Here is a 72,089-nt window from a genome sequence, read left to right as displayed (position 1 = left end):
GATATTAATTAATTTCTTAACTCCTTTAATCCTCTGAAGGATAGATTTTGGTTACTTAAAAAAATGCAAAGGCAGATTGTACTGGTTGCAGATTGAATAGTGTCCCCTCCAAATTCATGCCCACCTGGAACCTTATTTGGAAATTGGGTCCTTGCAGGTGGAATCAAGTTAAGATTAGGTCATACTGGATTAGTGCGGGCCTCGTGTCCTTGTAAGGAGAGGGAAATTTGGTGGCTAAGAGGCAGAGATGCATCTGCAAGCCAAAGAACGGCAAGGCTTATGGGCAGTCATTAGAAGCTGGGAAGATGTGAGGAAGGTTCCTCCTCTAGAGCCTTCAGGGGCAGTATGACCCTGCTGACAACTTGATTTTGGACTTCTAGCCTCCAGAATTATGAGAGAATAAATCTCTCTTGTTCTTAAGCCACTGTGGTGATTTGTTACTGCAGCCTTAGGACCCTGATAGAGGAAGAGAGAAATGAATTGACCTCAAAAGAGACTGTAAAAATAAATGTTCCCTGCCTGCCCATGCAAAAATAAATAAATAAACAAATAAATAAAAAAATAAATGGTCCCATGTTTCATCTGGGGCTGCATAATGCTCCACAGCGTTCATTGTGATATTCCATCTCTTCCTGGGCCCTTTCTGCGCAGTGTTCCTTGATTACCCAATCTAAAACTAACCCCCCATGCTCTTTGACATCTCACATCCCTTATCCCTACTTTACTTTTTCCCTAGCATTTATCATCATTCTTTAACATACCTTATATTTTGCTCATCTATCTTGCGTATTGTCTGCCTTCCCACCAGAACAACCTCTAGGGAAGGCAGAGAATTTTTGTTCAATTTATTTACTTCTATAGCCTGGCACCCAGGATCATGTCTGGCACATGGTAGGTGCTCAATAAAAGTTTCTCCATTAATTGCATGTACATAAACAAATGAAGGAGTTCCTAGAAGATGGGTTTCTGGGTGCTGTAGACTGGGAGCCTGTTCTTTCATTGGGCATTCTTTTAAGTTCTTTTAAGTCATTCAGTGACTGGCTAGAAGAGGCAGAACCAGGGTCCTATGGATCTGTTTGACAATGGAAGACTCTTGAGGAATAACTGGATATGATTGGTTGGCTGGGGGACAAGGAATGAAGAGTTGGGGTGCTTCAGAGCTGCTACTGACAGCTGGGTCATCTCGAGAACTTTGTTCTATTTCTCCCTGGGCCTCTGGCTCCCTAACCTCAGGCTCCTTCATTTTCCTGTCAGAAAAGCAGTTCCTGTCTTTCCTGGCCTTTGTTTCCTCTCTGTGGGATGTGGAAATGAAGGACAAAAAAGTCTCAAAATCATTTTGATGTCCATGGAGGAGGGTGCTAACTAAGCTGAGGACATTATTAGTAAAAAGACAAAGTCTTTGAAAATGAAAATTGCTGCATAACACAATCTCCCAATGCTGGCGTGGAATTAATGAGGAATTTGCTCAAGATTCACAGCTTCAGAATGATCTTCCAGGTGGCAAAAGGAAATTCACATTTACACTTCAATCAGAAATTCTTTTGTAGAATGAAAGATGGGAAGGTTTAATTTTCTGAGATCACAAATGGCCATCCCCTTCCTGAGAAGAAGAGAGCCTGTGATACGGCGTGCCCTGATACCTCTGAACTCTCCAGCTAATTAGAAAAGTGAATCTAATTTCACGGATTTCAGCTCCTATTAATTTATTCTGAGCTTGTTGTTAATGAAGCTGTGTGTTTGTTTCCTAAGAAGAAAACATCAGAGAGCAAAAGAATGGGTATGAGTCTGCTGTGTTTATTCCCCTCTCTTCATTCTGCTAATTGAGGAAATGACATAGGATTTAATGTATATTACAATGTCATCAACATAGCACTGGCCGTAGCTACTACCAGAGCCCTGGGTGAGGTACCCCATGAAGGGGAGTCTATTTAAATATGACTAAAACACAAACTCATTAGGGTCACAGAACTGTAGGTCATAAGAGCACCTTCTGGGTGCTCAATCAATATGGGTGTAATTGTTTCCAGTCTGTGATGGACCGTCAGCACCCGTAATGAAAGGCAGCTTTTCCTTGGGTGTTAAAGTTGTAACCACGGATAATGTTGAGGAAATCTAATGTTTTCATCTTCTGAAACAATGTGGTTGATATGGGCCATGGCCCTGGAATTCAACACGAAGTCCTGAGCTAGATTCCATTTGTCTGCTTTCATCAGTATGGGGACTGGAAATGAACACATTTCCTCATCTTTGAGGCCAGAGGCTCCATTTTGCTTTGGTTAGTGCCAGGTTTGTTCAGATCCTGTTGATACAAGCCAGTTCCAGAAATTTGCGTGTATTTAAACATTTATTTACATTTACTAATTCCTACTGTTTAACTCCATAAGTGTGAACTATCTGAGTACCTGGATGAGTTTTGTCCTGTATTGACTTCCATGGATCTATTAAGAAAGGCTCTGGATAGTCTCCAAGGTCTGAAGTTTCTTTCTTTGTTTTCAGGACTACAGTATTTTAAAATAATAAAAACTAGCTGAAAACACTACATACCAATACAGACATAATACATCATAGACTACCCAGGGAGAGCTGTCAGCTGGGAGAGTGTAGCAGAGGCTGCCAATTTACACGAAGAGCCTCTTAATGGGCTGCTGAATGGACTGGATCTGTCACTTCAGCTGTGAGCCTACTTTCATGGCGACAGAGCAGACAGTGACAGGCCTGGAGACCCACAGGCCTGCCCCAGGGCCTGCTTCGGATGCACAAACATGTAGGGCACACTCTTGTCTTCACAGAGCAGCGGGAGGTTCAGGGTGATCTCTAGGGGCTCAGCAGCTGCAGCCACCACGATGAACTTGGAGACACCGTTGAGGGTTTTGCTGGCCTCAATGGCTCCTTTACAAAGCTGCTCGTAGTTACATGACTGCTGACCGAGGTCCAGCAGTTTCTTGGCAAGGTGGGCATCTGAGAGGGGAGAGGCTTTCCGCTCCACATCAGCCTTGGTCATGGCTGAGGTTACGCGATCTCTTTTCTCCCGAAGTTTCTTATCTAGTTGGCTAAAAGATAAAGAAGTGGGAAGAAGAAGTACAGAATATGCTCCTTCTTTCTTAAAGCCCTTATCACAGCTGTAAATAAACAAATATTTATTACAAATAATAATTATTTTCAATCCCTATCTTTCTTGTTCTAAGCTTGCCTGGACCGTGGTAGAGGCTCAGGGAATATTTATTGAATACTCCAAGGAAGAGGTAAAGGAGTGGAAGTCTGTATCTGTAGCAGACCACGTAAGCTACTTCCCTGTTATTTTCCCCTTCTTTCTTCTTTCTTAGCTGTGGCAGACACCACCCATTCCAACCCCCTTCCTGTGCTATCGAGGCTGCAAAGTGAGAAGAAACCTTTCCAAATCCCCTTGCAGCAGGGTTCAGGGGTCCAGATGCTAAGCAAGGTGGAAGTGAGCAGTGTGAGGGGGTGGCTGTGCAAAGAGGGCTGGATGTCCTGGTGCAGCAGATTATATTTTCCGAACTGACCACTATCTCTTCAGTTCTCATGTGCTTTTCCTGAATCTTGCCACTCCCCCATCAAGAGGTGGATTCTGTTTCCCCTCCCCTTGAAGCGAGGTGGGACTTTGTGACTGCCTTGACCAATGGCATGTGGTGGGAGTGACATGGCATTTTCAAAGGCTGGGTCATAAAAGGAAATACAACTTCTGTCTGCCTCTCTCTCCCTTTCTCTCTTGGGATGTTTGCCCTTGGAACCTAGCTACCACGGTGTAAGGGAGCCCAGGCCACATGGGAAGATGACAGGTGACAGGAAGGGACATCTGCAAGGGGGCTTTGTGAAAGATTCCCTTGCGTCTAAATAAATGCTCCCAGGAAGTGAGGATCTCTTCTGTCTTAGTTTGTCAGAGTTGCTATTCCAAACACCACAAACAGGCTTTGGATTAACAGCAGGAATGTATCAGCTCATGGTTTTGAGGTTAGAGGAAGTCCTCAATCAACATATTGACAGGGCTTGCTTTCTGCCCAAAAACTGTTGTTTTTGTACTGGCTGCCAGCAGTCCTTGGGATTCCTTGCTTGCATCTCTGCCTCCCATCACTTGGCGAGAGTACTCTCTCCTTGTGTCAGCTCTTCCATTTTCTTCTGACTTCTTTCTGTGTGGCCTTCTCCAGATTCTGGCTTCTGGTTTCTTCTTTTTGGGTCCTCTAGTAAAATAGATTAAGATCCACTCTCATTCAGTTGAGCCACACCTTAACTAAAAATGACCTCTTAAGTGGTCCTATTTACAATGGGTTCACACCCACGGCAATGTGGATTAAGACTAAGAACGAGCCTTTGCTGAGGTGTATTATACAGTCCACCACCGTCTCTGATTCTTATTTGAGAATTTGCTCCCTGATGGCTTTGGTCACTTTCTGTCCTGGGTGTTCTGGACACCACGGCTGGGGACCATTGAGGCTGCAGAAAGCCCCATGGGTCAGATGGGAGCAAGCTGTGCTCGAGAAACCAGGTCTGAGACTCCATGGAGGGCTTGGACCTGTTGTCTAAATGTTCATGATTTTAGCAGGTCCCGACTGTCCTCTCTCCAGGTGCAACATGTGCAATGCTGAGTCACATTTGTTCTTTACAGATCATTTCCTGGTCTAGAGAGAAGTGGAGAAGAAGACAGCGCTTCATCTTTTCCTGTTATAGCTGCAGAGTTAGGTTACCTGAAAGGCCTTCCTTCAAGGGGCTCCTTGGCTGCAGAGGATGGGGTGGAAAGAGCACACACTGTGCAGTCAGATGGCTCTAGGTTTGAACCCTGACTCCTTCATTAAGTGACCTCAGATGAGTCACTTTACCTTTTTAGTCGCAGTTTCCACATCTTAAAAGCAGGTGTTATAATCCTACCTCTGAGAATGCAATTGGAGGCGCATAACCGGTATCTGGCCTGCAACTATGTTTGGCCAGCTGATCAAGGAGTTTTTTTAAAAAATTTTGTTTATAGGTGTTAAAACATCAAATTGTACACGTCAAATAAAACCTCTGCCTCCCATCACATGGCGAGAGCACTTTCTGCTTGTGTCAGTTTATTGCATGTCAATTATACCTCAAGAATGTTAAAAAACTGAGTTTGTTGACTTTTAAAATTAGGAAATTTCACTTAAAACTCTGGATTTCTAGTTTCTCTAAAAACGGAAACAACTCACAGTGCTGAACCCAAATTTCTGTGTGGCAACAGAGGGCTGTCCTCTTCAGATGGGGCATGCCCAATCCAGGCACCCCGGTCCCACCAGCGCCTCTAGGTCCTTTACTCTTGTTTCCTGAGCCCCGGAGATAATTCAGTTTGTGATCTCTGACCAATCCTGTGCATTTTCTGTGAAGATACTGAAAGTGTGGGCTGCAGACCAATTGTATTGGCATCACCCAGGAGCTTGTTAGAAATTCAGAATCTTACTGGGTCAGACCTACTGGATCACTATTTGCATCTAAAGGAGAACCTCTAGTGATTCTTTGCCTATTAAAATTTGAAAACCACTGGCTGTAAAGATCAGAAATAATCTCTAAAAATCACCTGGCTCCTAATAGGCACCTACTCAAGGTGAACTCTTGCTGTATCATTTAATTCTCACAACCCCTCTTTGCACAGGTGAGTTTATGCTTAAGCTCAGTGATTTGCCTGAGAACTCCCAGCCAACAGGTGGCAGATCTGGGGTTCAAACACAGGTCTGTCTAACTCACATTATGTTGTTTGCTCTCTACCTCCAGCCTCCCTAAGAAAAGAAAGATTCCACATGCAAAGGTGGGAAGCTTGGAGAGATGGTGTGTATATTAGGAAAGCACATATTTCTTAGAAACCTTTAACTTACGTCTTATAGGCCAGAACTTGGCTGGGAAATGCAAAGTTTTAGTTTTGTTTTATTTTTAGCTAGGCTCATTTCTTCTGTCTCCCCTCTCCTCTTCTTCCATAAAAAAAAAAATAAATCAGGGTTACACCACTAAGAAAGTGAGAAAGTTATATTACTAAGAAATAAGGACAGAATGGATATTGAATGAGCATCTGGCATCTTTGCCACAAGTGGAAAAATAGAACCTAATTCCTGAGTCCTTGTTGAACAGCCTAGTCTTCCCAGAGCTGGGAGTGGCTGGCACATGCTGTTAGGCTCAGCTTTGCTCCAAGAATAAGAAGCTTCCCCTTCCTAGGTTCCTCCCTCCACTCTGCCCCAGAAGATGCTCCTCACTCAGTGAGTGGGCCCGCGACGCCATGATTCTAGCAAGACAATTGGAGAGAATCCATGTGTCCAGGGACAGCTGGACCCCAGCCTCCCTGCCCTGATTGCACACCTGTTAGAAACTATATTTAGTACAGTACATTTTGGAGGAAGAAGAAGAGAGAAGCCAAATAAGAAAAGAAGAAAAAAAAAAGAGAGACACAGCCAGAAAATGGAATGTTATCCCTGTGTGGCAAAGCCACGGCAAGCTTCTGAAGTGGTCCTTAAGAAGACGGGAGTAACGGCTGTGCTCATGGAGCCAGGCTGGAATTAAGAAAACTGCAGGGATGGACTCAATTATAAAATAGGCTAAATATATGAATAGACATTTTTCCGAAGAGCAAATACAGATGGCTAAAAAGCACATGAAGAGATGATCATCTTCATTAGCTATAAAGGAAATGCAAATCTAAACTACAATGAGATGTTGCCTCACACTTATTAGAATGGCTGCTATTAAACAATCAGGAAACTACAAATGTTAGAGAGGATGTGGAGAAATCGGAGCACTTATGCACTGCTGGTGGGAATTTATAATACTATAGCCACTGTGGAAGGTAGGTTGGTGGTTCCTTAGAAAACTAAATATCAAATTGCCCTATGACCTGGTGATACCAATACTTGGTATATACCCAGAAGAGATGAAAGCAGTGATACAAGCAGCCATTTGCACTCCGATGTTCATAGCAGCATTATTCACAATCACCAAAAGATGGAAACAATTCAAGTGCCCATCAGCAGACAAGTGAATAAACAAAATGTGGTACATACATGTGGTGGAATATTATGCAGCAGAAAGATGAAATGAGGTATTGAAGCATGACAACATGAATGAATGTTGAGGACATAATGCTGAGTGAAACAATTCAGACACAAAAGGATAGATTACTGTATGATTGTGCTATTATGACCTTTGTAAAAGTAAGCTCAGAGGCATAAAGTAGAATATAGGAAACGTAGAGATACACAAAAGCTAGAAATAGGTGAATGGTTAGCTAATGAGGTTGAACTTAAATGTAAGGCAACAGATAGAAGTGGAGGCAGTTCATTAGTGAGTTTGTAAGTAATATTGCCATATTGAAGGTATGATTGAAAGGTATTGTATAGAGCTATGTATCCCACCAATTAACAGTGCAAATATAAGTTCTTGTATGAACTACTTCAAAGATTTAAATCTTGTGCAAAGAATCAGTAATGGAGGGGTATAGGGAGAAAACTACTATAGCATGCTATGGCCTTATTTAACAGACAGACATCAACAGTACCACAGCAATACCAGTGGTAAATAACTGGGGGGTGGGGAGGGACAAAAGTTAGGGGGAGTTTTGGATTTTCCGTTTGGTGAGGGTGTGTTTACCTGTTGTTTTTCTCTTTGGAGCAATGAAAATTGTCTAAAATTGAGAGTGTTGATGATTGTACAACTAAGTGTGGATAATGTGAGATATGGGTTGTTGACTTTGGACTTATCCATTAGGCCCAATAGATGGAGGTGACTGAAAGGTACATTGACTGAGAAAAAGAAAGGCAAACTGGTGTAGACATACGATGGAATATTGTGCGGCTATAAGAAAGGAACGAAATCATGAGGCATGCAATGATGTACATTCACCTTGGAAACATTAGGTGGTACAAAAGAAGCCAGAAACAAAAGAACAAATATTGTATGGTCTCTCTTAGAAAATACATATGAGAAAATTGGGGTCTAGAATGGAAGCTCTTATAGCAGTCACATTTAGTCCAGAACTATAAATGCTATTTCTAGATTTTGAGATGCTATTTCTATACTTTGAGATATATGTATAACCTGGTACTTCCCTGGAACTTTCGGTGCCAGTGTAATACCTATGACTCAGAGTTGGAGCTCTTCACCTCTGAAAGTCAGCATTGCTACATACAACACTTGTTTAAAAAACTGAAAAAGGCATCAGCCTTCAATTATGAAGAATGAAGCTGATCTGTTCGGGACCAAGGTAAATCAGAATATAGGATAAAGAATGATTTTGTCTGTATTTTAGAACTTCACCTACTGTATGAGAACAAAGAAAGAGAACTTTATATTTTGTCCAAAACCTAAATTTTCCATAGCACATAATCTAACTCAACCTATCTGGATAGCTCATTTAAACAACCCAGGTGCATGGCACCCACAGTGGAAATGAGGGCTTGTAATTCTGTATAGCTTGAGGTAATACCTGGATACATACCAGAGTATGTTGGGCAGATAATTAAAAAGTACTGGCAAAGTTCTTTGGGGGACTGGGAAAAAAATACAGAACTATTAAACTTTCCCACCTGGGAAATCTTTGATACTATCTTAAACATTAGGGACTCCCAAGTCAATAGGCCAAGCCCTTGGTCTTTTTTTTTTTTGGGGGGGGTGCATGGTCTGGGAATCAAACTTGGGTCTCCCGCATGGAAGGTGGGCATTCTAACCACTAAACTACCCATGCACCCCAGGCCCTTGGTCTTGAGGCTTGCTCTTATGAAATTTATTTCTGTAGCAGAGAAGCTCAGCCTACCTATAGTTACCTAAAAGCTGCTTCTAGGAAATCTCTTTTGTTGCTCAGATGTGGTCTCTTTCTCTCTAAGCCCAACTCTGCAAGGAAAATCATTATCCTCCCCCACTACATGTTACATGACTACCAGGGATGAGCCTACCCCTGGCACTATGGGATTGATAACATCTTCCTTCAATATGGGAAAAATAAATGTAACAAAATAAGGAATCAATGGCTAAGAGAGTTCAAATATATGCTATTCTGGAGGCTACTCTTGTGTAAGCTTCAGCTAGATATTGTTAATTGCCATGGTTTACCAATCCCCCACCAACACCACTCCTTTAACAGCTCTAAAGAACACCTAGGACTCTATCTGAGGTTCTAAAAAAGTTGCATGCACTAAAATTATTTTTCAGAAACCTACAACCTCCAGAGAGCTCCTAGGCCAGATAAGTCCTGAAACCCAGAGAGGCCAGCCTGTCTAGGACATCAGCTAGTTCCATTCCCCTACCCCACATCATCAACATCCCTTTCCAACATGAAAAAGTTAGAACGGGCATAGCTCAAGTACCCCTAAAGATTGGAAGAAGGATCAAAGGAGGAGGAGTTATAACAGAGAAGATAGGATTTAACAAATGAGTATCACTATTGAATCATTGTATTGTGATTTCTTTTAGTCTCTCATGTCTTGGAGCAGCTAGGAGAAAAAAACTGAAATTGTGGAACTGTAACCCATATTAAACTCTGAAATCTGTTCTATAACTACTTGTTAAAATGCACTTTGAAATTTATTGCTTTTTTGTAAATATTTTTTAGAAAAAACTGCAGAGATGGAACTTGGGGAGATGTTAATTCTGTCAATGCTAGTGCAAAGGTGTGTCTCAAGAAGCCCTAAAAAGCCCCTCCTACATTTGGGGCCCTGGAATTTCCCCCCCCCCGCCCCGGAACTTTTTGATTGTGGCACCCGTAAGGCAGCACATAAGATTTTGTGGTTCACCCCTTCCCTCTAGTTTCCACTAGGGAAACAGTTCAAAGATTACAAAGAATGGAAAGAAATAACACAAGCTGGATTTAGCATACTGCTAGCAATGTTACTAGTTGCTTTAGAAGAATATAAATGGATGTAACTGATCTTTATACTATAGAACAATTTCCTAAATACTGAAAAATATATTCAATAATTTTATTTTACTCATCAAAATAGTCAATATTCACAAGTAATCCATCACGCATGACATGTTCCTTTATAGGCAATGAGGATATAAGCAATTAATATTTGAACCCCAAACATACATGGTCTTGAAACCCAAAATAGGAAAGTTATAGCTTCAAAATTATTCATGCAAATTTGTATCACTATAGACTGAAATTAACCTAATAACCATAAAAAGCTAAATCAATAATAAAGCTAAACCAGAAGAGACTTTAATAATAAATACAGCAAGGCTGACAGCACTGAAAAACCCCAGCCACTTTAGGGCAACACTGATGAGGTACAGACCATGTGTCCTTTCTGAAAATAGTGAAATTCTAACCATCTGCATGTGTAACAGGCTAGGCAGGGTAGACATTGCCTAGGATTGTGGCAGCCAGATTTTTTAGCAAAGTCCAGAATCAGAGTCCTGGGTAATTTCAGTTTATGAATAACACATTTTAGTACTCTTTCATGACTCACTCATTAGGTTATTAGTAAATAGCCCTTAGTTGTCCAAAATATGAGTGTCCATACAAGCATGAGTCACTTGCCTGTATGAAGTGAAGAAAGGGCTTGCACTTTAGGGTCTGCGTGACCCACTGGGGGGCTCTTATGTCCTGGCAGGGAACCTCAGACACAGGTAGAGACTCTGCTCAGACAAGAAGGGCTCACCCTCTAGAGGGCTTTTCTCCTGCAATGCTCTCTTCTCTCCACAGTGTAGCACTAGCAACATTTTCTCTTTCCTGGGTTATTTCCATTAGCACGCACACACTGGTTATAATGATTCTCATCTTAAAACTTGCTTCTTTGATCTCATATTCCTTCCATCTACTATCACATGTCCCTCTTACTTTCACAACAAAATTCAAGAGGGTTGTCTGTATTTTGTGTCCTCAACTTTTCTATTCTCTCTTGAACTACTCATAAGGCTTTTGTCCCCACCATGTCCCTAAGCAGCTCTGGCCAAGGTAGTCGTTAATTTCCACAATGATAGCCCCGATCATTCTTGAACTTTTTCAATTTTAGCATTGAAGGTCGTGCATTCCAGAAAACTCCTGGGATTTTCCCAGTTTGTGGTAAAATTTCTATTTTAGCAATTTTAAGTATACAATTCAGTGGCATTAATTACATTCACATGTTGTGAAACCATCACCACTTTGTAAAAATGTTCCTCACCCCAAACAGAAACTCCATACCTGTTTAGCATTAACTCCCCATTCCTCATCCCCTCAGCCCCTCGTAACCTGGAATCTACTTTCTGTCTGATGAACTTTCCTATTCTAGATATTTCCATATTCTAGATATTTCATATCCAGAATTCACAAATCATGGAGTCATACAATGTCTGTGCTTTTGTGTTTGACTTATACTGCCCCAGTTTAAAACTGCAAGTCTCATGTTTCTGGAACACCCTTAGTCCTGGGCAGTCCAGACTCTTGTCACTCTAGACCAGTGATCTCCATGTTTCCATGCTGCTGAATCCCACAATTAATTCCTAGTTCTCTTATTTGACCTCACAGCACTCTTTATTTTTATTTAAAAAAAATAAAGCCTTACAGAGATAATTTATATATAATAAATTACACATATATAACATGCATAAATTAGTAAGTTTTGTCATATGTTTACACTCAGGAAACCATCACAGCAATCAAAGTAATGAACATACCTATCACTCCGCAAAGGTCTTCGTGCTTACCTTTAATCCCTCCCTCTTACCTACCCCCAATCTCCAGGCATATGAGTTATCTGTCATTGCATAAATACTTACACCAGAACTCATTGTCTTAAACAACAGACATTTATTATCTTTCATTTTCTGTGGCTCAGAAATTTGGGCGTCAATTACCTGGTGCCTCTGCCTCAGAGTTTTCGCTCAGGTTGTAACCAAGGTGTTGACCAGGGTTATGGTCTCATTTTATGGTTTAACTGGAGGAGAATGGGCATCCTATCCATTCCTCATGCATTGTTGAACTGAGGGTTTTGGTTCCTCACTGGCTGCCATTTGGAGTCTCCCTCAGGTCCTTGCCACATAGACTTGTCCTTAGGGCAACTCGCATCTTGACAGCTAACTGAGAGAATGTGCCAGATAGAAGTCACCATATTTCATAATCTAATCTAAAAAGTGAGTCCTGTCATTTTTGTCATGTTCTATTCATTAGGAATGTCACTTGGTCCAGTTTACTCTCAAGGGAAAGGAAATAAGCAAGGGTGAGAATACCAGGAGACAGCAATCACTGGGAGTCCTTTTAAGACATTGCCTACCACATCAGGCAACTACTGATTTACTTTCTGTTTCTATAGATTATTTTGCATTTTCTAGACCTTTATATAAGTGGAGTCATACAGTACATACACTTTTTTTTTTTGCCTGGTTTCTTTCACTTGGCACAATTATTTCAAGATTTATTTATATTGTGGTATGTATCAATAGCTCATTCTTTTAATTGTTGAATATTATTCCATCATGTGAATACACCACAATTGTTCAAGCACTCACTTTTGCAGGAATTTGACTCATATCCAGTTTTTTTGCTATTACAAATAAATCTATTGTGAACATTAATTATAAGTCTTTGTATGAACATATGCTTTAATTTCTTTTTGGTAAATATTCACAAGTGGAAAGGAAGGGACATATGGTTAGTATATGTGTCCCTTTTTTTTTTGAAAGTGACAAACTGATTTCTAAAGTGGTTGGACCATTTTACATTTCAATCAGCAATGTAGGAGAATTTTAGGTTTTCCACATCCTTGTCAATACATGGTATGATCAGTCTTTTTTACTTTAGCCATTTAAGTAAGTACATAATAATGTCATTAATGTGCATTTCCTGTTGAATATTAATTTGATAATTCTTTCATGTATATATTCGCTAACTTTTTTTTTTTGGTGAAGTGACTGTTCAAAACTTTTGGCCATTTAAATTAGGTTGTTTATTTTCTTATTATTTAGTTTTGAGAATTCTCTGTATATTCTATGTACAAGTCCTTTAGCAGGTACGTGATTTACAGATATTTTCTTTCAATCTGAGGATTATCTCAAAGAGAAAATTTCAATTTTGATGACATGTAATTTATCAATTTTTCTTTTATAGATTATACATTTGTTATCACATTTAAGAAATTTTTGCCTGACCAAAAACCACAAAGTTTTTCTCTTCTGTTTTCTACTACAAGTCTTACAGATTTAAAGTTTTCATTTATATACTTTTTCTTTCACTTTTGTAAATGGTGTAATAAATATATTGAAGTTCATTTTCTTGTAATTGTTCCTGTATCATTTGTGGAAAAGGCTATCCTTTCTGCACTGAAGTGACTTTGCAACATTGTTGAAAATCAGTAGTCCGTAAATATGAGGACCTATTTCTGGATTCTATTCTGTTTTTGTGATCTTTTTGTCTGTCTTTACATCAGTACCACACTGTCTTCCTAATGGGAGCTCTAACATAAGTCTTGAAAACAAGCAGTGTTTGTCCTTCAGCTTTGTTCTTTTATGAAGTTGTTTTGGCTCGTCTAGGTCTTCTCTATTTCCGTATGCATTTTAAATATTTTAATTGGAATTACATTGTGTCTATACATCAATTTGGAGTGAATTAACATCTTATTAGCATTGATCTTCCAACCCATGAGTATGGTATATCTCTCCATTTATTTAGGCCTTTTTTATTTTTTCTCAGCAATGTTTTGTAGTTTGCAGTGGTCAGGTATTTCACATATTTTATCATATTTATCACTAAATATTTCATACTTTATGCTATTGAAAATGGCATTTTTTAAAATTTAAAATCTGATTGTTCACTGCTGGTAGAAATACAATTGATTTTTGTATATTGATATCATATTCTGCAACTATTATAAACTTACTTATTAATTCTAGAATCTTGTTTTTAGGGTCTATGCAGAAGATCATGTTAGCTGAAAATAAAGACTGTAAAACATTTCTTTCCAGTTTGGATGTCTTGAGTTTCTTTTCCATGCCTAATTTGCACTGGCTAGGGCTTCTAGTATAATGCTAATAGAAGTGGTGATAGTGGACATTCTTGCCTTATTCCAGATCTTAGGGGCAAAGCATTTTGTCTTTCACCATTGAGTTTGATATTAGTATGATATTATGTCTTTCTTTGATTTTCTTTAAGTAGTTGAGAAACTCTTTTCTATGCTTAGTTTTCTGAGATTTCTCAGAAAAGGATGTTGATGAAAGGGGGAAGAGAGAAACGAGACAAAATAGAGTGTCAGTGACTGAGAGATTTCAAACAGAGTCAAGAGGTTATCCTGGAGGTTATTCTTATGCATTTTACAGATAACGCTTTTTTAGTTTAAGGTATATTAGCGAGGCTAGAGGGAAGTGCCTGAAACTGTAGCACTGTGTTCCAGTAGCCATGTTTCTTGAAGAAGTATAATGATACAGCTTTTGCAAGTGACTATGTGTCATGGTTAGGGACAGGTGTCAACTTGGCCAAGTTGTGGTACCTGTTCATCTGATTGGGTAAGCGCTGGCCTGTCTGTTGCAATGAGGACATTTCATAGGATTAGGTCATGATCACGTCAGCTACATCCACAGCTGATTCCATTTGTAATCAGTCAAAGGGGAGTGTCTTCTGCAATTAGTGATGCTAAATCCAATCATGGGAAGCCTTTTAAGGAGGACTCAGAGGAGACAGGTTCCATTCCTGCTTTGGCTGGTGAGCCTCTCCTGTGGAGTTCATCCAGGCCATCCATTGGAGTCATCGGCTTTGCAGCCTGCCCTGTGGATTTTGGACTCTGCGTTCCTACGGTCACGTGAGACACTTTCATAAATTTTATATTTGCAAGTGTTCCCTGTTGATTCTGTTTCTCTAGAGAACCCTAACTAATACACTATGTGATTGTGAAAACCTTGTATCTGATGCACCTTTTATCTACAATATCGACAAATGAGTAAAAAATATGGATTAAAAGAAAGAAAGAAATAATAGGGGGAACAAATGTTAAAATAGATTGAGTAGATTGAAATACTAGTGAACAATTAAAGGGAGTGGTAAGGGACATAGAAAAAAATAGGGGGAACAAAGGTTAAAATCTATAGAGTAGATGGAAATACTAGTGGTCAATGAGAGGTAGGGGTAAGGGTATGGTATGCGTGAGTTTCTTCTCTTTTGTTTTTATTTTTTTCTGGAGTGATCCAAATGTTCTAAAAAATGATCACGATGATGAATGTACTACTATGTGGTGATATTGTGAGCCATTGATTGTACACCATGCACGGAATGTTTATACATTAAGAATGTTCATGTTTGTATGTTGTTTTGGTTTGATAATACAAAATAAATTTTAAAAAAAGAAAAGGATATTGTTTTTTTTCTGTGTCTGTTGAGTTGGTTTCCTTTTTTACTTTGTTAATATGGTAAATCATAGTGATTCATTTTCTAATGTCAAAACAGACATGCATTTATTGGATAACTCCCACTTATTCGAGATATTGATCCTTTTAAATATATTGTTGAATTTTATTTTCTAAAATTTTTAAATAATTTATGCACTCATACTCATGAGGTATCTTGGTATGTAGTTTTCTTGTAATATCTTTGCCTACTTTTGCCATTAGGGTAATGCTGACTTCATAGAATGAGTTGAGAAGTATCCTCTCCTCTTCAATTTTTCGGCAGAGTTTCTATAAAATTGGTATTAATTATTCTTTCAGTGTTTGGTAGAATTCACATGTAAAGTCACCTGGACTGGAGTTTTCTTTGTGGGAATTTTAAAACTACATATTCATTTCTTTACTAGAGATAGGGCTAGTCACATGATTTCTTCTTGATTGAGTATTGGTTGTTTGTGTCCTTCAAGGAATTTGTCCATTTCATTTAAGTTGTTGATTTTATTGACATAAATTTGTTCATACTATTCTTTTACTTCCCTTTTAATATATGTATAACCGGTAGTGACTTCATCTCTATCATTCCTGATATTGGTAATTCTTTTGTTTTCTCTTTTTTTCCCTCTGAGCAGCCTGGCTAGAATTTATCAATTTTATTATAAGGAACTACTTTTAGAAACTACTATTTAAAGAAACTACTTTTGATTTCTTTCTTCCCCACCTCCCCATACCAATTTCCTGCCAGCACTACGTTGGCCAAACACAACCGAAATGCAGATGACTCAGGAACCTGGGAAAATGCAGCCCTGTTGTGATGTGGAGCAGAACAAGAGAAGAGTGAGGAACGGATGTGAAGGGAAATGGGCCCAGGACCACCACACAACTCAAGGAGGGGAAGAAGTTCTTTTAGATTGGTTTCTTTCGTCTTTCTAAAATCTGGGCCTGTAGCTTCAGAGAGAACAGGGAAGGATGGATAAAGTGAGCATGTGGGTCAGGGTCCAGCAATTGGTGTCCAGCATTTCAAGGAAGCAGCAAACTCTTCTGGGGATGACAGAAGAGCTTCCCAGGAAAGGCAAAACTTGTGTTGGGTTTTGGAGGATGAATGTGAGATTTTTAGGTGGAAAAGGCATTCCAAACAGATGTAAGAACATTTACAAAAGTCCAGAGGTGTGATAAACCATGGTGTATCTTTGGAACCACAAGTGATTCAGTGTGACTAGCGCCCTGTGCATGAAAAAATTAGATACATTAAATATTTGGAATGTAAAATAAAACAACTTGCTCACAGATTAGGTGAAGTAAGGAAGATGAAGAGTCTGAAGATACTTTTAGCTTTCTACTCAAGATTTAGAAAAGATGGTGGTGCATTAATTACAATGATGACAGGGACTACCTGAAGAAAAGTTGTAGGTTGGTGGTGGTTTTGGATTGGGGTGGGATAGTTTTGTTTTAGATAGGTCAAATTTGTTTTTTTTGAGAGGGTGGTAAGGTTGAATGTATGAGCTGGAATCTTGGGGAACAGGTCTAGTCTAAAGATGTTAATTTGGGACTCTTTGGCAGTTGGTTAAACTTTGGGAATCTCTGCAACCATCCAAGGTAACTGTGGTAAGTAAGGAAATGTTATGGCAGAATATTTATCCCAGGGAAATGTCAACCTTTAGGTGGCAGACAAAGGAAGTAGATGCAGAAAGAAAACTGCAAAGAAACTATTAGAAAGGCTGAAAGACAGCCAGGAGAAAGCCATGTCAAAATGAATGGACCCTCTCTTTCTTGCTGGGAAATACAAGGATACAATGAGTCTATTGGGTTTGGCAATGTGGAATTCATTAGTTATCCTGGTGAGACCTGCGTACTGGAGAGGTTGGTGGGAAACGAGGCAATAGAGGACTGAGGAGTGGCCAGGAGGTAAGAAACTGTGGTGAGGGTGAATAGACCAGTCTTCAGAGAAGCTTGGCTGTGAAGAACAGAGAAAGCATCAGGGTTGTTTGAGAAGGACCCAGATCCAAGGATTACTGGAGATTATGTGTTTTAAAAGATGGGAGAGTCTTCAGCATGTTTATAGACTGGGATAAATGAGCTAGAGAAAGAGACTTTAATGAAACATGGAAGGAGCAATTGGTAAAAGGAGGTTCTGGCAGGGATGGGATGGCGTGAAGTCAATGGCAGAAGTATAGAGGTGTGTTTAGGGAAGGAAGAGAGTTAGGTCTTCCTCCGAGATTTGGCAAGATAGTGCAAGGCACCTGAAGGACAACAGAAATGAATCATGTGTACATCCTGTCCCTAAGAAGGCCTTAGTTTAAAAAGAAGTTGGGATGTGGTGTCTCCAAGAAAACTTTACTGTAAGATATAGAAACGCACTCAGAAATTCAAGTAATAGGCAAGTTTATTACAAAGATACAATGTAATATCAAGAGAATTCAACTGTGAGGGTTTTTTAAAAACAGCTTTATTGAGATATATTTCACATACCATAAAATTAATTCGTGCTGTGTGGTTTTTAGTACATTCACAGAATTATGCAACTTTTAGAACATTTTTCAACATTTAATTTTAGAACATTTTTCAACACCCCAGAAAGAAATTCTCCATCACCACCCCCACCCCCCACACCTATTCTCACCCTGAGTCAACCACTAATCTACTTATGGATATGCTTATTCTGGACATTTCACATAAATGAAATATCATACAATATGTAGTCATGTAGTATTTGTGTCTGTCTTATTTCACTTAGCATAATGTTTTCAAGATTCGTCCATGTCTTAGCATTTATCAATACTTGATTCCTTTTTATCCATTGTATGGATATACCACATTTTATTTATCCATTCAACAGTTGATGATTATTTGGCTGTTTCCCTTTTTTGGTTATTATAAATAATGCTGCTATGAACATTTGTGTACTTTTTTTTAGACAAATGTTTTCATTTCTCTTGAGCATATTTCTAGGAATAGAATTGTTGAATCATATGGTAACTCTAAGTTTAATATTTTGCAGACCTGCCAAACTGTTTTCCAAAGTGGCTGTAGCATTTTACATTCCCACCAGCATTATATGAAGGGTCTGATTTTTCCATGTTCTTGTCAGCATTTGCTATTATCTGTTTGGTCTTTTTTTTTAAACCCAACCAGCCATCTTAGTGATGTCAAGTTGTACCTCGTGGTTTTTATTTTCATTTCTCTAATGACTAATGATGCTAAGCATCTTTGCATATACTTATTGGCCATTTGTATACCTTCTTAGGTGAAATGTCTATTTAAATCTTTTGTTCATTTTTAATTGAGTTATTTGTCTTTTTATTATTGAATTGTAAGAGTTCTTTATATAATCTGAATACAAGTCCCTTATCAGATAGAGATTTGCAAAATATTTTGTCCCATTCTGTGGGTTGTCTCTCCACTTTATTGATGGTGTTCTTTGCAGCACAAAAGTTCTTAAAGTTGAGGAATTCAATTTATCTATTTTAAAAAATTTTGTTGCTTGTGCTTTTTTGATGTTTTTTGTTGTTGTCTAACTCAAGATCACAAAGATTTACTACTATGTTTTTATAAGGAATTTTATAGTTTCAGCTCTTATATTTAGGTCTGTAATCCATCGTGAGCTAATTTTCGTGTGTGGTATGAGGTAGTGTTCCAAATTCATTCTTTTGCGAGGGGGTACCTAGTTGCCTCAGCACCTTTTATTGAAAAGACTATTCTCTCCCCATTGAGTTGTCTTAACACTCTTGTCAAAATCAATTCACTATGGTTGGGCCATTGTGGCTCAGCAGGCAGAGTTCTTGCCTGGGTTCGATTCCTGGTGCCTGCCCATGCAAATAAAAAATAATAATTAATTAAAAAAATCAATTGACTATAAATGTGAGGGTTTATTTCTGGACTCTCAATTCGATTCCATATTCTACATTTCTATCCTGTGCCAGTACCACACTGTTTTGATTACTTTAGTTTGTAGTAGGTTTTAAAATCAGGATGTGTGAATCCTCTAACTTTGTTCTTCTTTTCCTAATTGTTTAGACTATTCTGGTTGTCTTGTATTTCCATACAAATTTTATGATTAGCTTGTCAATTTCTGCAGAAATTAGTTAGCTAGGATTTTGATAGGGATTAAATTGAATCTATTGATCAATTTGGAGAGTATTGTCATGTTAACAGTGTTGAATCTTTGATCCATGAACATGGGATATCTTCCCATTTATTGACGTCTTCTTTCAAAAATGTTTTATGGTTTTCTATGTACAAGACTTGCACTTCCTTTTAAAATTTACTATTTTTTATTGTTTTTGTGGCTATTCTAAATGGGATGGCTTTCTCCCTTTCATTTTTGGATTTTTCATTGTAAGTGTATAGTAATATAATTAATTTTTATATTGATCTAGTACCTGCTACATGACTGAATGTGATTATTAGTTCTAGTGGTTTTTAAAAAGGATTCCTTAGGATTTTTATATACAAGGTCAGATTATCTGCCAATAGAGATGGTTGCACTTATTCCTTTCCAATATGGATGCCTTTATTTCCTTTTATGTGTGTGTGTGTGTGTGTGTGTGTGTGTGTGTGTGTGTGTGTAATTACCCCGGCTAGTCTTAATTTTGATCTTAGAGGAAAGTATTCAGTCTTTCTCTAATAACATATGGTATTACCTCCGAGTTTTTTGTAGAAATCTTTTATCAGATTGAAGAAGTTTCCTTCTATTCCTAGTTCTTTTTTTTCTTTTTTACCATGAACAGTATTGGGTTTTGTCAAATGCTTTCTCTTTATATACTGAGATAATAATGTGGTTTTTATCCTTTATTATTTTAATATAGTGGCTAATATTGGTTGATTTTCAGATGTTGAACCAACCTTTCATTCTTGGGATAAAGCCCACTTGGTCATAGTGTAAAATTCTTTTTATATGTTACTGGATTTGGTTTGCTGATATTTGGTTGAGAATTTTCGCATCTATATTCATAAGTATTTGATTTGTGGTTTTCTTTGTACTTTCTTTGTTTGGTTTTGTTTTAGGGTAATACTGACCTCACAGAATGAGCTTGGAAGTGTTCTCTACTCTTGTACATTTTTGGAAGAATTTGTAAAAGATTCGTAACAATTCTTTAAATGTCTGGTATAATTCACCAATGAAGCCTTCTGGTCTTGAGTTTTCCACTGCTGTAAGTTTAAAAATTACTAATTAAATCCCTTTGCTTTTTATAACTCATTCCAGATAATTTTTCTTGAATCCATTAACTCTGAGAATTTTAGCCAGACTAGATAATTGTCGAGCAGCTAACACTCTTTCTCTCTCCCTACCTTTGAAATCTCTTTCTTTCTCAGGATATCTGCTTTATTTTTCTCTACACAGATTGGCTTTTTGGCTTACTTACCTATTCATGTCTTAGCTACCACCAGATGGTGATCTCAGGCTCCAAGTCCTCAGGATCTTTAACGTCAATCACCCATAGTTAATTGATTGGATCTCTATGTCACAATTCCGAATTTCCAGAGAAAAGTTTAATTGGATTAGGAGCACACCTGATCTAATTAGCTGTGGTCAAGCAGGTGAGGCTCCACGGTACACATAAGTGTACCCCATAAGTGCAGCCGTGGGCAGGGTTGGGACACAAGGAAGAAGGTATAGCTTAGATTCTCCCAGAAGCAGACTTTCAGCCAAGATTTTCAGTGCAATTCATTTATTAAGAAAGTGTTCCAAGGAGTAATCAGAAAGGGAGTGGGAGAAGCATTATTAAAGTGGGAAGAAACCAATTAAGGGAGGGATTTCAGGTAAAACCTTAACCTCTGCCTGACCCCCTAAGAAGTTCTGGTGCATGTTACATCTGGGAGTTTGTATCTATTCAGGCAAAGGAGCTGGAATTTTAAACCCTGTACCAGCCAGTCATTGTTGGAGGGTGGGAAGGGAGTAGGGAATAAACTCCCAGGCACTTTGGAACCTCTAATTCTGGATACATGGATATATGTATAACAGCTCCAGGAGCCCAAGGGCAAGCCTCCGAAGAAAGAGGTCACAGCTGCAAACACACAGAAGCTAGGAGGGTGCAGTGGGTACATAGTACTAGGAAGGGGGATCTGTGGGGGCTCTGGGTGAGCAACTGAGGATGTCCTCCAAACAGCATGGGCAAGTGATGGACATTTCCTATGGCCATCTGCATGATAATACACGATATAAGGAAGACATAGATAAAGTGCTGGAGGTGGGTCATGGGAGAGACAGGATTTCTTTTCTTCTTGGCTCTGTTTTGTGATGAGAAATTTGTGGTAGAGACTGTCAGATATGCAGAAGTCCCCTTAAGATGCTGCAATGGTCCATGAAGGTTGAGATAAAAATCATCCAGCCCCACAACTCTTTCTCTGATCCGTGACCGGGTTTTCCAAACTTCCCAGTGTTTTCTTACCAGGCACAGTGTGTCCTGTTACATTTTGGCTTGGAGGCAGTGTTCCCTATGCTCCAACTTTTCTTACCACACCATGGGGACTGAACCTGCTTCCTGCTCTGGCTGTGTGGGGTTGCTCCTACATCTCCTTACTGCCTAACCCCCAAGTCATGCTGAGTGCAATGCTTATCAAGTTCCCCTTCCAAATGGTCTGGAAGCCCTTCTGTCACCCAAAGAATAGGGCTCTCTATTCTATCTCTTTAAAAAAGCTCATTTCTACATAAAATTCTGGTATATTATGGGTAGATGTAGCAATACAGTTAATGAGTCGCTAATGTGGACAATTATAACCTAGAATGCAGCTTGCTTGGTTCTCTCCTACTCACATGCACAGTCTGATTCAGTAACATACACCCACATACAATTATAATATTGTTCTCTGAGAAAATATCTTACATGAGCCTCATAGGCACACAGACCCAGAGCTGTGCATATGCATGCACACATTGGCACACAGGTACCCACAGAGCCTCACATTCTCTCATATATGCCCACTATGGTAATGCATTTGGAGTGTCTTCCCAGACAGCCACCCTTCTTTGGAAGGACCTGCCATTGTGCCTGTTGAAGAGATGGGTTAAGGTGCCAACTATGCTTGTAGCAGATTGTCCTGCACCTCACTCCCACCAGCCATGACTTAATGGACTAGATAGTCACTTGCCTTGGGTTACATAAGCATGAGTGATTTAGAGATCCTTTGATGGCAAAAAGCAAGAAACCATCTTAGGGTATCTTTAGAATCAGAGATATCACAGAATACAGCAACAGGAAATATGGGTGGGCCTTATGAAGGACAGGAACTAAAAACTGGAAGCTGTCCTCAATCAAGGCAGCTGGTTTTCCCTCTTTCTTTTTCTCTCTGGGCAGTGAAGTTCTTTCATCTGCTTCTCTTTTCTCCCTCTCTCCCACCTTGCTGAAATACCTGCATTCAAATAACTTGGAACATTTATTTAAAATTCAGAATACTGAATAACTGGGGATGGAGCCAAGGAAATTGCATTTTTAGCAAATGCCCCAGGTGATCCTTTGACATGCAAAAGTCTGGGGTACACTGTGTTGACAGTACCTAACTCAAACATTGATACATGTCTTTGAGATATGAGCACCTGATTATAGTACCACCAGCTAACTAATTAGCATTTCTGGGTGAGGCCAAATGATCATCATGGGTTAGATGTCCTGGTCCAATGGCCTGTGGCTAGCAGCGAGCTGGGGAGTTGTCTGGTCCAATCAGAATGTACAAACTCTGATAGGGTAGAAAAATTGATCAGTCTGTCTACTACAGTGAGATGTTCCCAATGCTTAATAATTAATCCCTTTCACTTAAATTGGTTTTGGTGGGTTTCTTATAGTCAAAGCATGTCTAAGACACAAGTTTTCACAAATGCTTAGGCATATTTTCTGCCTCAAACACATCCACATGCACACCCATTATTCTAGGCACTGTGGGAGAGGTTTATTCTGGTAATGATATCTTTGCATCTCAGCAAGACTATAAAAAAGGTGGGGGACCTTTATTAATTATATATCTTACATTCAATGAAACACAATATTTAATTTAAATAATTGCAGGAGGCGGCTTTGGTACTTTGATTCATTTCCCAGAACTACTGGCTTCTCTCCCTTGCTGGCCTGCTGAGTTGATCTCTCATGATGAAAGACAAACCCAGTCTGTCCCTTTCACAGGAATTTTGTCCTAGAAAATGATGAAATGCCTCCCTGGCTGACTATAAAGCAACGGCTGCAGTCACTTTGCCAGCTTTGAAAAGGAAATGCCAGGGAAATGCATCTGCTTTATCTTTTCTAAACAACAGGTTAGGGAGATGGTACTTAGAACAGGATGCTTCAGAGTCAGAGCCTAAGAGGGTGACTGGAGGAGGCAGGTGTTCTGCACAGATGGCCCCCATAAGTGTATTAATGGTAGGTACTACCTTGCAACTTCCATTGCCCTAAAATCTGTCATGCCCCCTGGTCTTGGCTGCATCCATCCTCTTTTGTGTGAGGGACTGGTGAGCTTGTGGGCATTCAGCAGCCAAAAAAGAAACCATCTCCTGCTGGTCCCATCCGCCCCATCCCTCTTCCCCATCAAGGTGTCCAGAGGTGAAAGGTTGGTGGTGTCCTGGTGACAATTCCAGGCAACCTCAGAATATAACAGGACACATTTCTCCCTCAACTCCTGCAAATTAGAACCTGACAAAACAGGCTAGGAATTCCAGTTTTGATAAAAGCCTCCAGAATCTGGGCGGTCTTATGCGAATATCGGATTGGAAGAAGGGATCTCAGATCCTTCTTTAGTTGGGAAGTTCCCAAGAAATGCACTGGCCAAATTCAGGCCAATTGGCTGTGTACATCCCTGGAATTACCTCATTTCCCTTCCTGAAAGACAAGAGACTTGGCACTGAATGTAGGTCAAGTTTGTGTCCAAGATTATTTTCTCTCTCTCTCTTTTTTTTTTCTAAGTCAATATCTGGGAGGAGCTGGGCTGGGAATGGTTTGTGTCAGGAAGGTGGGACTGTAACATTTGTTGAGTGTCTGTGATATGCCAGTGACCATGGCTGTTGCATGAAAATCAACACATTTAATCCTAACTAGTCACTTGTGAGATAGGGAGGCTTATCCCCCCCTTACAGATAAGGGGAATGGGACTCTGCAAGTTTCAGTCACTTGCTAAGATCACACAGTTAGTAAGAGGCAGAGCCAGAATTTTAAGCAATATTATCTGATTCTAGAGGGCCTCCCCTTTCCACTGTCCCCGCTACAGGAAAAAGGTAATGGGGGCTTCCCTTGTTAGGTCCAGTAGAGGAGAGGCCAGGCAGGAAATAGGGGCTCTTCAGCTTCTGTCAGTGAGCTGCTACAGGGCCAGGCCACCCCATTCCATCGTTGTCTAGTCTTTATCCCGCATCTTCATTCTCTCCCTTAACCAATCATTCTGATGTTAAATAAAACAAACAAAATAACAATGACAGTAAAATGAAACTTTTTAAAATCTTCTTTCTCTTTCTGCCAACATTTCATCTCTAAGATAAATCTTTTCAACTGAGCCACGAAAAAAAGTTACCCTTGTACTATGTCTCCATTTCCTTGCCATCTGCCTGTCAGCCCACTCAGGTCTGGCCTCCTTTCTCACTGCTCCACTGAAGCCCCACCATAGCCACAATTACCTTCCTGTTGTTAAGTTCATCTGACCTTTCCTTTGCCATTATATTTGACTTCTCAGCAGCCTTGGCCTTATTGACCTCTCAGTCCCTCTTAAAGCCTTCTTTTCCCTTTCCTCCATGCAACATATTCTCTGGGTTTTACTTCCCTACCTCTTGGCTACTCCTTCTTGGTCCCCTTTTCAGGCTCTATCTCCTCCAGCCAACCTTCAAATGTCCAAGTGTTTCTGGGCCTGGCCTTATCCTCTTTTCTCATTCCAGGCTTACTCTCTGATCTCGCCTATATCCATGGTTTAAATACCTCCAGAAGCCAATGATGCCCACTTTGTATCTTTAGCTCAGATGAATCTCCAGAACTCCAGATCCATGTATCCAACAATCTACATCAGGGGTTGACAAACTTCTTCTGTAAAAGACCAGAAGTCCATATTTTAGGCTTTGTGGGCTATATGGTCTGTTGCAACTACTTCCTCTGCTATTATAGTGCAAAATAGACAATATGTGAATGAATAGGCATGGTTGTGTTCCAATAAAACTTTATTTATGGACACTAAAATTTGAAATTTATATAAATTTTCACGTGTCAGGAAATATTATTATTCTTTTATTTTTTTCAAACAGACAGCATGCTGGATGTGGTTCAGGGACTGCAGTTTGCAATCCCCTGGTCTGCCTGTTGGTTCACTTGGGTGTTTTGTAGATATCTCATACCAGTCTGTACAAATTGTAACTCTGGCCCCCACTTCAAGATCTCCCCTTCCAATATTCCCACTTAGTGAAAGACATTTGTCAATATACTGTTGCTTGTGCAAGAAATCTGAGAATCATCCTTGATGGATCTTTTTTTTCCTCACCACTCCTTGCTCCCAATTTCTAAATAATCACCAAATCACCAGGTCCTTTCAATTCTCCTTCCTAAACGCTCTCTCATCTCCATTAAGTCTTTGCTCAATGTCACTTTCTCCAAGGCCAACCCTGATCACCCATTAAAAATGGCAACTTTTCCCATCACTGATTCCCTTTATCCTGCTTTTCCCCCCTTTTGCTTTGTACTCATCATCTGCTGATATACTATAAAATTTACTTATATATTATTGATATTGTTTATTGTCTGTCTCCCCTGCTAGAATGTTAGTTCTATAAGGGCAGAGATATTTTACTATTTTGTTCTCTGTTGTATCCCAAGTGCCTAGAACAGTGGGAACTCAAATAACATTTGCAGATTAAATGATGCTGAGGCTTAGATTTTTATACGTAGGCAGACACAGCTGAGACACAAAGAAATCATTGCTATTTTATTCTTAACTGGGACTCTCTAAAGCAGTGGCTCTTGACCTTGGTTACACGTGAGAATCACTTGGGAGTTTTAGGAATCCTGCTGCCAACTCTAAGCCCAAAACCAATTAAGGCAGAAGTTCTGGGAATGGGCCCCAGGCAACAGTAATTGTAAAACTTTTCAGGACTCTACAAAGTAGCAGCCAAGATTAAGAAATAACAATGATCAGGAAAGTAAGACATTCATTTGCAAAAGCTAGGCTTTGAGGAGAAAAAAGCTTTTGTGGGCTCTGGAGATCTTGAGCTCAGACTGGTTGTTTGAGCAAGGAAGAAAGTAGAATAAAACCCAGGAGATAAAATGTTAGGTGATGACAAGAGAAGAGGACCAGTGAGGACCTGGTAGGGCTGGTACCTCAGTCCCTATACCTTGTTTCTGGTCTCTTAGAGGGGGTCAAAAATCTGTGGATGGGTACGGGGATATAAAGGTGGAGAAGACTTTTGTTTTCTTTCTTCTCAAACCCTGTGAATATAAATGGTAGAACACCTAGGCAGATAAAGCCTGAATTAGCATCTCATTCCATCCTACCTTGAGTCTCTTTCACGTCTGTGTTTGAAGGACATGAGAATATGTTCCATGATGATGGCTGACAGTGAAGAGCTAGTGTGGCTGCCAAGGGACTATTGCGTCATCAGGCAAAGGGCCCCTGGAGAAGAGCCAGTGGGAAGGACAGCCCAGGCCAGTGCAAGATGGAGATGTGGCCCATCTCAGAGGATTGACCAGGCCAGAGATAGCAAAAGTGGGGGTGGGGGTCAGAAGAGGGTAGACTATTGTACCCTTAACTCTGCCAAGAAGGTGAACTATGTGTAACAAACCAACAATGAATGCCACTGCAGGAATGTAGTGGGGCTGAGGCTCTGTGGGGTTTAGCAAGGCCCAGAGGAAAGCAAATAGGCCAGGAATCCTTTCCCCAGCTTCATAATGTCTTCTAAACCCTGTTAGGTCTCACTTGTGTTTTTCCTTCATATAACTTTCATAATTGTCATTATGTGGTGTGGTGAATAATAGCTCAGTGATGATTTTCTATCTAAACCATAAGGCCCATGAAGGCAGAAACCATGCCCGTGTCTCTGAATGAATAGATAGACGAATGGGAGTCTAGGTCCTTAGATCCTTAGCTAAGATGTTGAGTCAGGATTCTAGATGCTGGGTCACCTTGCATAACTCATAGTGTTGGCAGAAGGAGTGTGCATATAGGTGCCTTTTGGTAAGTTTTGCTGATTTGAATATGTCTGGGTTTGTCTCCATGTGGCCAGGTAGTACACAGAGTTCAGAGGTCCCTTGCTGGCCTGGTACACAGGGGCAAGGGGCTGAGTCATCTGTCACACTGTGTCCTGCCTCAGCCCTAGCCTCCTCCAGACGTGGCTCCCTTAACATCCAAAGGGGTCTTGTCCTGGCTAGGGGCTCTTCCAGCTCCCCCCACTCCTGTCCTTCCAACTGGCTGAAGGGTTTCTCCCCACCTCCCCCCGAATGGATCCCCTGTCTTCCGTTATCCTCCTAGACTCTTTCCTGTCTCTGGACCTGAGGCCCCATAAAAAGTCACTTTGGCTTCAATCAATAAACTGTCTCTTTAACAAGGAAGAAGCTGGTTTGCAGAATGGAGCCTCCCAGGCCCAGGCAGAGCAGGGCCAGCCCGCACAGACAGCTTTGCTTTTCCGGATGATGCATTAGGTTGCATCAGCAGATTTTTGCTTTTTATGAGGCCATAGATGTCTCCCCAAAGAAACCGAACAGAGAGGGTATTTGGAGGGTGGGAGTGTAGGGGAAAGAGTGAAGGAACATAATTCTGAAAATTCAGATAGTGCTGCTCACATCATGTCTTCTCTGCCACCACCTTATTCCTTACTTAAAGTCTTGAAGTACACCAGTTTACCTCAGAAATCAGCTCACACAGTGTAAATAAATAGGTTCACACGGGTACAGAACACACACAAACATATACACGTGCCCTTGTTATCTACTCAACACCACCACATGTATACACCATGATGTTCCTTTCACCAGCCATGCAGCGCCCCCTCCTTGCCCCCCCACCCCCCCCCACCCCAGTCACCCCTTCCCTTCGATTCGCCCAGGCAGCTCCTGCCTCTCCTGCACAGGCTAGCTCAATCTTCAATTACCACACACTCAGAAAGCCCCTGGTCCAGCCCCCTGGTTAAATAATCTCATGACACCACATGTCTCCCTCTTTTTAACATTTACTGTAGCTGGAATTGGACATGCATTTTGAGTGCTTCTGTAATTAATAGGCGCCTCACCCACTAGACTGCAGCCTGCAAGAGACAATGTCTGTTTTGTTCTGTCCTCCACACTTAGCATGCTGTCTGGTACCTAGCAGGTGGTCACTAAATAATTGCTGAATGAATTAATGGGTGTGGCAGGAGGCTTCTAAAACTGTCCGAGCAACCCCACCTCCTTAGTTACAGTTACACTCTTGTGGAATCCACTCCCCTTGAGAGTGGATCAGACCCAGGAACTTGTTTCTAATGAGCAGAGTAGGGCAAAAGTGCATCGATGTTACTTCCAAGATTAGGTTCTAAAAGAGTGCGCCTCCCATCTTGTTCTCTCTCACTCTTCAGCTGCCCTGTGGTGAGCTACGGAGAAGCCCATGTGGCAAGGAACTGAGGGTGGCCTCTAGGTGACAGCCAGCTAGAAGCTGAGGTGCCCAGCCCAGCCACCCCCGAGGAACTGACTCCTGCCAGCAGTTGGGAAAGTTGAGCTTTGAGGTGATGGCGGCCCCAGGTGACACCTTGGTTGCAGCCTTGGGAGAGACTCAGAGCTGGGAGCTGGGGAAACCAGCTCAGCTGTGCCAGGATTCCTGCCCCACAAAAACTGTGAGATGATGAATGTTCTTGTTTGAAGCCACTAACTTGGGGGTGGGTGGGTAATTTGTTCTGCCACAATAGGTAACTAATACCATGGATGAATGAATGAGGAACACATTCATTCCTATAATACCAGAGCAGCCTATAATACCCTGAGGCCTGTCCTCGTAGCCCCTCCCCCACACTCGCAGGTCCCTTCCACAGAACTCAGCCCGGAATTCTTCCCACATGTGCAACCTTTTCACACACACACACACACACACACACACACACACACACACACCCAGTCCTGAGAGAGACACTTTACCCTTCGCTGGTTTTTCTACCTTAGGACCGGGTTCCGGTGAAATCCACCCACGGTGTCAGGCCAGGGCGCTAGGCCCACGTGGAAACCACCCCGGGGCCATGCTGAGCCGCTCAGCCTCACGGAGCCTCCTGCCCAGCTCGGCGGGGGCAGCTGAGGCCGGAGTGACAATGACAGCGGTCTGGTAGGAGGGCTCGGCGTTAAGGCCGAGGTCAGCGCCGGCCTGAGGCCCAGTGGCGGCGGGTGGGCAATTGCAGGGGAAGCTGTGCCTCGAGCCCCAGCCGGCCCCCACCCCCCCCCCGGCCCTGGCCCCCACGAGGCCGGCCTGTGCTCGGCTCTCGCCCGCTGTCAGCAGCAGGCCTGGCCTGGCGGGTGGGGAGGGAACACCCGAGAACCAACAGTTGTCAGCCCGAGCCTGGGCGCCCGCAGCGGTGGGCGGGGCGGCAGTCACTCCCGCCCGGCTGGCGGCTGGCGGGGCTGCAGGAGCGTGGCCGTCCCCTGCAAATCTCTCATCTCCTTCTTTCTCTCATCTCCCTCTCTCTCATCTATTTCCCTCTCATCTCCCTCGTCACTCGCTCAGTCCCAGTTCCTCTGGGGCTCCAGAGGGAAGCTTCTTTCTGCCCAGGGCTCACAGGACCTTTTTTGGTGAGTTGTGTCTGTAAGTATGATGACGGTTTAAACTCACATTTCTGAAGTTGAGAGGGACTGAGTTTTAGGGACTCCGAAAAAGTTACAGATTTATGAGAAACACCACGAGTGTCCTTTAGTTGGGGGAGGGCTGATGCAAAGTCGATATTCAGAAAGCCTCATTTCCACTCATGCCTGCCCACCAGGGACGCAGGGATGGCTGCCTTCTGGGTCTAATGAAGTTATTCTGAGTTCCATGCTGATTCCTGAGAAGGATGGTTGAGGAAGCAGGCGTTTTGCTTCTTGCTCTCTCAGACCTTGTTTTCTGCTTGGCCCTGCTTTCTGTGGGCCGTGGGGAAAGTTGGAGCTCTTCTGTCCGCCCCGAGAGCCTCCCAAGGAAGCCTGAGCAGCACAGGCAGGTTGAAGGTTTGGTAGAGGGTACCCTCAGAGACCGCTCTGCTTAGCTTAGTCCTTGGGTTTTGGAGAAGACCAGCTGGCACCTTGCAGGTTATGTTTCTGGTAGACAGGGCCAGGGCAACAGGCTCAGCTGGTGATGGTTGCCCATTACCCCCCATGGAACCTGCTCCTTCACTCCTGGGAGCACGGGCTCCGGTCAGAGAGGCTCTTAACTGGCTTTGGCACAGCCGTGGGTACTGGGGCGGGAGGGGAGCCAGGTGGGGTTGAAGCCTTGTTTGAAAAGCAAAGTTGAAATGGCTTTAAAAATTTCAGTGGCCATTAGAGAGAGGAAGATTGAAGATATAAACTAGGGAGGGGGAAAATGGTCCCTAAGAAGGTGAGAGGGGCTAGAATCTTGTCCTGACCTCAGTCCTAGAGTTCTAGGAGCCTTCATCTAGCATGTTGCTTATCCATGTGTGCGCCCTTGGGTATAATGGCAAGAGACATGGGCAAATCTCCATGGGTACAGGAATTTAACATTTCACATTTTCCCTACTGCAAATCTCTCATCTCTCTCTCTCATCTACTTCTCTCTCATCTACTTCTCTCTCATCTACCACTCTCTCATCTACTGCTCTTTCATCTATCTATCAGTCTCTATCATCTATTTCTCTATCATCTATCTATCACCAATAGCTAAGTAGCCCTGCACATCAAGGAACTCATAACCCAGTTAAGGAGACCTAAATCACTAAGGAAACAATTAACAGCTGCCATGAGACTGTTACAGTGCTATGCTGGGATATCTTTTATAAATGCTCCAGGGATTCAGAAAAGAAAGTCAGAATTGCTGATACAAGCTTCATTAAAGACAGAGAATTGATCTGAATCTTGAAGAATGGGGAAGAATTTAAAAGGGTGGGGAGTGTGAGGGTATGATTATAAAAGTTTGTGTTTGTGTGCATATAGAGAGGTGATTTTGGGCAGGAGAATGGCCATGAGAAAGGAAGGATGAGGAACATAGGGTGAGGGAGAAGAGGAGAACAACTGACTGTGGTCCAGAGTATGTAGAGGGTAGAATGAGTCTGATGGGGTTGGTGACAGACTATGAAGGTCGACTTGGTGTGTGTGGACATGGGGCCGGCGGCAGGTCTCTGGCTGGTATCAGATAGGGGCTGCCTGAGTGATCTGCACCCAACACATGCCCTTTGCACCCGTTCTTCAGCCTCATGGTGGCTTTCAGGTTCTAGAGCCACTTTGAGGTTCTCTGTCAACCTCTTCCTATCTTCTGTTCCTTCCCCTCTTACTTGGCTTTCCATGGTCCTATTAAAACCCAGTCCTCTTTGGAGGATGAAGTCTAAGTTCATTTTCTTTGTGCCTGTCCTGATAGTGCTGAACTCAAAAACTTTGCTCAGCCACATGAGCGGGAGCCATTATTAGTTCACAGTCTCCACCCAACTGGTTCCTCAACAGTTTCTAGTAATCCCTCTAGATTACTAGATTACCCTCTCTAATGTTTCTTTAGTGGCCTTCTGTCTCCTGGTCTCCATAGAGGCCTTCTCCTCAAACGTCTGACCTTACCACTCCCCTATTACCCCTCCATCCCTTGCCACCATCAGTAAGAACCTTGCTGCTACTTCACAGATAAAATTGTCTGAATTTCCTGCCGTCAAACCTCAAAAGCATCTAAACTTGCACCTGTGTTTCCCTTGTACCTCTCGTTACAATGGAGGTTCACCCCTCAGCCTATGCTCTAGATTCTAGCCCTTCTCGCCTTCTTAGGAACCACTATGTTCCCTCCCTAGCTTATATATGCAATCTTTATCTCTCTACTGGCCTCTTCCCATCAACATTTAAATTTGCTTAAGTCTTTCCTATCCTAAGAAAGCATACCTTCTCTGATTCCACCTCTCCTTTCTCACACTCTAGCTGTCATCCTATTCTTTTTTCTCCTTTTCACAACCATATTAGTTTGAAAGCTGCTGGAACATGATATACCAGAACTGGAACAGGCTTTTAAAAGAATTTAATAAGTTACAAGTTTACAGTTCTAAGCCTATAAAAATGTCCAAATTAAGGCATCCATGGAAAGATACCTTAATTCAAGGAAGACTGATGGGTCTCCAACACCTCTGTCATCGGGAAGTCACATGACTGGCATCTACTGGGGGCATGCTCCTGGGCTCTATTATCTTCAACATCTGTTCCTGTGGGGGTTCCTCACTTTGTTTCTCTGGGGATGGCTTTTATTTCTTGGTTTCTGTGGTAGTTAGATCCAGGTGTCACCTTGGCTAGGTGAAGGTGCCTAGTTCTATTGCTGTGGACATGAGCCAATGGCATGTGAACCTCATCTGTTGCTGATTACATCTGCAGTCAGCTAGGAGGTGTGCCTGCTGCAATGAATGATGTTTGATTTAATTGGCTGCTGCTTAAATGAGAGAGCAGAACGTAGCACAGCCAAAGCAGCTCCACATTCTCATCTCAGCATTTACAGCTCAGCCCAGGTCTTTGGAGATGCAGAAATGAATCACCCCAGGGAAAGCTGTTGGAACCCAGAGGCCTGGAGAGAAGGTTAGCATAGATCGCCCTGTGCCCTCCCACGTAAGAAAGAACCTCAGTCAAAAGTTCGCTGTGTTTCCTCTGAAGAACTATATGTTAACTAAACAAATCCCCTTTTATTGAAAGCCAATCCATCTCTGGTGTGTTGCATTCTGGCAGCTAGCAAGCTGAAACAGTTTCCCTTGGCTCTCTCGGTTCTGGTTTTCTTAATGTCTCATGGAGACTTCTGCTGGGCTCCTAGCATCTCCAAACATCATGTCTCTGTTCTCTGACAAAACTGTTCTCTGAGCAGCTATATCTGCTCCTTCTGAAGACTCTGTAGAAAAGGCATCTGTCTTTTCTGACTCTCTCCAAAATGTTTCCTCTTTTAAAGGATTCCAATAATTTAATCAAATCCTACCTGAAACAGGTAGAATCACTTCTTCATCTAGCCAAAGTTCACCCCAACAATTAGGCACGTCACATCTCTATGGAGATAATCTAATCAGAAGTTTCCAATCTACATTATTCAATCAAGATTTTAAAAATGGCCACTCCCACAAGATTAGATCAGGATTAAAGCATAGTTTTTTCTGAGGTACATAATACTTTCAAAGTGGCACATTCCACCCTCTGTACCCAAAAAAAGACATGTTTTTCCGTATACAAAATGCATTCACTCCATTACAATATCACAAAAGCCTTAAAACATTTCAATATGTTTTATTGAACATTTCAATAAATTCAATTTTATACATTTCAATTTGTATTGAAATGTATAAAACATTTCAATACAAATACAGTACAAGGCTAAAACCAGTAAAAAAAAAATCTCATCAAGTTCAGCTATAGGCATGGTCTGTTCTAAAGCCAAAAAAAAAAATTATCCTCTGGGTCTGGACCTGTGAAACTCAGAACAAGTTGTCTGCTGCCAAAATAAAAAGGAGGGACAGTCATAGGATATATGTTCCCACTGCCATACGGAGAAATCAAAAGGTAAACAGGGTGTCACTGCACTCATACAGTTCTGAAAACATGTGGGGCAAACTCCATTTGATTTCAAAGTCTGAGAGTCATTTATCTTTGGGACTTTAGAAACCAGCCCTCCCACCCTTTGCAAAGGCCTACACAGCAGCCTTGTTTTCTCTCCAGATGCTGGGGTGGGTTGCAATACTGGGGGACATTTGAGAGACCATTTTTCTCTTGGCTCCACCCTCTCCAAGCATTGGGGCTGCCCCTGGGCTTTCTGCCAATTCTGGGGCACACTCTCAACCCCTCCAGGACAATGGGGTGGCAGCCAGGTTCTCACCAATCCCTGGTTTATGCTCTCCACCCTCTCCAAGACCAGAGGTGGCACAACTCTTCTTGAACAATGAAGCATAAGACTTACTCTCTGCTTCTTGGACAACTCAACCCCAGAACTCAACCCTTTCCATGTGTATGGGTTGGTCCACTCTCCTGGCCTGAGGTTTCCTGGCTCCAGACCTTAGCCTCCATGGTTCTGCCTCTGAAGACGTTTTTCCTTCACTTTTTCCCTCCTCTATCCCTTTTAGTCCAGACTGGCAGTGGTTCTGTTCATACAGATTCCACAACACTCTTGTTGGTTTTCTATGCAATATGCTGGGATCATGCCCATCAAACAAAAGGACTTTCCACAAATCCTTTCTGAATAATTTCATCTCCAATCCTTGCTTGTCCTGTAATGTCTGACTACTTCCATGCTTGGATAGATCCTCACGTGGGGCCCCTGTTCACTGGGGTCTCACTTTCTGAAAGCCCAGAATTTTCCAGAACATCTGTTTCCATTTTCTTTCTACCCAAGTGTTCAGTTCTCAACTTATCTCTTTCCTCTCAAAATGCTAGGCTGCATTTTCCACATTTAGCTTGGAAATTTCCTCAGCTAAGTATCCCAGGTTGTCACCTTTAAACGCTGACTGTCATCCAACAGTAGTACATAATTTTGCAAGATTCTATTCCACCTTGAAAGAAGGATCACCTTTTTCCAGTTTGCAACAGCACATGCATCATTTCCGACTAATACCTCATCAGAGGTATCTTTAGAGTCCATTTCTACCAACAGTCTCTTCAAAGCATTCTGAGCCTTCTCTATCAAGCACTTCACAACTCTTCCAGAATCTTTCACTTATTCATTTAAAAAGATTCTTCCAGAACCCTCCCTTATCCATTTAAAAAGCCTTTTCAAGAAGTTTGATATTTGCAAACTGCAGCAGCACCCCACTCCTAATACCAAAATCTGTATTAGTTGTAAAGCTGCCAGAATACAATATACCAGAATTGGAACAGCTTTCAAGAGGAGAATTTAATAAGTTACAAGTATATAGTTCTAAGCTTATAAAAATGTCCAAACTAAGGCATCCAGTTTGGAGGGCTGATGGGTCTCCAACACCTCTGTCACATCACCCTCTAATCCAAGGTTAATACCCACCATTGGGTGAGTCATGTCTCCATGGAGGTAATTTCATCAAGTTTCCAGTCTACAGTAATGAATAGGGATTTTTAAAAAGACTGCCTCTATAAGATGGGATTAGGATTAAAGCATGGCTTTTCTAGGGTACAGAAATCCTTTCAAACTGGCACAGGGGGTAATATTATCAAAAAAGGAGAATACAGGTTAAAAAATAAAACAGGTATTCACCATAATCTCCAATTAATGATTCCAGCTGAGACCTTTCCTTGTGCTTATAGATATCTCTACTTGAATGTCCCAAATTCAACAACTCTGTCTTTAAATGTATTTCCTAGAAAGCAGAACCTAGGGTGAGGCACATATATAAGACCTTATTAGGAGGTACAGTTCCAGGTCAGCAAAAGTGAGGGAAAAAGATCAGTGAGACAAGGAAGTCACAACTTTATAAGAAAATGCAAGTAGTTGCTTGATCACATGAAATGTGATCTACTACAAGACAGGCCTTGTAGAAGTCCTGTCTAGAGGAATACTCCTTACTGAGTGTACTGGTTTGAAAGGGTTTATGTGCCCTAGAAAAGCCATGTTTTAATCTTAATCAATCTTGCAGGAGCAGTGTTTTCTTCTAATCTATTCAGTACTATACGTTGGGAACTTGATTAGGTTCTTTCCACGGAGATGTGACTCAATCAATTATGGGTATTAAACTTGATTACATGGAGACGTGTCTCCACCCATTCTACATGGATCTTGATTAGTTTACTGGAATCCTATAAAAGAGACAATTTGGAGAGAGTTCCTTTTGAGATCAAGGAGAGAGCCGCAGATCCATGACAGAATGACGAGGAGAACCACAGGGTCCACCAGCCAATGACCTTTAGAGATGAAGAAGGAAAATGCCTCCTGGGGAGCCTCATGAAGCAAAAGGCCTGGAGAGAAAGCTAGCAGATGCTGCCATGTTCGCCATGTACCCTTCCAGGTGAGAGAGAAACACTGAACATCATCAGCCTTCTTGAACCAAGGTATCTTTCCCTGGATGCCTTAGATTAGACATTCAAGCCTGGCTTGAATTGGGACAATATCATGGCCTTAGAATGGTGAACTAGCAACTTCTTAAATTCCCCATTTAAAAGCCATCCCATTTCTAATATATTGTATTCTGGCAGCTAGCAAACTAGAACAACTGAGTATTACCCCCCTGGAATGCTCCATACTAAGGGGAGGATAGAGAGAAAGATTTGACTAGTGAGTTCTTCCTTTCTCCTTTATCTCACGGGTCAGATGTGTCGCATGGGGTTTTAACTACTCTGCATTTCTGGATTGTGTTGCCAGGCTGTATTAGTTAGGGTTCTCTAGAGAAACAGAATCAACAGGGAACACTTGCGAATATAAAATTTATAAAAGTGTCTCACATGACCACAGGAATGCACAGTCCAAAATCTGCAGGGAAGGCTGTGAAGCTGATGATTCCATGGAGGGTCTGGATGAACTCCACAGGAGAAGCTCACTAGCTGAGGCAGGAAGAGAGCCTGTCTCTTCTGAATCCTCCTTAAAAGGCTTCCAGTGATTAGGTTGAGCATCACCCATTGCAGAAGACACTCCCCTTGGCTGATTACAAAAGGAATTGCTGTGGATGCAGCTGATGTGATCATGATCTAATTCTATGAAATGTCCTCATTGCAACAGACAGGCCAGCACTTGCCCAACCAGACAAACAGGTACCACCACTTGGCCAAGTTGACACAGTAAGCCGACCATGACAGTCCACCCCTCGTCAACTTGACAGCTATATACATCACTTTAAACCATACCTAATTTCTAAATAAAAAACATTAAAATACACATTTTTTTCTTTCACCTAACAATACTCAACTGTCCTGCATATAACTGGAAACACAGTAACTCTCTCCAGAATAGGGTGCAACTCCTTGGGTAATATTCATTCTTAAACTTGATATCTTACAACTTAGATAGTATAACAGGAACAAAACAGCATCAAAGTCCTCATTTCTGTAACTGATCATGTGGTTGTAGTTCATATTTATCACTACCTTCTTCCACTACCCATTCCATGTTCCCTTTACCCTCAGCAAGCACTTCAGCTGGCCGTGGTTCTTTGCCTGGTGGGGTGACCCGAACCTTCATTCCCGAAGTTTCAGACCCATTAGTAGTCCTGCCTGGATTGGGTTGTTGCAGTTTTCCATTGATTTTATTCACAGGGCATGGTAGTACTAAAAGACGTGCTAGGGGATCTCCTATATTCCAAGAAAACTCTTCTTTACCTCCGTTGTGTAGTTGCAGTCCTACTTCCTCCTGACAGTCAGCGTCAATCACCCCAGACAATAATGTAATCCCCTTCTTGGCTTGTTGATCCAGGGGCATGAGTAGCCCAAAGTGACCAGGTGGCAATCTTAGATTCCAGTTCAATGGAATCATTGTTGTTTCTCCTGGTGGAAGCACTCCCCCTTTTGGAACTAAAACCTGTAGACCAGCAGAGCTCAGGGTCACAGGGACAGGAAGCAAAAATTTTCCTGGTGGATCACTAGGGGTAATAGTGAGTGGTACCACTCCCATTTCCACCCCTTGGTTCCTGGGCCCATGGATCCTGGCTATGGGAGGAGCAGCACCATACAGTGGACACTGATTCAGAGACTGTACAGCTTACTGGAGAACATTACCCCAGCCTTCAAGGTATTGCCACCTAGTTGGCACCATAATTGAGTTTTCAAAAGGCCATTCCACCGTTCTATTAATCCAGCTGCTTCTGGATGATGGGGAACATGGTAAGACCAGAGAATTCCATGAGCATGTGCCTATTCCCACACTTCATTTGCCGTGAAGTGTGTTCCTTGATTAGAAGCAATGCTATGTGGAATACAATGACGATGGATAAAGCATTCTGTAAGCCCATGGATGGTAGTTTTGACAGAAGCATTGCATGCAGGGAAAGCAAATCCATATCCAGAGTATGGGTCTATTCCAGTTAGAACAAATCACTGCCCCTTCCATGAAGGGAGTAGTCCAATGTAATCAGCTTGCCACCATGTAGCTGGCTGGTCACCTCGGGGAATGGTGCCATATCAGGGCTGAGTGTAGGTCTCTGCTGCTGGCAGATTGGGCACTCAGCAGTGGCTGTAGCCAAGTCAGCCTTGGTGAGTGGAAGTCCAAGTTGCTGAGCCCATGCATAACCTCCATCCCTACCACCATGACCATTTTGCTCATGAACCCCTTGGACAATGACAGGTATTGCTGGGGAAAGAAGCTGACTGGTATCCACAGAACAGGTCATCTTATCCACTTGATTATTAAAACCTTCCTCTGCTGAAGTCACCCTCTGGTGTGCCTTCACATGGGACACAAATATGTTCATGTTTTTAGCCCACTCAGAAAGGTCTATCCACATACTTCTTCCCCAGACCACTTTGTCACCAATTTTCCAGTTATGGTCTTTCCAAGTCCCTGACCATCCAGTCAAATCATTAGCAATAGCCCTTGAGTTAGTATACAAACACACCTCTGGCCAGTTTTCCTTCCAAGCAAAATGAACAACCAGGTGCAGTGCTCAAAGTTCTGCCCACTGGGAGGACACCCCATAAAAGGGTTGTAGTGCAGCAGCTGTAAACCAGGCCCGAGTTTTCTCTTCCTCAGTCGATTCTCTGTAAGGAACTCCCCAAGAGGCCATAGCTCTGGTATGGGAAAGAGAAGGTAATGTGGCAGGAGTGGAGACCATGGACATTTGGGCCACTTCTTCATGTAGCTTACTTGTGCCTTCAGGACTTGCTCTGGCCCTATCTCATATATACCATTTCCTTTTTACAACAGAGTGCTGCTGTGCACACCCAACTTTATAGCTTGGCAGGTCAGACAACACCCAGCTCAAGATACGCAACTCAGGTCTCAGAGTAACTTGGGGGTCCATGGTTAAGTGTTCAGTCTCTACTAAGGCCCAGTAGCAGGCCAAAAGCTGTTTCTCAAAAGAAGAGTAGTTATCTGCAGCACATGGTAACACTTTGCTCCAAAATCCTAAGGGTTTGCATTGTGATTCTCCTATAGGGGCCTGCCAAAGCTCCAGACAGCATCTCTGTTTGCCGCTGATACTTCCAGCACGATTGGATCTGCTGGACCATAGGGCCCAAGTGGCAGAGCAGCTTGTACAGCAGCCTGGACCTGATGCAGAGCTGCCTCTTGTTCAGGTCTGCACTCAAAACTAGCAGCTTTTCTGGTCACTCGATAAATGAGGAATATATTGTTACCAAAATCCAAAAAGCTTACTGGAGAACATTACCCCAGCCTTCAAGATATATTGGAATATATTGTTACCAAAATCCAAAAAGACCAACTAGGCATTGTGCCTCTTTTTTTGGTTGTAGGAGGGGCCAGATGCAGCAACTTATCCTTCACCTTAGAAGGGATATCTTGACATGTCCCACACCACTGGACACCTAGAAATTTCACTGAGGTGGAGGGCCCCTGTATTTTTGTTGGATTTATCTCCCATCCTCTGACACACAGATGCCTTTGCGATAAGTCTAGAGTAGTTGCTATTTCTTGCTCACTAGTTTCAATCAACATGATATCATCAATATAATGGAACAGTGTGATGTCTCATGGGAGGGAGAAATGATCAAGGTCCCTGCAGACAAGATTATGAAATAGGGCTCGAGAGTTGATATACCCCTGAGGTAGGACAGTGAAAGTATATTGCTGACCTTGCCAGCTGAAAGCAAACTGTTTCTGGTGGTCCTTACTAATAGCTATTGAGAAAGAAGAATTTGCCAGATCAATAGCTGCATAGCAGGTACCAGGAGATATATTGATTTGCTCAAGCAATGATACCACATCTGGAACAGCAGCTGCAATTGGAGTTACCACCTGGTTGAGTTTACGATAATCTACTGTCATCCTCCAAGACCTATCTGTTTTCTTCACAGGCCAAATAGGAGAGTTGAATGGGGATGTGGTGGGAATCACCACCCCTGCATCTTTCAAGTCCTTAAGAGTGGCAGTAATCTCTGCAATCCCTCCAGGAATATGGTATTGCTTTTGATTTACTATTTTGCTTGGTAGGGGCAGTTCTAGTGGCTTCCACTTGGCCTTTCCCACCATAATAGCCCTCACTGCAGGAGTTAGAGAACCAACGTGGGGATTCTGCCAGTTGCTCAGTATGTCTATGCCAATTATACATTTTGGAACTGGGGAAATAACTACAGGATGGGTCCGGGGGCCCACTGGACCCACTGTGAGATGGACCTGAGCTAAAACTCCATTGATCACCTGGCCTCCATAAGCCCCCACTCTGACTGGTGGACCAGAGTGACGTTTTGGGTTCCCTGGATTTAATGTCACTTCTGAGCCAGTGTCTAATAATCCCTGAAATATCTGATCATTTCCTTTTCCCCAATGCAGTTACTCTGGTAAAAGGCCATCAGTCTCCTTGGGGAAGTCTTGGAGGAAGACTAACAGTATAAATTTGTGGCAGTGTAACAGGGTTCTCCCCCAAAAGGACCTGGCCTCCCCTTCATTCAAGGGGCTCTGGATCTGCAAACTGTCTCAAGTCTGGAAATTGATTAAGGGACTGTGACTCTGTGTTTTTGTAATTCAGATTAGACTTCTGTTCACTAGACCTAGAACTCTTTTGTTTATACAGCTTGAGCAAGAATTTAGTAGACTGCCCTTCTATTGTATTTCTAGGTACCCCATGATTTACTAGCCAATGCCACAAATCTCTGCGAGTCATATAATTTTGACTACTACTTTGAGTTTTCTGTCTATTATAATAGCCATGTCTACCCTGTCTTTGGTGATTAAGTGCTGCCACCTGGCTTCTGCCAACTCAGGATCCTGTCACCCCATTGTGTTTAAGGATTCCAGCTCAGTGACAGCAGTTCCTGCAGTAATCGATCTAGAGAGAAGTACAACTACAGAGCTATTCAGGGGTGATGGTGTTAATCTCACAAATTTATTTCTCACTGTTCCTGTAAAAGCTACATCCCCTGGACATTCCTGGGGTTTAAGAGCAGGCTTTGCATGATAAATCCACTTTAACTTTACAATCTCTCTAAGCCTCTGGATCCTCTTATCTACATTATACCAGGGCAGTTCTGGCATTTCAACCTCAGGTAATGTCAGCCACCTTTTGATCCATGTTTCAACCAACCATCCAAACAAACTGTTAATACCTTTTCTAACCCGTTAAGCTATGACACTGAATGCAGAATCTCTGCTTAGTGGGCCCATATCAATAAATTCAGCCTGATCCAGCCTTATATTCCTCCCACCATTATCCCACACCCTTAAAATCTATTGCCACACATATTTCCCTGATTTGTGTCTATATAAATTGGAAAACCCACACAGTTCTTTTGGAGCATAATGTACCTCCTCATGTGTGATACTTTGTATCTCACCTTTGGGGGCCTGTTGGGACTTTAGTCTAGTTATAGGTCTGGATGAAATGAGGGGTGGTGGGGGTGGGTCATGAAAAATATCTTCCAAGCTGTTTGCTTCAGGGCCTTCATTTGCAGTTTCATCTGGTGAAATAGCATTAATCACTCTAGAGCTAATTCCTTCAGGAAGAGGTTGGGTGGCCAACTCCTCAAGGCAGGCTGGAGGTGGGGTAGCTATGTCTTCAGGGCAAACTATTACTGGGTTGTCTAGAGAAGACTCAGCATGACCTAGGGTTTCAACCTCACCCCCAACATCATTATCAATCCATGTCACCATCCCATTTTTCAGGGTCCAACTCCTTTCCATCAATGCCCTCACTTTAATGGCAGACACCATGCAACATTGAGATTTCAGTTTACATTGTAAAGTTGCTACTCTAACAATAAGATTCTGAGTCTGATTTTCAGAGATCTGAAGTCTACGGCTATAGGAAATAAGATTTTCCTTCAGGATACTCATAGAAACGTCTACATCTGTCAGATGGCGCTTAAGCTTCTCATTTGAAGCCTTAAGCCCATCCCTTTCACTCCTTAATGTAGCCAGTGTATCTAACAACAATCAGCCAATATCTCTATGCCTCTTATTTCCACAAAACTCTGTAAAGGTTCAAAGACATTATCCCCCAGAGCCTGGCTTCATACAAGGGAAGCATTAGGAGAATCGAATGGTGGTATTTTGACTATCTCTTTTGCCAACTCACTCCATGGATTGGGAGTGCCATTCTGATTATGGGAATCAGAGTCCTTAGTGCCTTTGAGTCTAGTCAGAGTGGAAAACCATTCATAAAAACCCATTTTTAAGATTCTGTTTCTTAAGCACCACTCCTGGTACCAAGATGTATTAGTTAAGGTTCTCTAGAGAAACAGAATCAACAGGGAACACTCGCAAATATAAAATTTATAAAAGTGTCTCACCTGACCACGGGAATGCACAGTCCAAAATCTGCCTGGCAGGGTGTGAAGCTGACGATTCCATGGAGAGTTTGGACGAACTCCACAGGAGAGGCTCGCCAGCCAAGGTAGGAAGAGAGCCTGTCTCTTCTGAATCCTCCTTAAAAGGCTTCCAGTGATTAGATTGAGCATCATTCATTGCAGAAGACACTCCCCTTGGCTGATTACAAAAGGAATTGCTATGGATGCAGCTGATGTGATCATGACCTAATTCTATGAAATGTCCTCATTGCAACAGACAGGCCAGCACTTGCCCAACCAGACAAACAGGTACCACCACTTGGCCAAGTTGACACATGAAGCCGACCGTGACACAGGCCCTTCCAGGAATCTATGAAACTAGACCCCAGCTTCCAGTGTGGTGAGTCAGTAGAGCCCAAAAGTGATCAGAGACCCATATCCTTTGATGGATCAAGATATATCCATGGAAATCCGGAGCTTGAAGGAGACTGGGATGAGGCAGAGAAATTGCAGCGTGCCATTGGAGCTGAAGCTTGACCTGGGAATCTGCTAGGCAAGTAGTGGGACCTGGGTGGAACAGAATTAACAATTTATAACAGCTGCACATTGAACACATGGAGAAGATGCTGGTGGCACAACTACCTGTCTACTCCAGTGCCCTTGCTATGGCTACACTAGAAGCAGTTCAAATGGCTAAAGTACTTCACTCCAAAATCAATCTGATGTGGGATGAAGAGAATGGGCAGCAGTGATTGCAGCTGGGCATTTGCATTGAACACATGACCAAGATCTGAGGGGCAGGTGAGAATGAGTAAATCTTGGGGTATGTACACAACAGGGTCTGGTATAATGTGAAAACTTCATTCATTGTCACCCCTCCAAAACCCAAACCTGCTATTCCTGTGCTCCCTGATTCAATGAGTGGTAGTACCATGGACCCAATAACCTGAGCCAGAAACTTTAGAATTGTACTTGATTCCTCTTTTTCCTCCCATGTTCAATCCATCACCAAGTGCAGTCAGTTCTAGAATCTGACAACTTTTTATATCCCCATTACCACGGTACTCTTTCAGGGAACCATCTTCTCAAGCTTGGATATTATAATAGTCTCCAAATGGGTGCTTTACCTTTTGGGCTGTAGACCTCCAAAATGTGCCTCTCCCCGCAGCAAGTGTGGTCTTCCTGAAATACAACCCTAACCATGTTACCTTTCTGCAGACAATTCTTCAAGGACTCTTCATTGCTCTTAATGTTAAGATCCAAACACAAGGCCATACATGCTCTGGCTGCCACTTAATCCACTTGCTTTTTGTCTTGCTGCTTCCTTTTGTCCCTGCTACAATCCCACCACTCAGCTTTTCTACGATGCCATGCTCTCACTTCATTTATCCATTGATTCATCCAACAAGTGTTTTGTGAGAGCCTACTATGTCCTGTCACTGTCTTAGGTGCTGGGAATAGAATAAACTATTACTCTATTGAGACTTTACCCATGCTGTATCTCCTGCCTGGGATACTCTTTGCCCTTTTGGAAACAGTGTAAATTGGCGACACAAAACCATTCCCTTGGCTCAATGTCTTAGTTTCCTAGTTGCTAGGACAAATACCATACAATAGGTTGGTTTAACAACAGGGATTTATCGGCCATGGTTTCAAAAGGGTAAAAGGCTTGCTTCCTCCCCATTGGTATCTTCTGGATTGCCAATCATCTTTGGCTTTTCTGTCATATGGCAACACACATGGTAGCATTCTCTCTTTTTCTTATACATTCTGTTGACTGCCAGCTTCTGGCTGTTCCCTGTGACTTCTCCTTCTGTGTCCAATTTCCTTGACTTATAAGGACTTAGCCACCCTCATTCAGTTTGGACACCCCTGAATGAAGTGTGTTTTGTAAAGTCCTATTTACAACTTGGTTCACACCTACAGGACCAGAGGTTGGGACCTGAACATGCCTTTTGTGGGGGACATGACCAATCCCTAACGCTCAGTTTTCTAACCTTCCTTCTGGGTAGAGGACATAGCACAGTTCTGGCCAGTGAGATCAAGTTAAAAGTCCATAGAGAGGGAGCCCATCCTAAATAAAAATCTTCACTAGGAAAAGTGCTTTTTTCCTACCTGCTTCTTCCACCTGGAATATGAATATAAAGCTTAAGAGTACAGAAACCCTCCTGTGACCATGAAGTGACAAGAATGAGGATAACGACTTTCATGCTAAAGAATGTGAGTGGAAATAGGGAAAGAGCCTGGTTCACAGTCACGTAGGTTGTGTACTGCATAACTCTAGGGGGCACAATTATCACAATCTGTGATTTTAAATGGTGTGCTGGTTTGAAAGGATGTATGTACCCTAGAAAAGCCATGTTTTAATCAAAATCCCATTTCATAAAGGTAGAATAATCCCTAGTCAATACTGTATGTTTGAGACTGTAATCAGATCATCTCCCTGAAGATGTGATTTAATCAAGAGTGGTTGTTAAACTGGATTAGGTGATGACAAGTCTCCACCCATTTGGGTGGGTCTTGATTAGTTTCTGAAGCCCTGTAAAAGAGGAAACATTTTGGAGAATGAGAGAGATTCTGAGAGAGCAGAACAACACAGCCACAAGAAGCAGAGTCCACCAGCCAGAGATCTTTGGAGATGAAGAAGGAAATTGCCTCCCAGGGAGCTTCATGAAACAGGAATCCAGGAGAAGAAGCTAGGTGATGACACTGTGTTCACCATGTGCCCTTCCAGATGAGAGAGGAACCCTGACCGTGTTTGCCACGTGCCTTCTCACTTGAGAAAGAAACCCTGAACTTCATCGGCCTTCTTGAACCAAGGTATCTTTCTCTGGATGCCTTAGATTGGACATTTCTATAGATTTGCTTTAATGGGGACATTTTCTTGGCCTTGGAACTTAAACTAGCAAGTTATTAAACTTCCCTTTTTAAAAGTCATTCCATTTCTGGTATATTGCATTCTAGCAGCTAGCAAACTAGAACAAATGGCCGCATTGGTCCTGGATCTGGTCTGGTCTCCAAAGCAGGAGGAATAGAAGAAAAGGCAGGAAGCTTTGATCCTACTCATTATGAATTCCCAGAAATCTGTCCATCAACAAAGCCGTTGTCTTCACCCTTTGTGACTAGGCTTTTGAAACTCAAAGACTGAGAATTAACTCCATCTTCTGCTTTGTCAACATCTCCCTAAAACAATGAATAACTTGCTTAGTTCATATAGGGAAAGGAATCCAGGCAGAAGGAAAGTATGGGGTGGGGGGATAGAATTCATTGGTTAATATTTCAAAATACTATCTTCCAATAAGTATACACAATGGAGGTCTCTGCCAAGCTTAATAATAGTTAATCAACAATTCTTCTTAAGAATAGGAAACAGGGAAAAGTTGGAGAAGGATCTTCAGGGAGAATGACTGGGATTTTGAGAACGGAAAAGATAATAGATTTTTTAAATTAAAATTATTTTTATTAGAGAAGCTGTGTGTTTAAAGAACAATCATGCATAAAATGCAGGATTCCCATACACCACCCCACCACCAACACTTGCCTTGGTGTGGAAAATTTGTAACTGCTGATAACACTTTTTTTGTAATTCTACTATTTTTTAACAGTAGTTGCATTTGTTACAATTGATAAAAAAATTATTAAAGTAGTACTGTAGCTATTGTCCATAGTTTAGGTAGGGATATTTTTCCCCATATTCCTTACCTATTTTTTTTTTCATGAATTTCTTTATTACTCATCTACCCAGTCACTGGGAAAAGGGAGTGTCAGTCATAAGTTTTTTACAATCACATGGTCACATGATAAAAGCTTTATAGTTGTACAATCATTTTCAAAGGTCAAGGCTATTGGATTACAGTTCAACAGTTTCAGAGATTTCCTTCTGGCTATTCTAATATGCTAGAAACTACAAAGAAACAACTATATAATAAGTCAGTATCATAATCATTTGTTAAATCCTAATTTCTCAGTATACCTCTTCCTTCTCGTCTGATCATTTTAATTTCTTTGTTTTGGAAAGGGGTGTCAACCTCATGGGGTAGAAGAACAAAATGGGTTTATATTCTTGGAGAGACTCATACTTCTGGATTTCAGGGCTTATCTGGCATAAGAACAATCTGGAGGCCTTAAATTTCTGAACATAAATAAATAAACTTTCTAAGTAAAACTTTTATAGAGTCCTAGAGAGAGCTCAGGGTATTCTTTAGGGTTTTTGGAAATACTGTTGGTTGCCACTTGGCATACTGTGGCAATTCACAATATCTGGCTGAAGCTTGAACAAGAGTAACATCCAGAATGATTTCTCAACTCTATTTGAAATCTCTGACACTTCATTTTGTTTCATTTCTTTACCTGCTTTTGGGCAAGAAGGCATTCTCAGTCCTAAGATTCCAGGGCCAACCTCATCCTTGGTGTGGCCATGTCCCACCTTGCCAGGGAGACTTACACCCCTGGGAGTCATGTCCCACATTGCCAGGGAGATTTACACCCCTGGGAGTCACGTCCCACGTAGTGGGTAGGGTAGTAAGTTTATTTGCAGAGTTGGCATAGAGCGGTCATATCTGAGCAACAAAAGCGGTTCTCTGGGGATGACCCTTAGGCAGAATTATAAGTAGGCTTAGCTTCACCATTGCAGAAATAAATTTCATGAGAGCAAGCCTCAAGTTTGAGGGTTTGGCTTATTAAGGAATCCCTAATGCTTGAGAGACTTCCTTCCCCAGGTAAGGAAGTTTAATAGTTCCGCATTTTTTCCCCAGTCCCTCAAGGGAACATTGCAAATACTTTTTTTTTATTTTCTGCCTCCAAATACTCTAGAATGTATCAAGGTATTAACATTAACATGTACAGAATAACAAGATCTCATTCCCTATTTTAGATTCCATGTAATTAGGTTGTTTAAATAATAACATAATTACATGGACAGGTTAAATTAGATAGTGTGTTCCAGTTTGCTAATGCTGCCGAATGTAATATACCAGAAATAGATTGGTTTTTCAAAAGGAATTTATTTAGTTACACGTTTACAGTTCTAAGGACATAAAAAATGTCCAAACTAAGGCATCAGGAGAAAAGACACCTTGACTAAGAAAGTTATATGGCATCTGGAATATCTCTGTCAGCTGGGAAAGCATGTGGCTGGTATCTACTGGTCCTTTGCTTCTGGTTTCAAACGGCTTCCTCAGGGGTATTTTCTTTCTGCAACTCCAAATGTCTTTTAATTCTGTGCTTTTCCTGTCCTGCCCAGCAGATGGCGCTTATCCACTTGCTGCTTGTCAACTGACTGCTCCCCACAAGCATAACATAGTACAATGCCTTTAATTCTCAGCAGAACCTGCCCCTGGTCAGGGGCCTGGTTGAGACAGAGGCTGAAGGTGACTTCTCTGAATAACAGCCACTGCCTTTGTTGGCCCTTGCCTCCTTTTCTGGGGAGTTGGGATAGGGAGAAGCCACTCTTCAGTCCCCTGTTCACTGCAGACAGGAAGTGTCACAGGTCTCTCAAGCAGCCACTTTTTTCCTCCTGCCAGGAGTGTGTTGGAAACAGAGGCTGGGCTCTACTTTTTGTAGGTTGAAATTGCTGCTGATACCCCACCCCCTAGGGCCCAAATTCTCTGAATGAGAGCTGCCACTTGTGCTGGGCCCTGCCTCCCTTTTCTTGAGAGAAGATACATCCTTTAGGGAACAATCTCCTCTACTTGACTAGTTACTTTGTCTCTCAGTCATTTATTAATTCCACTCTTGCCTGAAAACTGAGAATGCATGCTGCTTTCTTTAATGAGCTGGAGAGAAAGAGAGAAAGAGGGAGGGAAGAAGGGAGGGAAAAAGGAAGGAGAAACGGAAAAGGAAATCCTCAGAGCCAGTTCCCAGCCCCTCTGGTCTTGCCAATCAAGAGTCGGAGTTGGTACCCAACTCTATGTGCTCCATTTCATGTGGCACAACCCTTTTGTAGTACTCTGAGTTCAGCCAACTCCAGAAACCTTTTTCTTTTTTCTATCAGCCCTGCCTCCACGGTGGAGGCAGGGCTGCTATAGGTCTTGTGGATTCTTTCTTGTTTGCGTTGTAGATTTATCTGTGCTTAGAGCTGGCATTTGGCAGTCCAAATTTGTTCATCAGATTCGTAAGTGGAGCTTGGATGAACTCTTCTTCCCTTGCTGCTAGTAGAGAGGGCTTCTGTTCCCCACAGGGGAGATACTCCAAGTCAGCCTGCTGTGCCAGTGGGGGAGGGGCAATGGCCTCCAGAGCCTGGAAGAATTTACTTACAGTTCTGTGCTGTGATCTTGACCTTTCCACTCATTCCAGGCTGGTGTACTGTGTGCATCTGGAACAACAACAGTTGTTTCAGAAGTCCTTGACTATTTATGAACTTCCTGAGAAGATGATCTAAATCCCACACCTCTCTACACTGCTTCCTTACCCTGTCCCAAGATAATAGATTTTGCCAAGCGAGGAACAGCACTCTAGACAAAGGTCTGGCAGAAGCAAAGTCAGAAAAGCCTAAGGGTGCATGGCACATTGGAAGAATTGATCAAGTATGCCAGGGGAATGACTAGAGTGTGACTGAGAGGGAAGTTCTTGAATGGGCAACTTTCAGAGAGCTGAGAACAAGTTGGAGTCCTAATTATCTTCTCCAGATATCTGCACCTGGTTGCAGGTGTCTGTACAGCCCCTTCACCCTATTTGATGAGTAATGGCACATGTTGGCCACCCTGGGGGAGTCACTGAGGACCTGAGCTGGTTCTGTGAGGGTGTGTACCCTAGGTATCAGGATTGCTCTCTGGCTCACCAGCTCACTGGCCCCGAAAGCTTGGTCAGGGTTGCTGGTATCTACTGGGAACAACTCTTCTCACTCTGGGTCTTGGGCACATTCCTAAGGAGGGAGAGAACTGTTGTTAGCAGACCTGGCTGCAGGCAAACCTCTGGTCTCCACTAGCCGATAGTTGAGGAGAAGGCATTTTCCTATGCATTTTTCAGCTAGCACCCCTCCCACCCCCGCCATGGGCTCAGTGTGTTCTGCCTGTACTGTCTTGTCATTACATACAGAGATGTAAATTGGTCTCTGTCCTGTGTTTAGACTTAGTCCCAGTGTAGGGATTCTTGCCTTCACCTACCTACCTCCACCCTTGGAAACAAGTGATTGGGATCCCTGGGGATGGATCGAGACACTCAGTGAGGGGGAAGAATGTCTTGAAGCTGAGGCTGGGGGAGGAATCTGGGATGCACTTCTCCCCCAAGCCTCCCTGCTTTCATCAATAGATGATGGATTCCAGTCCCCTGTCCCAACAAGGCTGCTTGCAGAGAGCCAAGAGGGAGTGCCATAACCATGGAATCATGGCATTCTTCAGCAGTGCCCTCAGGTTAGTCAGAGGAGGAAAAAGGCCACCTGACAACCCATGGAATCAGAGTATTTTCCTAAACCCCTTTCACCTCAGTTTGAAAGAGAAAGGAAAGGTGATGATCTTTCTTTCTTTCCTGGCCTTGCCCAAATCCCCATTTTCTAGGGTTTAGAGAGCCAACCCCTTCATAGGTATAAATCTTTGTCTAATTTACTCCAGCCAGCTAAACCCATAAGGCCCAGGCTGGTTCCTGCTCAGTCCCCAGCACCCACTGACCTCCTGCTCTCTGATAGGACTCTGGGAATATTAGTTTCCTATTGCCACTGTAACGAATTACCATAAACTTAATGGCTTAAAGCAGCACTCACTTATCATCTAGCAGTTCTGTGGGGTAGCAAGAGACTAAACAAGACTAAATCAAGGTGTCATAAAGAATGAGTTCCTTTCTGGAGGCTTTAGGAAGGGGTCCATTTCTTTGCTGACGTGGGTTGTTGATAGAATTGTTATTGCGCTTACAGGATTGAAGTCCTGTTTCCTTGGTGACTGTCAGCTGACAGCCATTCCAAGCCCCTAGATCCAGCCTGATTGTCTTGTTTTGTGAGCCCCTTCCTCCATTTTCAAAGCCAGCAATGGCTGATCAAGTCCCTCTCTCACCTTAAATTTCTCCAGCATCTTCTGCTATATCATCTCTCTGAATTTCGCCGGGAAAGACTCTTAGATTTTAAGGTCTCTTGTGAGTAGACTGGGCCCACCTGGATAATTCAGGACTCTCCCCATCTTAATATCTGTAACCTTAATCATATCTGCAAAATTACTTTTGCCATGTGATGCAATATATTCCCAAGTGGGGATTAAGATATACGTATCTTTGGAGGACCTTTATTTGGCCTGTCACAGGGTATAACCTGGGAGCTTTATCTCTGTACCCGCTTTCTCTTTCCCTCTCACAAAATTTATCCCCTTAACTTCTGAGTGAAACAGAAGTCCAGGCTCAAGAGAGAAGGCCAGGTCTCTTTTGGCTTATATAATAAGGTCACTCTTATCTGAAGTGGTCTGAGTGATTTCTCCAAAGGCAGGCTGGTCTGTGAGCGGGAACCTCATTAGGGCTCCTGAACATAGGAAAGAGTGAGGAGGAATCGGGCCTCTTCTCACCATCGCTGATTCCTACCTCCCAGCCTTGCTCCAGACCTCTGCCTTCATCCAAGGGTCTCTCCCTTCATCAGCAACATGGAAGCAAATGTTGATGTGGGTGACATTTCTTAGCCACCTCCGCCCAGGCTGCAGCTTCAAGCAGACTCTGGGCCCTACCCTCTTGCCAGGGAGCCCACATAGGACATCCAGGCTCTAAGAAGACTTTAATAAGCATTAAAGATTTTTTTTAAAACTTTTTAACTTTTGAACAGGATAGTTACAAAAATAATTCAAACCCCACAGAGTGAACCCCAATATATCCCTATCCACCCTCAGATACCCAGATCCACCGCTTTAACATTTTGCTACATTTGCCATATCACTCTATCTATTCCTCTACTAAATTATCTGTCTTTCCATTTACTGCTTCATTTTCTGAGCACTTGAGTGTAGGTTGTATACATCATGCTCCTTGAATACTTAATGCTGCCATGTACATTTCCTAAAAAAAGGATATTCACTTATGTAATCACCTTATGTACAGTTATCAGGTTCAAGAAATTTAACATAGATATAAAGCTTACAGTCTATATTCCAGTGTTTTCATATGTCCTAATATTGTCCCTTTGAGCCTTTTCTCCTCCCTTGCTAGATCCCATCCAGGATCGTGTATTGCATTTTATTATCATAGTCTCTTTAGTTGCTTTTTCTTTGTTTAATTGTGGGAGCATATATACAACATAAACTTGCCCATCTCAACCATTCCTAATCATACCATTAAATGGTATGCAGTACCATTTCTCCTCACCACCTTCTATTACTAAAGCTTTCCCATCTTCTCAAACAGAAACCCTATATTCATTATGCATAAACTCCTCATTCTTCCTGCCTCTTGTTCCTGGCAACTTGTACACTGTTATCTGTTCTGTACGAGCTTGCATATTTTCTGATTTTCTTTGTAGTTACCTTGGGGCTTAAATTTAACATTTTAAATCAATAACAATCTTGTTGGCTTTGATGCCTGCTTAACTTCAATAGTATACACCAACTTTTTATGTAGTTCCCCACTTTCATGTAGCTCTTGTCACGAATTACATGTTTATTCATTGAGTCCAAAACCACTGATTTATCATTACATTTTATGCATTTGTCTTTTAGATCCTTTAGGAAGTAAAAAGTGAAGTTACAGAGCAAAAATGCAATCATACTGGCATTTATATCCACTTGTGTCATTACCCTTATCGAAGATCCTTTTATTTATTTATTTTTTGGAAGGGTGCATGGTCTGGGAATTGAACCTGGGTCTCCTACATGCAAGGTGAGCATTCTACCACTGAACCACACATGCACCCCTGAAGATCCTTTTTATTTTATGTAGTTTGACCTATTGTCTTGTGCCCCTTTCCTTTCCACCTGTAGAACTCTCTTTAACATCTCTTTTAGCATCCATCTAGCAGTGATGAACTCTCTCAGCTTTCATTTGTCTGGGAATATCTTAATTTTTCTCCAGTTTTGAAAAACAATTTGCCAGATATAGAATCCTTGATTGGCAATTTTTTTTTGCTATCAGCATTTTAAATATTTTATCTGCTGCCTTCTTGCCTCCATGTTTTTTGATGAGAAATCAGCAAAATATTAATATTATGAGGCTCCCTTGTATGTGACACATTGCTTCTGTCTTGTAACTTTCAGAATTCTCTCTTTATCTTTGGCATTCAGCAGTCTGATGATAATATGCCGCAGCATGGGTATATTTGGGTTTACCCTGTTTGGAATTCATTGAACATCTTGGATGTGTATTCATGTCTTCTGTTACATTTGGAAAGTTTTCAGCCATTATTTCTTTGAATAGACTCTCTGCCTCTCTTTCTTCTCCTTCTGGGACTCCCACAGTGCATATATTAGTGTTTAATGGTGTCCCACAGATTCTCATTGTGTTTTCACTCTTCTTCATTCTTTCTGTTTCTCAGACTGGATGATTTCAGTCGTCTTATCTTCAAGTTCTCTGATTCTTCTGTCAGCTCCAATCTCCTATTGAACTTCTCTAGGGAAATTTTCTTTTCTTTTTTGTGAAAAATAATATACATACAAAAAAGCAATAAATTTCAAAGCACATTGCAACAATTAGCTGTAGAACAGATTTCAGAGTTTGGTATGGGTTACAATTCCACAATTTTAAGTTTTTACTTTCAGCTGTTCTCTAAGATACTGGAGAATATCAGTGTAATGAGTCCACAATCATACTCATTTGTTAAACCCTACCTTCTCTGTGTAATTCCACCACGGAATTTTTAACTCCTGTTACTGTGGTTTTCAGCTGTTTGGCTCCTTTTCATACTTTTCATCATTCTATTGATATTCTCTTCTCATTATTCTATCATTTTTCCTGATTACTTTTAGTTCTTTGTCCATATTTTCCTTTAGTTTTTTGCACATATTTAGGACCAATTTTTAAAGAGGCTGTTTATTACCATTAAAAAAAAGTATTTGCCTGGTATATCCTAGATCTAATCCTCCTCACTGATGGTTTCTAATGCTTTAATCTTCTCCTTTGCCTGAGCCATCACTTCCTGTTTCTTTGTATGTTTTGTGACCTTTTGTTAAAATATGGACATTTTGATATTTTAATGTGTTTTTGCTGGAATTTAGACTTTGAGACATCTGTTCCTTATGCTTGTATCCAACTAGTATTAGGACAGTGCTTCCCTTGACTGCCAGGAGCTAACAAAAAGAATAAGAAGAAAGAGGAAGAAGGGAAAGAGGAAGAGGAGGAGGAGGAGGAGGGAGAGGAGAAAAAAACTTTTTCTAGTCTTTGCAGACTGACCTGTGTGAGTACTGTCCCTCAGGACTTATCTATAAAGTCACTTTAGAGAATAGCTCCTCAAAAGCATAGTTGCTGTGTTAGTTTGCAAGCTCCAGAATGCAATATACCAGAACTGGAATGGCTTTTAATAAGAGGAATTTAGTAACTTGCGTGTTTACCATTCTAAGACCATGAAAATGTCCAAACTAAGGCATCCCGGGAGAGATACCTTAATTTGAAAAAGGCCAATGGGTCTGGAATACCTCTGTCAGTTGGGTAGTGGTGTGGCTGACATCTGCTGGTCCCTTGCTCCTGGGCTCCGTTGTTTCCAGCCCCTGTTCTTGTGGAGTTCCTCACTTTGCTTCTCTGGGGCTGGCTTTCATCTCTTGGCTTTCCTTGGCTCGCTCTAGGTTCTGACTTGCTTAATGTCTCATGGCAATGTCTGCTGGGCTCTAAATATTTGTGTCAGCTCCCTGTCTGTGTCAGCACTGTCGTTTCCATAGGCTGTGTAGTTTCTCCAAAGTGTCTCCCCTTTTAAAGACCCTAGTAATCTAATCAAGACCTACCTAGAATGGGTTGCGTCACATTTCCATCTAATCAAAAGATTATACTCCAATTGGGCATGTCATAGCTCCATGGAGATAACCTAAGCAAAACTTTCAACCCTGCGATATTGAATCAGGATTAGAAGAAATGACTGCCTCTACAAGATTGAATCAGAATTAAAACATGGTTTTTCTAGGGTACATAATACTTTCAAGCCAACACAGTGGCCTTCCTAGTCCTTTCTGCACAGGTGGCCCTAGGAGTTCCCCCATATACATAGTTCCTAGTGTCTGCTCTTCCCTAGGAAACAGTTTGCTCATGGTCTTGGCATTGTACTGTATATCCTACATCCAAGAATCCCTAGTCCCAGGTAGAGCAACTTGACTGCTCTTCCACAGGTTTCCTCAGATTTCTGTGAGCTGCCTTCTACATGCAGGACAAGTCCTGGGATGGTGAGTCCCTCAAGCCACCACCAGACAGAATAGGCTAGCATACTCCCAGTACATGCAAGAAGGTTACACTGTTCTTTCTGGAACTGGGACCAGGGATCCATACTGGGAGCACAAGCCAGGTCCAAATCATGCTGGTGAGGATGGTGGAGGGGCCAGCCAGGGTACCAAGAAATTCTTCTACTTTTAAATGTCCTTTTCCTTGAGTCAGTGCTCACCCTATAGCTGAAGTCTTTTCTGGGGTTTTGAGAAAGCTATTTCTGCCAGTTCTTGCTAGTTTTTCAAAGCTTCTGTGGAGGGGGTAGGGTGTAGAGCCATGAAATGTCTCACGCCACCGTTTTGAATGGGGCTAAATCCTATTAAAGTTTTATATATGTTAAAAAGTATAATTTGGGGGAAAAAGCATAATTTTGCAAGTTGTCTGCAAATTTAAAGTATTTCCGCTAGGGGCTCCCTGAGAGATAAGGGACCTTGCACGGCCTCCCCATGGGCTATTTCTATAAGCCCCTTCTCCTTGCCCCTCTTAGCATCCAGTGTCCATTGACCGTCTGCTCTCTAGAAGAGTCTATTGGTCTCCCTGGATAACACACTTGTAGGATGCAGAGCAATTTGTAAGATATTACTAGGGACAAATTTCCTAGCTATAGACAGCATCTACCTCCAGGAGAATTCATGTTCATTCCATAAGGCTAACCACAGGTTGGTTGGAGGGCTGGGATAGCTCTGGCCCTTGAGTTGTCTTCTTCCTTTCATCCCTTGGCCCATGGGCTATTGCACCGTTGGGCTGTCCCATTGCCTTTTAAATTCTCAATGGTATGAGCCCATTGGCAGGAGGAATGTCAAGGTGGTACCTTAGTGGGTACATGGAATTTGGAAACAAGAAATGCAGTCATTTAAATATGTTCCCCATACCAGAGGAGATTCAGTGATTTAAAAATAGAAGTACTAATTAGTTTTCTCTGGGTTGTTTATTTCAGGAGACTAATTTCACCTCCCTTCTCCACCCCCTTTCCTACCCTTAACCTCATGGTGTCTACTGCCTTCCTCATCTCATTTGTCTTAATTTCCTTCCTCTTTCTAGCTCCATTATAAAGAACAACCTTCCTAGATTAGTGATTCTCAAACTTTGTGTGCTTAGGAGTTGCCCAATAAAACACATGCTTGAGCTCCACCCCCCCAGTAATTCTGATCTGGGCCTGGGATAGGGCCTGAACTCTATTTTTAACAAGCTCTATTTTTAACAAACTCCCCATTTGTGACCTGACTGATCAATCAGTGTGCAGCCTGACCTCTTTTCCTTGGGTGGGTAGGTTTTAGTTCTTTCTTTAATTTGTTTTACTCTTTCTTTTATAGGTTAGAAGTACCTTTGACTTGGACCAAGTCTAGTATAGCATTTGGTACAGATCCTAGTACATGAGTGATTTTTAAATAAATACTTGCTACCTGACTTATTTTTGTTAGAAACTAGTCTTTCACTTCTGAATCAAGTCAACATTGGACACAAATTAAGTTTAAAAAGATAAATAAATGTTTAAACTTGTTTTTGCATAAATGGTAAAAGCAGAAGTACTCTGCTGTGATCTCTGTGGATAGTGGTCAACTTTCTTTCACTAATTCACTATTGATTAAACAGGGACATAAAGATGAATAATGACCAAATATCTTAATAAGGCCCTGTGTGCTCTGACTCTTGCCTGCACCCTCACTCATTCTATGCTAGAGGAACTTTCAGCTCTGCAGCAGCCACACTTAACTTCTTCCAGTCCCTTGAACTTGCTGAGTTTCCTCTCACCACTGGGTCTTTGCCCATAATGTTTCTTCTGCCTGGAATACTCTTCTCCCTTTTTATAGTTAACTCCTATTTAGCCTTCAACCCACAGCACAAATACACCACATCCTCAAGGAAGATTTCTGTAATCTCTCCTACTAGATTAGGTTGGGTTCCCACATCATAAGAACCAGACTCTCGGTAATGCACATGAGAATGTGGATACTGGAATCCTTAAGTTATTCACAGCCTAGTAGGAGAAACAGATGTGTGATAATTGTAATAGGTGCTATGATAGAGGAACATATGAGATTTGTTGGAGAAACAGACACAAAGATGGTTTGATTGGTATATTTGTTTTCTAAAACTGCTGGAATGCAGAAATGGAATGACTTTTATGAAAAGAATTTATTACGTTACAGGTTAATAGTGCTAAGGCCAGAAAAATGTCTAAAGTATGGCATCCAGGAAAAGATACCTTGACTCAAGAAAAGCTGGTATCTGTCACATGGGAAGGCACATGGCTGTGGCTGCTGGCCCTTGTTCCTGGTTCTGTTGTTTCCAGCTTCCTGATGCCAGTGGTTTCCTCTCTCAGCGTCTGTGGGCCTTCGCCTAGCTCCTCCAGGGCACAAGTCCGGATTCTGGCTAGCTTAGATGTCATCAGAGGACACATGGTGACGTCTGCTGGGCTCTGCCCATGTCTATGCATCTGCTCTCTCTGTTAGCACTCCAAGCATCTCCAAACATCCGTATCTCTGTGAGCTCTAAAGCACTTGTTCTTCAAAAGTCTTCATCTGAGGTTTCTTCAAAATGTTTCTTTTTAAAGGACTCTAGTAAACTAATCAAGCCCTTCCTTGAATGGGTGGAATCACATCTCCACCTAACCAAAAAGGCACACCCACAATTGGGTGTGCCACATCTTCATGGAGACAATCTAATCAAAAGGGTTTCAACTCTACAATATTGAATCGGGATTAAACGGCACAGCTTTTCTGGGTTACACAACATTTTCAAACTAGCACAATCAGTGTCACTTGTGGTGTTGAGCCAGGGAGGACTTCATGAAGAAGGAGATGCTTGAGATGGATTTTGAAGGACAATGAGGAGTATTCCAGGCAGATGAAAGGGCATTCCTGGTTAAAAATCACATGAAAAGGCAAAGGGGATAAAAATGTGGTGATGTTGTGAGTGGCCTTAATGCATGAGATTGGGATCAGTGGCAGGACTCCACTCAAGGCCACATGATGGCCAGATTCCATCCTGCAATCAGTCCATGATCCCTAAAAGATAGATCTGGGTCCTAACCCACAGCACCCATGAATGTGATCTAATTTGGAAAAAGGTATCTTTGCAGATGTAATTAAGTTAAGGACATTGAGATGAGATCAGTCTGTATTAACTGGGTAGACTCTATTTCCACTGACAAGTGTCTTTATAAGAAGCAGAGAAGACAGAGATAGGGGAGGGGAAACACAGGAAAGAAAGCCATGTGAAGATGGAGACAGAGATTGAACTTATTTATCTGCAAGTCAAAAAATGCCAAGGATTGCTGCCAGCCACCAAAAACTAGCAGAGAGGCATGGAATGGATACTCCCTCAGAAACCCCAAAGGAAACCAAGCCTGCCGATGCCTTGATTTTGGACTTCTGGCCTGTGGAACTGGGAGAGAATAAATTCTGTTGTTCTAAGTCACCTGTTTTATAGTAAATTGTTACAGCAGCCATAGTAACTAATATACACTCTCACGTGCACACCCCGGATCCATCAACCCCACTACGTGCTGCTGAAATTCAGAGAAGGGCTCTAATGAGTGATTTCACATCTCCCCATTTAGCTGTATAACACAGAAGAAACCATGGCCTCAGCAAGCAAATCAACAAGCTGCCCAAAGTGAGTAATAACTTTTTCAGAATTAAGAAAGGCAGTCTCCTTGGCTGAAAAGAATTTTCTAACATCCCTTTGTCAGTAGCTCCTCAAATTACCTGACTGAGGAGAGCCCTGGCTATTTGGCATCATTCCCTTCTTGGATTTGGCCTGCAAGTATCTATATAAAGACAAGCATTTATCTGGGTAGCTTCCAAGACCTTTTCGGCAGGGAGAGAGCAAGCTATCTCTGGTGATGCTTATGTCAAGAACAAAAATCAGCACTTTTCCTGCTCACTAACCTTGCACAAAATAAGATTGGGGAAGCTCCCCGATGTACCTTTTTTAAAAAATCTTCTCAGAAACACTAGATTGTTTAATTAACCAGAAATGTGGGTTTGTTTTTTTAGGACATATGTGGCAGGCAAAATAATGGCTCTTCCATAACCCCACTATGTCCTAATCCCTGGATTTTGAGAAAAGATCAGGTTACATGGTAAAGGGAAATTAAGGTTGATAGTCATTTGACCTTAAAATAGGGTGATTATTTTGGATTACCTGGGTGGGCACAATGTCCTTAAATGTGGAAGAGGGGAGCAAAAGAATAAGTATCAGAGTTGTATGATGTGAGAAAGACTCAGCTGGGCATTGCCAACTTTGAAGATGGAAGGGGGCTGCCAACCAAGGAATGCAGGCAGTCTCTAGAAGCTGGTAAAGGCAAGAAAACAGATTCTCCCCTGGAGCCTCCTGAAAGGAAAGCAGCCTTGCTGACACCTTAATTTTAGCCCAGTGAGTTCCATATTGGATTTCTGACCTCCAGAGCAACGAGATAATAAATTTGTTTTGTTTTAAGCCAACTAAATTTGTGGTAATTTTTTACAACAGCAATAGGAAATTAATATGGGACAGGGACTGGGAGGTTGGAGAGGAGAAGGCTGGAGGAATTCCCCTCCTTTTTCCCAGTGAGGATACTCTCAGGAATTGTTGATGGAATACAGGACTGAACAACCACAGTTGTAGAAGGAGAAGATGATACAGTGATAATAAGTCACTGACCCATGATTCTGGTGTCAAGAAAACTAACATGACCTCCCGCTGGAGTGTAACAGTCTCAGACTTTTTATTTATCATGCATTTGATTTTTTTAAATTATAGTAACATATACATATATAACACAAATTTCCCATTATAATCATTTTAAAGTGTACACTTCAGTGGTATTATATTCATAATATTGTGCTACCATCAGCACCATCCATTACCAGGACTTTTTTCGTGACTCCCAGCAGAAACTCTGTTCCCTAAGGAATAATTCTCCATTCCCACCCCTGTTCTCACCCCTCCAATCCAAGGTAACCTCTAATCTACTTTCTGTACCTATTAATCTGCTTATTTTATATAAGTGGAATGATACGACATTTGTATCAGGCTTATTTCACTCAACATAATGCTTTCCAGGAGCATCCATGTTGAGCATGTCTCAAAACGTCATTCCTTTTTTTTCTTTTTAAATTATTGTGGTAACATATGCAACCTAAAATTTCTCATTTTAATCACTTTAAATGAGTGTAATACCATTATACTTTAAATGTAATGATATTAATTACATTCACAATGTTGTGCTACTCTAACTACCATCCATTACCAAAACATGTCTTTATCACCCAAAACAGCAAGTCTGTACCAATTAAGTATTAGCTCCCAATCTCATCATTCCCTCCCCTGGTACCGTGTAATCTACTGTCTCTATGGATTTGGACATTTTAGGTATTTGACACTAGTGAAATTATACAATATCTGTCTCATTGTCTCTGACTTAGTACACTCAATACCAACTAGGTCTTCAAGATTCATTCATGTTGTAGCATCTATTGGAACTTTGTTTCCTTTTAAGGCTGAATAATATTCCATTGTGTGTATATACCATGTTTTGTCTATCCATTCATCTGTGGATGGACACTTGGGTAGCATCCATCTTCTGGCTATTGTGAATAATGCTGCTGTGAACAATTCCAGGGGTATGGGTTCCAAGCTGGGAATGGCTTTGTTCTGACTTGGGGCTGCAAAGTGCAAAAATACAAGGAATTCTCCCCTCACTCCACCCGGAGAGCCAGCTTTGGAGGACAGTGTGGTTCTGCCAGTCACTCTGTCCTAATGGAAACTTCAGTCCATTACATGTTTTCTGGTTCTTCTGGCAAAGGATCCTTGAAGCTTTATCATGTCTGCTTCTCTCCCTCCTGGTTCTTCAAGGCCCTCTAAGACCTAATAAGACTTCTTGAGCACCTGTCATGGCTGGTCCACATGCCACTCCAAGGAAGATTTGGAGACATGGCTAAGTCTGTAGCTATTCCAGGCATGCCCTCATGCGTCACTTTTCCGGACAGCTCTCGTCTTCATCTTCTCAAATGTCTTTTAGAGTGCTGACTCCCAGCCTCTTGGCTTGTAATTTCTGAGATCAGTGCTGCCAGTATCTGAACCTACCAGTGATGGCTTTGCCTGCCTGGCCTCAGATCATTAGCAACAGAAACAGGGGAAGGGTTCGTGAAGCCTTAGCAGTTCTGAGTCTGCAGGGTCAGGAGGGCTGGGTAATACTGCAATTGAACTTACCCCAGCACCTCCCCAAAGCAATAGGAAACCCAGGCATGGTAGCAACCTGTGTCATGTTCAGAAGTTCCTCAGAATTCTTGTTGAGTGTGTGGTTCTGGGTCCAAATCCCTACTCACACCTCATTAGCTTTATGACCTTGAGTAAATTGCTTAGAATCTCTGAGCTTCAGTTTTCCCATCTGTAAAATCCTGAACTAGTAAGCGGACAATGTGTTAGCTAATAATAATAATTATTATTATTTATATTATTACTTTTTGTATTCTCCATCTTTGAGAGTCATGAATCTCAAAGTACCAAGCTCCTCCAGTGACATTCTCCATACATCTCAGGGTCCTCTTTTCCTAGTTCTTCCTGGCATGATTTCTGTTTTTTGAACCATTTTATTGAGGTATAAGTGACAAACAATATACTACTTTTTTACAGTGTGTAACTTGGTATGTTTTGACATATGTATACACTCGTGTACACCACAATGGTATACAATGATTGTGGTGTACACAATCAAAATACTGAAAATATCTATCCTGTCCCAAAGTTCCCCTTTCAATGCCACCTTCCTACTCCTTTTTGCCCTGCATGCAGCTCCCTCCCCCATTTCCCAAACAACCACTGGTCTGTTTTCCTGACATTATAGATTAGTTTGTACTTTGTAGAATTTTAGATAAATAGAATCATACAATATGTTCTCTCTCTCTCTTTTTTTTCTTTCTGGAGGCTATTCTTATGCATTATATAGATATCACCTTTTTAGTTAAGATACATTGGAGAGGCTGGAGGGAAGTGCCTGAAAATGTAGAGCTGTGTTCCAGTAGCCATGTTTCTTAATGATGATTGTATAATGATATAGGTTTCAGAATGTGACTGTGTGATTGTGAAAACCTTGTGTCTGATGGTCCTTTTATCTATGATATGGACAGATGAGTAAAACATATGGATTAAAAATAAATAAATAATAGGGGAAAATGTTAAAATAAATTTAGTAGATTAAAATGCTAGTGATCAATGAAAGGGAGTGATAAGGGGTATAGAAAAAATAGGGGAAATAAAGGCTAAAATATATTGGGTAGATGGAAATACTAGCAATCAATGAGAGGGAGGGGTAAGGGGTATGGTGTGTATGAGTTTTTTTTCTTTTCATTTCTTTTTATGAATTGATGCAAATGTTGTAGGAAATGATCATGGTGATGAATATACAACTATGTGATGAAGTTGTGAGTTATTGATTATATACCAAGAATGGAATGATCACATGGTAAGAATTTTCATGTTTGTATGTTGTTATGTTTAAAAAAATTAAAAAAAAAGAAGGGGTGCTGGATTTTGTCAAATGCCTTTTTTGTATCAGTTGAGATGATCATGTGATTAGTTCACCTTTGTTCTATTAATATGGTATGTTACATTAGTTGGTTTTCTTGTGTTAAATCAGCCTTGCATACCTAGAATAAATCTCACTTGATCAAGGTACATAATTCTTTTAATGTGCTTGAATTTGGTTTGCAAGTGTTTGCTGAGGATTTTTGCATCTATATTTATAAAAAATATTAGTCTACAATTTTTTTTCCTTGTGGTATCTTAAACTGGATTTGATATTTGGTTGATGTTAGCTGTGTACAATGAAGAAGTGTCCCCTCCTCTTCAATTTTTTGGAAGAGTTTGAGCAGGATTGGTGATAATTCTTTTTGGAATATTTGGTAAAATTTACCAGTGAAGCCACATGGTCCTGGGCTTTTCCTTTTGCTGAGAGATTTTTCATTACTGATTTAATCTCTACTTATTGGTTTATTGAGATCTTCTATTTATTCTTGAGTCAATGTAGATAGTTCGTGTCTTTCAATGAATTTCTCCATTTCTTATAGGTTATATAATTTGTGGGCATTCAATTGTTCATAGTATCCTCTTATAATCCTCTCACGCATGTATCCATCAGTACTTACCTGAAGACACAAAGGGGACCCTTTGCAGATCTCTGAAGTTCTCTTTCTTTGAAGCTTTCTTCCCTGTGATTTCCAGCTGGCTTGACTTTTCAGCTTCATCTCCTCAACTCATGGAGACCGCTGGTCTCTCCTGGGTTTCCCCTACTTGCACTATGGTCTGGAAAAGATAGAGGCAGTTGGGTGGGGGCAATCAAAGGGCTCTTCTTTCTTGTTTTCTGTATCTCAGCAATAACAGTATTTCTCTTCCTGATATCTAGTGTCTTAAAAATGGTTTCATATATTTTGTCTGTTTTTTTTTTTCAGTTGTTTCAGACTAGGAGATAACTGGCAGCAAAAGCCATACCCTTGAATCTCTCTTTATCCACGATCCAATGCCACTTATGCCCCCTCAAGCCCTTATTATTGTCAGCAAAAGCTATTTGTATGGAATCTTTCTTTAGATCACCAACAGGCATTGTGAACAGGTATTGAGTCCTTGGAGTAAAAAATACTAGTGTTTAGATCTTGGCTCTGCTAATTCCTTGTCTAACTTTGGTCCTGTTACCGCATCAATTTGAACTTTAGGTTTTTTATTTGGAAAAGAGGGAAAATAATACCCACCTATAGGGCTGTTCTGAGAATTAAATGGGAGTAATGCATAGAAAGTGACTAGTACCAAGTAATGTACTAATAATATGATTCAGGGCTGTGAAAGCTAATGGATATAAGCAGGATTGTTTTTTGCCCAATTGTTTAAAAATTGCCTTCAATTTCTTTATCATCTGCTCTAGCTCTTTTCCTAGGGGCAATCCTACTGTTTTGGTTTGCTATAACTGATGAAATACTAAGTACCAGAAGTGGACTGGCTTTTTTTTTTTTTTTTTTTTTTTTTTTTAAAGGAAAGACAGAGAGAAGGAAGGAAGGAAGGAAGAAAGGGAAACATTTTTAAACATTTTCTTGTTTTATTGTATTCTGTTTCTCCGTTTTTGTTACATGGGCTGGGGCCGGGGATCGAACCGAGGTCCTCCGGCATAGCAGGCAAGCGCTTTGCCCGCTGAGCCACCGCGGCCCGCCCCAGTGGACTGGCTTTTAACAATGGGGATTTATTAGCATACAAATTTACAACTCTAAGGTCATGAAAATGTCCAAATTAAGGCTTCGACAGGATGAAACCTTCTCTGAAGACTGAGAGAAGCTTACTGGCAAGCTTCTGCTCCATCAGATAGCAAGACACATGGAGGTTTCTGTTGATCTTTCTCTCCCAGGTTTTGCTGTTTCCAGCTTCTAGCTTCAGTGGCTTCCTTTCTGCTTTTCCAGCTTTTTCTGTGAGCTTCTCTTAATTTCATCTCTTAACTTCTGTATGTGTTTTGTCCTCTTATAAATGACTTCAGTAGGAGGATTAAGACCCACCTTGAATGAGGTAGCTCATATCTCAATTGGAATAAGCTAATCAAAATGTCCTGCCTACGATAGGTCTGTACCCACAGGAATTGATTAAAAGAACATGGCCTTTTCTAGGGTGTGTAACAGCTTTAAACTACCATACCCATCTTTACTCTTGAGATTGCAGAAAGGGGGGTATAACCACATCTAAATTTCTTGCACCAAGAGAGGGGAGCAGCCACATGGAGAACTTCCAACAGCACATGCTAGAAACATCATGGACATTTGGCTGCACGAAGCATTATAATGATCTTTTCTTTGCAGCAGATTGACTTTACTAATTAGGTTGGGTTTAAGCCAATGTTAAATACAGTTTGCATGTAATACAAACCAATTGGCAGAAATGGGGAACTCAGAAACATTTTAGGTATCAGGACAAGCCAGCTATGATTAAAGTTTTTCCTCAGATAATCCTGTTTTCTTTTTTCCCTGATCTCCACTTTTATGAACTATTTAAATATTAAGGCTATGAATCGGTCATCATATCTGCTGCAAATACACTCTTGCCATTTGTTGTTCAATCCTGTTTTTAATGCTTTTCTGAGTTCAGAATTTTAAATTTTTCATGCAGTTCAACTATGGCTATTTCCTTTTGTGATTCTTCTATCTATCCAGAGGTTGATTTTTTTCTTCCAGCTTTAAGCATTTTAGTTCTTATTCTAACTAGAGTTTATTTTTATTTTGATATGTGGTATAGGTGTAAAGTTATTTTATTTGAGATAATTAAGCTGGCTGCTACAACTGTCAAACCTCAAAATCTCAATGCCTTAACACAACAAAGCCCAGTGATCGAGGGTTACACTCCTGGGTGGTACTTCTCCAAGCAGGGACCCCACTGCTACAATGCCACCAAAAAGTCTTTTGCTTCCAGACAGGGGAACCCATAGAATATTTGGTAAGTACTGTCTCTTTCTCAAGATCTAATTAGATTTCTCAAATATCTAACCAATTATCGGTCCTAGAGCCATTTACTGATTATAAACTAAGTGCTTATGGTGCATAGTAGTCTTTTCCAGACAGTTTGTCATGTCCAATAAGACACAACACTAAGTTTTTTAATAGCTAGATTTAAAATATGCCTTAAAGTCCTGTAAGGAAAGTTTCTCCCTTTTCCTGTTTTTCTTTTTCAGTTTTCTTGGCTATTGCCTATGATCTTTTATAAGCTCCATTAGTATCTGAGAGACTGCACCCATCCCCAGGGGTCCAACTAGCAACTCAGGTAGATGATGTTCAAATCCCTGGCACCATTTTTTACTCCTTTCCAAACTCCAGGTCCACATTTCCAGTTGCCTGATATTCAGCTAGAAATACCTGCAAATCTTGCCGCACCTCTGACAGGAGTTGTATCCTGTAGCAGCCGAAGGCTGATTTTTATTTTAAGTTGGAAATAGAGGCAAGTTGGGAGAAGGAAAACAGTGGATTCTTAAAAATATCCCCCCATCTCAGCCCAAAAGCTGGAGAAATATCAAGTAAAGGGTGATAATTCTGGGGTCTTTTTCTTGAGAGAGCCTACCCCATCTTTGGCAACCCTGAACAAGTAATTTCAGCCCATGAGTCTATACTCTCCTCTCTGTGGCTGGGGCTCAGGGGGAAAGAGGAGAGAAAGTACACCAGAGTCCTACGGTCCCAGTCCAAAGTGATGGTTCTGAGACTGGTACCAGCTACCAGCGAAGGGCCTTCAAGAATAACTAAGTGCCTTTGTACCATCTGGCATGGAGGACAGATATGACCGAAACACCAGTAATGGTAATTGCTCCCAATTTTTCAACACCTACTATGTGCTGGGCACTTGTGAACATTAATTCATTCAACCCTTGCAACTACACTGCAAACTAATGTTATTTCCCATGTACAGAAATGTCAAGTAACTTCCCCAAGGCCACAAAGCTAATGAGGAGCAGAAGCATGATTTATACCTAGGTCAGTTGGCTCCAAAGCATGGTCATAGTTATTTGGGAGGGGTGATAGTCCATTTTAATGGTATGGTAGAGGGAGAATCTCAAGTCTTCTCCTTGAATCATTCAAAAGAAGAGTGATGTGTGTGGTGAATTAGAAACTGACCCTTGTTTTTATTTTCTGTTTGCTTTCACAGATAGACCAGCTGTTTTAAAAGACCCATCTTCAGTATACAACAGAGTAACTGCTAAAGAAATCTTAGTGAGCATTGAGCTGAACTTGGGTTAGGAGAGAGCTCGAGTGTAGACCAGGGCAGAGACCAGCTGGCCTTATTTATGACAGAAGGCAAAATAAGAAGCAAATTTTTTTATCCGTATCAAAAGAAATTTGGCTGTGTTCTAGCATTCAATCTTTCAGCCTAAAGACTCTGGTTCCATGATGAGTTATTCTGACCACTTTGGAAAAGGAATCGAGAGAATCCTAGTTTATGGAGCATACTGCAGAAGTCATGCTTGGGAGACAGCATGGAATGAGTCTAGGGCCTACCCATGCTCCCTCTGGTGCCTTTTGCCACTAACCTAAGTCACCTGTGTTGTTACGGGGAGTCTCAGAAAAGGAAAAACTCTGTCGTGTTTGGGATTTGTGGCGTCCAAGACTGTTTCTTCAGTGTTTAGGGCACAAGAAACAATTTTGCATTTTGCCTTCCACGCTTGTTCCCTTAATGATTACAATAATGTGTATTTTCGGAGAATTTCAGTCCTCTGCTTCTTATTCATTTACACTTTACACTTCAAAAGATTGTTTCGTAAGAGCTACTCAATGCACAAAGAAGTCTCATGAGTTTTTCTTCTAAATGAGCCAGCAACTTTCCAAGAATCAGGAAGCTGCAAGTTGCCAAGAATAAATAAATGAACTCCAGAAGGTTCAAGTTTGGCTTAAAATTCTGTAAGGTTTTAAGTAGGTTCTATATCTGGCTTAACTCCATGTTCTAAGACATCTAAGACATAAACCACGGGAGGGAATACTATTCTAAGCATGCAACTTTTTCCCAAGCATTGAACTTAATGATCATTTCCAATAATGATTAATAAGACAGACAATCTTCCCAAGGTAAGTGTGATAAATAGTATAAGGAGGAATAGAGGCATGGCTGAATGGTTCTTGCCTGACGTTTCAGCAGCCTTAGGCTGCAAAACTTGCTGATCTAGGTAATTCCTGTCACTCAGTGAGTCCATTTCCTCATCTATGAAATGAAATAACAAAAAATGGTATTTAAAATTCTGCAATAAAATGACCCCTTGTCTAATCCATTGAGCAAAGTAGTCTGGGCTTTCACTAGTGTTGATCAAGATTGGAATTAGCTGAGTGTGTTCATGTCCAACTATGAAGTTTCGAAAAAAAAGTCAAAGTAGGATAATGACTGGCATGCCAAAAGAAAATATGTGTTGTTAGAAAGAGTAAGGGATGGGGTATAACAAATACTGTTGCTGCTTTACCGACCTGTTGGCTGCTAATAGCTCACACCTGTACGCTCCCCTGGAACTTATCCTGGGCTGATGGAAGCTGGAGGTGTGGGGGATGACAAGTCCCATCTTTAGGGGTCATCTTGGCCAGTGGCTGACCAATTAGGGCATATAGTAGTCCTGCACTCCAGCCCCTGCACAGGACAACCTCTATGGTGTACTTTATGCTCCAGGGCCCTCCATGGAATCTGCTTGCAACTACATTTCCCCTGATATCTGTGCTGGTTTGAAAGTGTTATATACCGTAGAAAAGCCATGTCCTTTGATCCTGATTCAATATTGTAAGGTGGAAACCTTTAATTAGATTGTTTCCATAGAGACTTACCCACTCAATTATTGGTGTGATCTTTTGATTAGATAGAGATGTGACTCTGCCCATTCAGAGTTGGTCTTGATTAGTTTACTAGAGTCCTTTAAAAGGGAACACTTTCTGGAGTTGCTTGAGAGCTGACAGAGATGCAGACATTTGGAGATGCTTAGAGTGCCGACAGAGAGGGCAGACGCCTAGACATGGATGTTTGGAGATGCAGAGCCCAGCAGACATTGCCATGTGCCTTTCCATGAGATGCTAAGCAAGTCAGAACCCAGACTTGTATCCCGGAGGAGCTAAGTGAAGGCCAACAGATGCTTAGAAAGGAAACCACTGGCATCAGGAGCTAGAGGCAACAGAACCAGGAACAAAGACAAGCAGACACCAGCCACATGCTTTCCCATGTGACAGACATCAGCCTTCCTTGAGTCAAGGTATCTTTCTCTGGATGGACATTTTTCTGGCTTTAGAACTGTAAACTTGTAGCTTAATACAGTCCCCTTTTTAAAGCAGTTCCATTTCTGGTGTATTGTGTCCTGGCAGTTTTAGCAAACCAAAACAACATCCTTGCTGAGCTTCTTTTTCTGCAACCCTCACTCTCCTACAGGTTTCTCCTAAGAGCACTCCCTCGACATATCAGTTGCATAAAACCCCCCATGTCTGGCTATACTTCTAGAGACCTGACCTCAAATGAGGGGAAAGAGAAAATGAACTGTGTATGTAACACATTAGTGTCATGAGAATCATTCTTGGCTCACATGTCCTGGGCCTGGCATACACCAGGTGATGATGGAGATAGCAGGATCCTGGAGAGCCTGGAGATAAAGTTCCGTGATCTGGGTAGGGGTTTAATTCATCTGTACATCCAGCAGCCATTCACGGAGAATTATTGCTGTGCTGGTCCAGGCCTGCAAGCAGCTTTGCTTGGGTCAATTCAGGTCATGCTGTAACTTGATCAAACTGGGCCTTGCATGTGTGAAGGCTTCAGTAGCAGCTGAGAAAGGGAGGGGATGCACATCTCAAAGGAAAGTGGAATATGGGTCCAGGAGCAGTGTGAGTACCGGAGAAGGGGATTTGAGAGGGAAGAAAGATTGCATTCGTCTAGAAAATCATAGAAGACTTTCAGAAAGAGATGACAGAGAGGGCACTCCAGGCAGAAATAAAGTCTTCTTTAAGTGAGCATGCTCTTTTTGCGTTTTTTCCCCTCCCACAAACTATACCAAAGGAAATTTTCAACTTTGAGCGTGATTTACAGGTTTGATATTTCATATGGGGAATTGAAACTAAGATCCCCTGGGGCTCAGAGCCCCAGGATCTGTTTCCCTCCCGTTGGAAGCTATATGTCCTTTGGGAGCATTTTCAAATACTTTCTAGGCTGCACTCCGTGTTCTATAGCCCTAAGTGATGGCGGATAGGACGGTAGGAGACTCTTTCGGGAAGGGCCACAGGCCTCAGTCCTCAAGGGGAAACCAGGATATTGCAAAGTGAAGGGGAAAGATTGTGAAAGCTCTCCAAAGATAAGGGCCCAGGCTGAGCAAGGGCGAGAGAGAATACCATATCCCTCAAAGTCAGAGAATTCTCAGGAGAGATGAGAAAGCTAAGACGAGACGGCAGCTGGTGGTGGGCATCAGCAGATGGTCGGCTTCGCTGCCAGAGATGGAACAGCAATTGTAGACAAAGACGCCATTCTGGAGAGGAGGATGGCCACACGGCCCTCCTGCAAGAATCCTTGGCTAAGCTGGGAAGAGAAGCCTCTTGCCTATGGCCAGGAAGTGGGATAAAGGAGGGGTAGTAGCTTCCTCCAGCTTTTATCCCTAGGAGAGTCAGGAAGCAGAGGGATGGAGGGTGTGAAGAATTACGAGTACTTTATGTGGAGGTCAAGAAGGGTGACTGTTGCCCTTGAACCCCTCAGGCTGTCTTGCAGGAGGAGTGGGAGTAAAGCAAATGAAAGGCCAGGGGCTAATCTGAGAAGTGGAGGAGAGGGCACCGCAGGCAAATGAAATCCAAGGGGCTGAAGGGTTAAAGAGCCTTATGTTAACATTTCTTTCAAAGCATGTAGTTGTAGCCTCAGGACTTGAAGTGCTATTCTGACTTTTTTTTTTAATACACGGGCAGGCTCCGGGAACTGAACTCAGGTCTCTGGCATGGCAGGCGAGAATTCTGCCTCTCAGCCACCATTGCACCGCCCTATTCTGACTTTTTGGTATTACAAAAGTTTTCTATAGCAAAATCTTTTCTTTTGCAATTTCTCTGAGGTTTAGAGAGCTAACCCTTTCAAGAGGTTTGAGTAATATTTGATTTCACATTCTCCTAATTTTCTATGATTTGGAAAATTGACTTTTTTAAATCACTGGAAATAATTTTGGTACATAGAATCAGGTGATTCAGGTGAGGCCCTCATTTAAAAAATAATCTGTAACTTTCCCACTTATTAAAAAATAAGAATTGATATTTTATCATCAATAATGGTAATTAGAAAAATATGGAAGAGTTGAAAGAAGAAAAACCAAATTGCATCTATTTTTGATAATAAATATAAAATATGCTCCATCAGAGAAGGTTTGGAAAATACATATTGTGTGAATTTGCAGTTTATTTTATTCCATTATAAGGATATCCTTAACTTTATAAGAAACTGTCACGCTATTGTCCAAAGTGGTTGTACCATTTTAATTTATTTATTTACTTATTTTATTTATTTATTTATTTTACATGGGCAGGCACCAGGAATCGAACCCAGGTCCTCTGGCATCGCAGGGTTGTACCATTTTTACGTTCCCATCAGTAGCGTATGAGAGTCCTAGCACCTGGTAATCAGTTTTTTTAATGTTAGTTATTCTGGCGTGTGTGTAGGGGTCTCTCACTGTGGTTTGCATTTGCATTTCCTTAATGACTAATGACACTTGTCTTTCCATGTTCTCTCTGATGGAAAAGTCTTGTCAACCAAGGGCTTCACTGTAGGCTGTTCTACCTGGACCATTTTCCAAGAATCCTGCTCTCACTTTCTCCTAGGGTTTTTTTCTCTTGGGCTGGTCAGATTCCCCATAGATGTTTCTCCCAATCCTCTGCCAGAAAGCATAGATGAATTCTAGAATTCTAGAATCCCAGTGTGGGAAGAAAGCTGGATGTTTTACTTTCACGTTTAATCTCTGCCTTCAGTTGTGTCTGGTGTTCTTAGCCTAGAGAAACTGTTTTCTCTACACTCACCAGACAATAAAGCTATAGCTTTTTGCAAAACATAGGAGGGACAGCTCCCTGGCCGAACCGAGTGGATGAGAGTATGGGGGGTGGGGAGTGGGGGGGAATCCAACTGCCTCTTCAACAGATTTGCTCCTACTTTCTTTTCCCCTTTACAGAGATTATCTGGTATGACTCATTTCTGGGCTTTTTCTGCAGTGTAAGTTTATTAGTTACTCAGCTGCTCAAGTTTCTTGATTTTGAAAACAGCCATTATATTACTTTACTTGGCTCTAGGTTTTTCTAGGGAGAGATGAAAGCTGTGCTTAGTAATTTTCCTAGCATAGAATATCCACAGCATAAAGTTAGTGAGTTGTTAAGTGCGGGACCAGAAGAGCACTGCTGATTGTTCCAGAGTTACCAAACAGAGCAAGAGAAATGGAGAGTTCAGACGGAGCAGATGGCTGGAAGAAAATGATAAAGAAACCACCAAGGGAAGCACTTTGGACTCTAGCTTTACCCCAGCTACAGAACACCATGAATTCAGGATCCAAACAAAGTCCAGAAACACTTGCAAATCCCTTAATATGATTCCATTCCTGTTTTTGGGTTCTTAGTTTTGATTCATTTTATAGTGTGCAGCACCCAT

At 41.7% G+C, this 72,089-nt stretch overlaps 2 long non-coding RNA genes and 1 pseudogene across 2 annotated transcripts; 1 reads left to right on the top strand and 2 right to left on the bottom strand.

The window, feature by feature from the left end:
* Positions 1 to 2,618: 2,618 nt before the first annotated feature.
* On the bottom strand, positions 2,619 to 3,001 carry LOC143651584 (NHP2-like protein 1 pseudogene; annotated as a pseudogene).
* Positions 3,002 to 20,870: 17,869 nt separating this feature from the next.
* On the bottom strand, positions 20,871 to 29,619 carry LOC143651583 (uncharacterized). The gene is made up of 3 exons (XR_013160054.1): positions 29,362 to 29,619; positions 25,179 to 25,283; positions 20,871 to 24,651 (listed from the first exon to the last, which is right to left on the bottom strand). It is a non-coding gene; the product is annotated as an uncharacterized LOC143651583 (long non-coding RNA).
* Positions 29,620 to 29,769: 150 nt separating this feature from the next.
* On the top strand, positions 29,770 to 68,915 carry LOC143652325 (uncharacterized). Its single transcript, XR_013160566.1, has 3 exons — positions 29,770 to 29,984; positions 65,232 to 65,429; positions 66,627 to 68,915. It is a non-coding gene; the product is annotated as an uncharacterized LOC143652325 (long non-coding RNA).
* The last annotated feature ends 3,174 nt before the right edge of the window (positions 68,916 to 72,089 follow it).

Source organism: Tamandua tetradactyla, chromosome 12 (assembly GCF_023851605.1).
Source record: "Tamandua tetradactyla isolate mTamTet1 chromosome 12, mTamTet1.pri, whole genome shotgun sequence".
NCBI lineage: Eukaryota > Metazoa > Chordata > Mammalia > Pilosa > Myrmecophagidae > Tamandua > Tamandua tetradactyla.
Note: the sequence above shows the minus strand (reverse complement) of the source record. Positions and strands in the feature narration are given on the sequence as shown.